The 72089-nt window shown below is 34.6% G+C and overlaps 2 protein-coding genes and 3 long non-coding RNA genes across 6 annotated transcripts in view; 2 read left to right on the top strand and 3 right to left on the bottom strand.

The window, feature by feature from the left end:
• LOC126830425 (uncharacterized) overlaps positions 1 to 568 on the top strand; it is a 4104-nt gene extending 3536 nt beyond the window's left edge. For both annotated transcript variants that reach the window (XR_007683845.2, XR_008788979.1), the window contains one exon: positions 1 to 568. This exon is cut by the window's left edge and continues 599 nt beyond it. This is a non-coding gene — a long non-coding RNA (uncharacterized LOC126830425).
• A 23934-nt stretch (positions 569 to 24502) lies between these two features.
• LOC130014020 (uncharacterized) lies at positions 24503 to 26968 on the top strand. Its single transcript, XM_056102794.1, has 5 exons — positions 24503 to 24519; positions 24619 to 24774; positions 25345 to 25457; positions 25635 to 25740; positions 26962 to 26968. Exons 1-5 carry the CDS (start codon positions 24503 to 24505, stop codon positions 26966 to 26968), a joined length of 399 nt encoding a protein of 132 aa, XP_055958769.1.
• A 7494-nt stretch (positions 26969 to 34462) lies between these two features.
• Positions 34463 to 43314, bottom strand: LOC126830599 (tyrosine-protein kinase-like otk). The gene is made up of 12 exons (XM_056102793.1): positions 43023 to 43314; positions 41677 to 41961; positions 41045 to 41173; positions 39834 to 39861; positions 39094 to 39134; positions 38528 to 38602; positions 38237 to 38252; positions 37642 to 37685; positions 36917 to 37015; positions 36633 to 36707; positions 35656 to 35684; positions 34463 to 35112 (listed from the first exon to the last, which is right to left on the bottom strand). The coding sequence occupies exons 1-12, from the start codon at positions 43312 to 43314 to the stop codon at positions 34876 to 34878; spliced, it is 1350 nt and encodes a 449-aa protein (XP_055958768.1). The 3' UTR covers positions 34463 to 34875.
• Positions 43315 to 44208: 894 nt separating this feature from the next.
• Positions 44209 to 70023, bottom strand: LOC130014002 (uncharacterized). The gene is made up of 5 exons (XR_008788980.1): positions 69761 to 70023; positions 58976 to 59039; positions 57424 to 57750; positions 55142 to 55411; positions 44209 to 44324 (listed from the first exon to the last, which is right to left on the bottom strand). It is a non-coding gene; the product is annotated as an uncharacterized LOC130014002 (long non-coding RNA).
• Positions 47282 to 51243, bottom strand: LOC130014001 (uncharacterized). The gene is made up of 4 exons (XR_008788978.1): positions 51192 to 51243; positions 50838 to 50929; positions 49075 to 49162; positions 47282 to 48235 (listed from the first exon to the last, which is right to left on the bottom strand). It is a non-coding gene; the product is annotated as an uncharacterized LOC130014001 (long non-coding RNA).
• Positions 70024 to 72089: the final 2066 nt, after the last annotated feature.

Below are 72089 nucleotides of genomic sequence, written 5' to 3'. Positions count from 1 at the left end.
TTATATAAATTATTAATTAGATATTTATTAACTTGACATCTCGATGCCATCGGATGCTCTAGATTTTCAATAGATTTAGATACGATTTGTGTTTAACAATTTAACTTTAAAATGGATAATCGAGACTTTTTTTTATTATCGTTACTAACGGTAACAATGACAATTGTGGCTAAACTGTTCTGCGATCGACGATAACTCTGGAATGAACTAATTTTACTGGAATTTTCAGCATATGCTCAGTATCTATCTTTTTTAACCATTATGGCGACACCTGTCAGCTCTTTATCTAAATTTGACATGATGTATGTTTATTGTAAATGTTTTAATATTAGTATGTACATACGGCTCTGCTATTTTTATCTGTTCGGGTCCTTTTCAGGAATGTAACCCCTCCCACTCCCTTAAACCATAGTCCCACATCTGGTTGTCTTTTGTACAAGTAAACTATCGTAATCTTAAAAACTAATAATATGGATGTTGCTACAGTTACCAAATACCGTTTCAAATGTTTGTACATAAATATAACTAATTATTTTGTATCGAATACTATTTAAATGTGTAAACTTTAATGTTGTAATATGTTGAGATTCTCTTAATAAATCAGAAATATTTATAAAACTCACAAATTGTTGTTTTTCTTTTTAACCGGAGAAACGCAGTTAAATAGCTGTGGGGATTTTAAAAAAAACGGACTTCCCACCACATTCAAAGAACACAGACGGCTATTAAAATTGCCCTGTCGGTCTGTCTGTCTGTTTGTCCTTATTTGGGATACAGTAGAGTCGGAAAATCCAAGATGGTTGCTTTCTTTTTTTTGGGGGGGGGGGGGGTATTTTGATCATCAGGAAACACGACTTTCTGAGAGCATTGTCTGCGTATTTAACAATTACGCATCAATATCAGGCCTGGGAGATACCATAATTTTCACATACCCATTTGATAACTCATCAGATAATCGCCAACAACTGGTTGATTTTAATTGTGCTCCTCGAAGGATTAATCAAAATGTTTTGTCCTACCGTTGTAAATTGGGGATTATCAATACAAAGCTAACTAGAAGGGGTAAACGAGATGGTTCCAGAAACAAAGGTTCGTACAGGTAATCACTGAAGTGTTCTCCACAAATACTGAATCGAATATAAGTAACTCTAATGTTATAAAGTATTTAACAACTAACTTTAATCCTCTTAATATAATTTAATAGAAATTGACACTATACCCGCGGATCTGAACACTTGTAACTTGAACAAAGGTGCTACGATGGGTCTCCTGAATGCTAGATCAGTCCGGAAGAACATTGTACAGATTAGTGAGTTTGTAACGATTAAAACATCGACTTTTTGGCCATAAGTGCAACTTGGCTAACTGATAACGATTTTCCAGTTATACATGACCTTTGTTTGTGTCAGTAATTATTCGTTTATCACCAACCTACAGCTAACAAGCAAAGGGGCAGCACTGGTTTATTCTACAAAATTACACAGGAGTCAAATAAAGCGTTAGACAACCATTCGACATAGTCGTGTTCTTTCTAAAACAATACGTACCACCCTCCTCCTTCAGCAAAAACCAAAATTACTACTAAGGCATTGCTTGTAGAATTTTCAACGTTTCTCTCACAACTTGTCTTCTTAAAAGTTTTCTTTATGCTTTTAGGTGATATCTACTATTATTTTGAAAATGAATAGGACTCTTATGACTCGCAATCTTGTGATATACTGACGCCGTTCGATCTAAGTCAGCATGTTACTAAACCCCCTGACCGTCATGGACACATCGTTGATTAGGTTATAAGCAGAGTAACTGTTGGAGAGGACATAATCTCTGATCATCACCCAATAACCGGTTGTTTAAAATACATGTTTGAACCTGCTATGAAAGTTACAGTCACAAGTAGAAAATTAAAACATCTTGATACTCAGAAATTCGTTGACGATTTACATGCTACGATAGTCAACACCACTACATCTGATAACAACGTAAATTCCCAAAATGAAACAAATAAAAGTTCTGAACTCCGTGTCTTGGATGAACATGCGTCGCTTAAATCAAAGACACTAAAATCTCCAAAACCGTTAGCATCTATTACTTCGGTAGGATTCCTGAATCAGTTCGTATCGGCATCATGCGACCATATAACAGATATCATACTAAATAGCGATTCTTCTAACTGTAATCTTGACGTCATGTCAACTTGGCTGTTGAAACAAAGTAAAACATTTTTACCACTTCTTTCATTATTCTGGTTTCTGATGTTCTAAAAACTATAGGCCGGCTTCTAACCTACTGTTTTTTTTTTTTTTTTTGATAAAATAATTTCCCACCAATTTAGCTCCCATTTAATAAAATATGGTCTACATGATCGACTACAATCAGCTTATAAGGTCGGACACAGTACAGAGACAGCATTGATCAAGATAAAGAATGATATTGACCTGGCGCTAGACAGAAACCAGATTGCTCACTTGGACCTGGGTGTCACCTGGAATCTTAGATCACGAGATCTCGTTCAAGCGCTTAGAAACGGTTACTGGGGTGGGTGGTGCTGCATTGCAATGGATCAAATCGTACCTTCAGAATAGATCACAGAAAAGTCAATGCAACAGGTCAGTTTCCAAATCATTAACTATTGGCGTTCCTCGGGGGTCGGTGTTAGGTCCCTTGCTCTTTCTCATCTATATCTTGCCACTCGGCAAGCTAGTAAGAAAGCACTGTATGTATACAACCATGGATTTACTGATGATATACGACTATTTTGCTTTCGATGATTCTATGACATTATCCCTATATCCCTAAGGCAGCTAGAAAATTTCTTGTGGACATCTGTAAATGGATGTTGAACAACAAACTGAAATTAAACGATGATAAATCTAACTTTCTGGTAATATCAACTAAGGCGCAAGCACGTAATTCAATAAAAGCTGATGCAATCCGGATTCGAAACTGTGATATCCTCCAAAAATCTAGTGTTAAAAATCATGGATATCTAACGAATGGACATCTTTCTGCTTTACCGCAAATAAACAACATCATAAGCTTTGTACATTCCCAAATGAGGTGTATCTCCAAAATTAGGACCTACCTGAATCAGGGTGCTCCCAAAACTGTTTTCAACGCCTTGGTCATTTCGCACTGGTGGAAATGTTTAATGTTTACACCACTGGCAGGACTAATCTTCGTCCAGGGCGTGACAAAGCCCTACTAGCTGTTTCCCGCTTTCAGCGCCAGGTGGACGCGTTTTCATTATCCATTAGGGGTGCCAAACCTTGGAATAAACTACCCAGAGACATCAGATAGTGTACCCTATCTCAGTTTAAATCTAAATTGAAGACTCACAGCACACATTGTTATAATTACGGTATTATTATAAGAATAATAATATTAATATCACTTCCAATACTTTAATCATCATAAGATAATCCCGTGTAAGAGGAATCTCATGGGTACACATAGCTTTTCAAAAAAGAAAGAGTATGTTTTTTAGATATACTTACACATTTGTCTATTGGACAATGATTTATATTGAAGAAATATTTTCGTAAATATAGTATAGTAAAATTGCTACTCTGTATCGACATATTGATATTTTTGCACATGTATCAATTTGTGGCACTTAAAGATACATTCCCGCGTACAAAATGGGTGATTTAATGGTATATATGGACTAAAAACATATTCAAACTAATTAATTTGTCATAATTGTGCTTCAAATCCTTCTCAAACATTGTAATTGAGAAGGAATGCCCTGCTATAAAAATTCGATCAAACCAGGTCAGAGGAGAATTCATTGCACACATAAGACGATGTTGTCTTTAATCGCTTACTATTTATTACAAATATCGAATTCTAATTAAATTCTCGGATTATCCAATACCCGCGTCTTTTTCCGTCATTTTTATCTCAGAAAGTGTTGTACGTCTAACTCTTCTTAAAGTTTATCAACTTGTACATCAAGCGCTCAATGTTCTCGTGCTACCTTTGACATCACGCGTGCAGAAATTCCTAATCGTCGGGCTGTCGATTAGGGGAGCCCTTACATTTTTGTCCTGTATTCGCTCCATGAGTGTTTTTCGGGGAATCCAGTATTTTTCTAGTAAGATTGGATATCTCTACTTTCCATATATACCAAAATTGCCATACTTTTATTGGAAATAACCACCCGATAAATACTTTTCTGGGAACCCATCTTAAAGGCAATCCATACACATTTGACGGTACTTGTTCTGAAAAATTTGATGGTAAATTTTTAATATATAACATTCTCTTACAAACCCTAAAAAAATTTGAGGATATAGACTGACTAAAAGAAATAAAATCAGATCACAAAATTCAAGCCATATAATAGTATTTTCAAAACTTACGAAAGGGTACCTCTATTCAAAAGACCATATCGCAGTCAATATTAATACTAGAGTCATATAACTTTACATACACTTGCATTAACTATAACATATATTTTTTTCATAATTTTCGCGTGATGTTTAACTTGTAGTTTAACAAGTTGTCTTATGTTTGGTTTCTTAGCGCACGCGCAGGGGTCTTTCTAGTAAGATCAAAACCACGACCAGCAAACCAGGGGTGAATGGTTAGCTCGAAGAGCGACCAGAGAGCCATGGGCGAAAAGTCAGCTCGAAGCACGACCAGCAAGCCACTGGGTGAAAGGTTAGCTCGAAGCGCGACCAGCAAGCCAGGACTGAAAAGTCAGGTCGAAGAGTGACCAGCAAGCCACTGGGTGAAAGGTTAGCTCGAAGCGCGTTACCAGCAAGCCAGGACTGAAAAGTCAGGTCGAAGAGTGACCAGCAAGCCAAGGGTGAAAAGTCACATTGATCAGACTAAAAGCTGAATTTTGTATAATTCAAACTGATCCTGAAAGCTGAATTTTGTATAATTCAAACTGATCCTGAATGGTTTAAGTTGTATTTATCTGAAAGGCGTGGTGGCTGGTACTAAAGATTATAGGAACTTATATCAGTAAACAAATTCTGTCAGTAAATCTTGTATCTTTCTATTCATCACGAGTCAACATCAGATACTACCGACAACATGATAGATGAATATTCTACTGTAACCTTCAACTGTTCTGTTGACAGTCTTCCATCTTCAGTACCATCCTGGTCTAGATCACAACAAGGGGAACAAATCTATTATGGTAGTCAATATACCATACCTAAAGTTAGTCGTCAACATACAGATAACTATACCTGTACAGCTAATAATAATATTGGTCAACCTGTATCTAAAACTATTATTTCCCGTAAAGCCTTCGGCTTTTCATGTATATTCAGCATACTCTTCTAGTATCGCAAGAGTTATCGCTCTTCAAAGTGAAGGTAAAAAGAGTCATATTATGATGGTGTGATAATCTGCTATCGCCAATATAATTAATGCTTCTTAAATTAACCACTTTAAGGTCAACTTCCTAGTAAGTCGTTAACCTGTCACCACTTTTCAATCCGTCATAACGTTAATACCATCTATTGTTTTTGTTGATTTATTATATTGTTTAATCTTTTATGCATTGTTCATCTATCGACATGTCAGTTTTAATTACATTTTATCTGATATATTATTTTTTACATCATGCTTGAGTATACCCTTCGACAAACCCTGAGGCAATGCGCTGGTCATCCGCGCTAGTCCTCCCCTTGTAGGCAGGGAAGTAACCTGGGGAGTGGCGAAGGGTGAATATCCAAGATATTTTTTCATGGATCCCCCAATCCCCAACTCAACCTTAAAAAGACGGAAGACAGACGAAGATCCTAGTATTCCTGTAACGGTATCTAGATCTTGGCCGAGGTTTCTCCTTATCGAGAGCACCTCCAATGTAGATTTTTCAAAAGTGTCCCCTTTCTTAATATCTAAAGGTATCTCTGGCTTGGCTGGATTACCAAAAAATATCAAGAAACTGAAAAGTGGAGCATTATTGGTAGAATGCATAAAAGAGCAACATGCAACTATGTTACTGAAATCTGACATGCTTGCTAACTACTCTATCAAAGTGACTCCACATAGGTCACTAAATTCATCTAGAGGTGTTATTCGCTGCCGGGACCTTGAAGGCAGCAGTGAGGAAGAAATGGTAGAACATTTATCGTCACAAAATGTCACACATGTTAAAAGAATCAGTGTTCGACGTGGTGATAATATTGTTCCCACCAATACATATATCCCCACTTTCAACCGCCCCGACATTCCGAAATCGATAAAGGCAGGTTATCTTAATATACCTGTTGATGCCTACATTTCTAATCCTTTGAGATGTTTTAAATGCCTAAAGTACGGTCTCAGCAAAACTGTATGCAGAGGTAAAGAGGCGTGTGCCTGATGTGGCCTTGACGGTCACGAGAGCTCTACCTGTGCTGCTGATTTTAGCTGTGTTAACTGCAAGGGCAAGCATTCCGCATATTCTAGAGAATGCCCTGTTTGGCAAAAGGAAAAGAAAATTCAACAGGTGATGTCTGAAAGGAAGATCCCTTATTATGACGCTAAAAAACAGGTGGAAATAACAACCTTTATTCCGCCTACTGGATCTTTCGCTAGTAAAGCAAAGGTCCAGACGAGATCTATTAGCGTTCAGACATCTGAATCCTGCCTAAAAGGAGAAACACAGGTTTTACAGGATAACATTAAAAATAAAACTGCTTCTATGGGTACTACGAGCTCAACACAAACGTCTGTCAGCTCGAATAAAAATAGTAATAATGATAAAAATAAAAATAATAAACAGTCTGGCACCAAGGGAGGAGGTAATACCCAAAAACCTTCCTTACCCGAGAAGCCAAATAAAAAAGTAGACTCTTTAGATAAATACCACATCAAAATCGGTATGGGATAGGATTCGTAGGATTAAAGGTAAAAGTAGTGCATTATCAGTTAACCATCTCAATGTTGATAATTCCACCCTTACAACATTTCCTGGCCAGTACTTTTTCATTCAATTCATCATCCAAGTTCTCCTCTGGTGCCTTTCGGGGCATTACACATCAACTGGAGAAAAGGCGACTTAATTTCAAGTCCCGTAATGATGAATGTTACAATGATCTTTTTTCTATTGCAGAGCTCCGTGACTCACTTAAACGAGCTCGCGATACCGCAACTGGTCCAGATGAAATTCACTACCAAATTCAAAAAACATTTACCTTTTCCAACTCTCTTAATTCTATTAGATCTTTTTAACCGGGTTTGGATTGATGGGAATTCCCCCCCCCCTTTTGGCATGGAGCCACAATAATTCCCATCCCTAAACCGGGTAAAGATCATACGAATCCTACCAACTATCGTCCGATCGCTTTAACTAGCTGTATTTGCAAAACCATGGAGAGATTGATCAATCGAAGGCTTCTTTGGTACCCCGAGTCCATCAACCTTATTACTGACCTCCAATGTGGATTTCGGTCCCAAAGGAGCACTCTTGATCATCTCGTTCGATTTGAAACGTCCGTCAGGGAAGCTTTCATCCAGAAGCAACATTTAGTTGCAATATTTTTTGATCTGGAGAAACGATACTACATGGAAACATGGTATCATGCGCGACCCCTGTAATCTCGGCTTACGAGGTCGCTAACCTATCTTCATTAAAAATTTCCTGAAAGATAGGTCATTTAAGGTACGACTGGGATCAATATTCTCTGACCCATTTCCCCAGGAAATGGGGGTTCCCTAGGGAAGTATTTTATCTTCAACATTATTTGCAATTAAAATTAACACTATCCCAGCGTACCTTAAACCAGGTACAAATGGCGCTCTATATGTTGATGACTTTCCGATATGCTATGGTTCTACAGACATGCGGATAATCGAACGTAAGTTGCAGCTTTGTTTGAATTCACTTCAACAATGGGCAACCAAAAATGGATTTCGGTTTTCGAAATCCAAGACTGTCTGCATGCATTTCTGTCAGAAACGTGGTTTGCATCCAGATCCAGAACTTTATTTGGATGGCAATCGCCTTCCAGTTGTGGATGAAACCAAATTTCTGGGGCTGATATTTGATAAGAAATTATCATTTATCCCCCACATTAAAAACCTAAAAAAGAAATGTCTGAAAGCCCTCAACATATTGAGAGTCCTATCAAATACTGACTGGGGAGCAGACCGTAAGGTCTTGCTCAGATTATATCGAGCGTTAATACGATCAAAACTCGATTATGGGTGTATTGTGTATAGGTCTGCCCGTGAGTCTTATCTCAAAGAGCTCGACATCATACACAACCAGGGACTTAGAATCAGTTTAGGAATATTTCGTACATCTCCAGTGGACAGTTTATACGTCGAGGCGCATGAGCCCTCACTGCACAACAGACGTGATAAACTGGCCCTGCAGTATGCTACGAAAATAGCATCACTACCGAATCACATTTCATTTAACACCATATTTAGACCTCTTCATGAGCATTTGTATCTGGTGAAGACTAATGTTATTCCATCATTCGGTATTCGCATACAACCTCTTTTGTCTGGGGCTGGTATCAGCCTTGACAGTATTGCGAATACCCCTGTCTTTAGGACTCCACCGTGGGCTATATCTCCCCCAAAGATCGATTTCGATCTTGCTCAACATAAAAAGAGAGATACTAGCTCTACGGTGTTCCAATCTCTCTTTAGAGAGTTAAGGTCTAAGTATGGTGATTATGCTCCTATTTACACAGATGGTTCTAAAGATGGCGAACGGGTAGCTTCGGCTACCGTGACGCCATCTGAGACCATTTCTGTGTGTCTTCCACCTGCTGCTTCAATATTTACAGCTGAGCTCCAGGCCATTCTTCAGGCCTTGGAGTTCATACAATCCTCTTCATATTTAAATCAAATCATCTTTACTGATTCTCTGTCCTCGCTTCAAGCAATTAACAATAAACAGCTTGAACACCCATTAGTAGCACTATAAACCTCAGAATGCCTCGTTCGGCATTTCTGTCCAAACGAGGCAAAAACGTGTCAAAATTTTTGCCCCGATTTTGACTCGTTGTAACGAGGTAAAAAAAATACCTCGTTTCTCTGGAGTTCCAAAACGTTGTTTTTTAAATTGCCCTGTTTTTGGAACGAGGTATTTTGTTTAGAACGAGGCTGGGTAAAATTGCCTCGTTTACTAAACGAGGTATTTTATCCAAGATAATTATTAGCGGTATTTGCTGTCAACAAAAAGAGCCATACAAATAATGTTCGGACCATCATGTGACCAATTGCAGATCTACAAATTAGATTATTTATTTGGGACATGATATTGTTCATAGTTATGGCTTACTACACTGGAGTTCTATTATGTATAATAAACGCTTCCCGAGCGAAACAAAACATAACAATGTCACGTGACAATATTACATATGGCGGATACAAGCGTTCTTTGATTACATGCAATCTTGTTTACAGACCTAATGCGACATCCGTCTTTTATCTCTGTCCAAGATGACTGACCTTTAAAAGGTCACACCGCTGTAGTTCTAAGGGTGACGTCACATCACAATGTTTACCAACAAAGCAAGATGGCATCGATAACGCCAAAAGATTACTTCTGTGGCTTGTTTTTGTTGTTTTAAAACAAACACGAGCAGGTCAATCAGATTAGACGGTAAAAAATGTACTTTTGAAAGAATTCAGAGTAAACAAACAGAAAAAAACGTCAAATTGATGGTCACACGTGCGTTGTTTACATCGAACGTAGTAATATGAACTGGTACGGGCAAAATTATATCGTTTTACCCATTTTACGCCTCCGCATACTATTTTCTGTACCTATTTACGCTAAATATGGAATATTTTTTATCAAGATATACTTCAAACACCTTTATTTATTTTTCTAATACTAAAAAAAAATATTTCAGAATTTAATTTGTCGAAAGAAAAAAGTTAATATTTTGTAGTCATTAAGTCGCATCGATGTCATCCTTATCAGTGATTGTAGCGGCCAAGCGAATATTCACTGCGGATCAGTGTGGATTACATGCTGTTTGGTTTGATTATTAAATAATACGGCAATCTGTATTTATGGGAAAAGGAAAATGAATTTCCCCAAATCCAAAACTAGATGACTGAAATATTTATTGAATGGAAAGTAAATATTTTATAAACAAAAATATTCGGATTTGCAGTTTTCTAGCTTGGATGGATTTGTGATTTGAATCTCGAACTCAGTGTTTTATACATTTTATTATAAAATTGTAATAAATGTTTTACATGAATGAATAAAAGCTACAATTTAAAACAGTACAATAACATTGTGATTTGACGCTCTACAAATCACTAAGAGTATAACAATTGCTTGTTGAAAAAACGTTACTAATATGTTTTTTTTCCAATGCAGCAAAACCTACTGGACTGTTGTACTTAACTTATTATTTTTTAAAAATATATTCAAAAAGAATGCGTCTTTTACAGATTTCAATATAACCACAAATGGTTGATTGTTTTAATGCTAAGATAAGTATTAATGGTTTGTATTTGAAAATCAAATTATATAAGCGAAAAATAGTAAGATACATTATGTATATCTTAAAACACGCCCTTCTCAGTTACTACTTCGGCGAATATCATTTGATAATTTAGATGATCAGAATTAAACACCGTTTTGCTATGTTATTATTTTTTTATGATTGGGTGGGGGTATACTTAATTAGGGGATTGGATTGAAAGATTATAGCTACCATCTTATGGAGACATAATGTGTGGTGCATTTGCGGTCTTATAAAGCTCTATTCTTACATAAAGAATTCTTGATTCGCACGGAATTGTTTTAGCCGTGATCATTTTAAGTCATGCTTATGCCAAGATCTGGGTAAGTGTTAATTTAACTAGATATCAGAAAAGTACCACGTTTTCATAAATGTACTCTTTAGATAAATTGTACAATATTTATCAGTTCACTAGTTACAATAAAATCATGCATTATAGCTATTTTTATTTATTTATCCCTGGTGCTTCAAATTCAATTTAGGGTGCCTCAACATATTTAAAAATATGTTTTAAAGCTTTAGGTCATTTTATTATATCTTTCTACCATAAATAATAGCCCGAATTTAGGTATACCAAAAGTTAAAGAAATATAAACAGTTTTTGAGTCATTCAGATATGACTGCCAAAATTGTCACCAACACACATGTCGTGTTTAGGCTAAAATCTAACCAGAAAAGTATTGTCAATACATAATAAAATTTATATTCCATTAATCAATTCCATTCCGCCATTGGTTTGTTCTTAACTCGTCATTTGTGTTCATGGGCATCAGGGTCGAGATGGCAACGTTATATGTTTTATTCGTCTAATTTACTATAAAACACAATAATCGGTTAGCGACACGGGTTAACGGTATATTAATAGCTTTATTCACTGAGATGGTTCCTTTACTTATGGTTTATTTTTCGAATTGCTTTTTGTATTTATTTACAGAGGTTAAAAGTTTAAATGGACATATTTAGCACCTTCTTGTAAACCGTTGAAAGATTTAAAGTTTGGATTAAGGTTAAGTGAATGTAGGTCAAACATGCCGTTTGACAGAGTGTGTATTAGGGTGTTAAAGATTAAAAGTTATTCCCTACAAGGTGGTTCTACGGTTCTTACCATGCAATTCAGCTGTGAAATAACACAATTTCTTTCATTATGTGTACAACAATAAAACTATTTCAATTTCAAGTTGTCTAATCCAGGGTGTTGTGAGGTATGCATCTAAGTGTTTTGACGACTTGAAAAATATACTTAATTTTATAAAAACTTATTAGAATCTTAGGATGATTTAAACAAAGGCACAAGACCGGTTCCAGATTCAATAATACATATAGCAAGTATAACAAACCTTTAAACATTGATACGTTCACTATTTCGAGCATTAAACTAATGGCTGATATTGTAGATAACACTAAGCCTAGGTTAACATCTTCAAAACATATTATCAATTTAATTCAAGCCTACTGGCCTAAACGCAGATATAGCACAATTATTAGATAATACGAATTAATTAAGTTAAGCAATCCCCAATCATGGGTGAGAGAAAATCAAACCAACTTGAATATAACAACAATGTCTTCCACCAACACGAGCCACGTGATAGAGGATGAATGAATTTGTGACACCGAATCAATTAACATCTAAGTGTTGTTATCAAAAATGTCTCAGCTCTAAATTTGTAAAACTTATTTGTTTAAATTATTGCGAAAAGAATGGTTTCTTGTGTAATTTTCCTATCATATGGAAAACCATTTTTTGTATTTTTAAAAACCCTAAATGTATTGACTTAGATTATAAAATTTTACATAATATATTATGGTCGACGGAAAAGCTATTTAAGATAAGTGACGAATATTGCCCAGTTTGTAAATCAATGCACGAAGATATTCAACATTTACTAGATGTCATTATTAAACAGTTTTTAAACTTCTAATTAAGAATATAATGAAAATAAATATAAGTAGTAATGAATTAGGCACTGTAATTTTATTTGGTCTCCAGCGGTCAAGTAAAACTCCACTAATAGAATTATGTAATATTATTATGTGTACAATACGATTAGCTATACATAATAGATAATATATACTGCGTACACATCTACGAAAAGAATGAGAGTGCTAAAGATTTTATTTTAAAATTTATTAAGCCTCCCGCGTTAAGTGATGAGATAAGCATCGATTTTTAACTTTAAATAAAAGAAACACAAAGTCTAATTTACTATAAAACACCATTCGGTTTGCGTCACGGGTTAACGGCATATTAATAACTTTATTCACTGCGATGGTTTCTTTACTGATGGTATATTTTTCGAATTGCTTTTTGTATTAATTTACAACGGTTAAAAGTTTAATTGAAAATATTCTAAATATTTTTCTTTATAACTGATTTGCTCAGTCATAACATATGTCTTAGAGGCCTACACAACAATGCAATTTGTGGTTGTAATCATTTATTTAGCACCTTCTTGTTAAACCCTTGAAAGATTTAAAGTTTGAGCGTAGGTCAGAGTGTGTATTAGGGTGTTAAAGGAGCTAAGTCTATCAAGTTCAAAGGCTACTAAAACGTTACTTGTTGATGTTCTAACACCCAACATTTTCTTACAAAATGACCTATTGACCTTTTCTATATTATCGGCTTCCTGCATGACATCCCAAGACTTCTGATGCATAATTTAGAACGGGGACCACGTATGTGTCAAATAATGCTAAACCGGTTTGTATATTAAATGTTTGTCTTTGATGGTTTGCATTAAACTAAAGCAAGATTTCTGTTCCTGTAGAGCTATAGTTTTCCGGGTAGCAGATAATTTACCGTTATAGTTGAAAATTATACCAAGGTAATTAAAGCTACTGACTACTTCAACTAAAATATTTCTATAATACCACATTGCATTACACATGATCTTACCACCGTTTCTAAAAACGACGATTTTCGTTTTATTTGCATTTAAATCGAGGCAATTGACCGAACAATATTCATCTATACCATCCAACATATTCTGTAAATTATCAGGTGAGTAGCTAAGTAATACGGTATCGTCTGCATACATTAGTAGACACAAATTGATGTCACCAATACTTATAGGTTCACTATTACAGCTAAGCAGTTTAGTTTCCAAATCAGTGACATAGAATGAAAACAAAAATGGTGAGAGAGACTCGCCTTGTAATAAGCCAGATGTACATGTAAAGTAATCTGAAAATTCGCCTTTAAATTTGACACATGATTGTATTTGGGAGTACATAGATTTTAACAATTTAAGAAGTTTCCCGGTTACGCCATGTTTGAGTAGTTTCTGTCATATTTTTGTGTGCGAGACATTATCAAATGCTTTGGAAGAGTCGATGAATCAGCAATATAGCCGCTTTTTTCTGTGACAAAGTCTTAAGTATTAAATTATGTAAAGTGAAAGTTGCATCCCTAGTACCCAAACCCTCTCTAAATCCGAACATCGCATCTGACAATATAGTATGTTCAGAGTTAAAGTTCTACAGTCTCTTATTAAAAATAGACGTGAACATTTTACCTAAATGACTATTCAGGATTATACCACGATAATTGTTAGCATCATGGGGGCCACCCGTTTTATATAACGGTATAATAACTCCTGTTGACCAACTATTTGGATATACACCACAATCAAAAAGATAATTAAACATTACATGTAAAGGTGGGATGAATATCGTCTTGTATTCGAAGAAGTATTCATTTATAAGATTATCTATACCCGCACGGGTGAAAAATCAAGGAAAAATTACAATGCGACAGTAAATATACCACATCTTCACGACTATATAACAACATCATGTTGGATTGTAAATTTTCCTTGATTATTCGCCCGGAACGATATGGTACACGTTCATTGTGTCTTAAATATTGGATATTAGGATCCCACATTTTCACGACTACATGTATATAACAACATCATGTTGGATTGAAATGGACCAATATTGAATTTTAATTTGTGTTTTTAATTTCGATTATTATGGAAAATATCGAGTTAGAGACTTAGCTCCTTTAACACCCTAATACACACTTCGCCAGGGGCATATTTGACCTACACTCAATTAGCCTTAATCAACACTTTAAATCTTTCAACGGTTTAACAAGAAGGTGCTAAATAAATGATTACAACCACAAATTGCATTGTTGTGTAGGCCTCTAAGACATGTTATGACTGAGCAAATCAGTTATAAAGAAAAATATTTAGAATATTTTCAATTAAACTTTTAACCGTTGTAAATTAATACAAAAAGCAATTCGAAAAATATACCATAAGTAAAGAAACCATCGCAATGAATAAAGTTATTAATATGCCGTTAACCCGTGACGCGAACCGAATGGTGTTTTATAGTAAATTAGACTTTGTGTTTCTTTTATTTAAAGTTAAAAATCGATGCTTATCTCATCATTTAACCCGGGAGGCTTAATAAATTTTAAAATAAAAACTTTAGCACTCTCATTCTTTTCGTAGATGTGTACGCAGGATGTATTATCTATTATATATAGCTAATCGTATTGTACACATAATAATATTACATAACTCTATTGGTGGAGTTTTACTTGACCCCTGGAGACCAAATAAAATTACAGTGCCTAATTCATTACTACTTATATTTATTTTCATTATATTCTTAATTAGAAGTTTAAAAAACTGTTTAATAATGACATCTAGTAAATATTGAATATCTTCGTGCATTAGTTTACAAACCGGGCAATATTCGTCACTTACTTTACCTATCTTAAATAGCTTTTCCGTTGACCATAATATATTATGTAAAATTTTATAATCTAAGTCAATACATTTAGGATTTTTAAAAATACAAAAAATGGTTTTCCATATAATAGGAAAATTACACAAGAAACCATTCTTTTCCCAATAATTTAAACAAATAAGTTTTACAAATTTAGAGCCGAGACATTTTTCATAACAACACTTAGATTTTAATTGATTCGGTGTCACAAATTCATTCACCATCTAACACGTGGCTCGTGTTGGTGGAAGACATTGTTGTTATATTCAAGTTGGTTTGATTTTCTCTCACCCATGATTGGGGAATGCTTAACTTAATTAATTCGAATTATCTAATAATTGTGCTATATCTGCGTTTAGGACAGTAGGCTTGAATTAAATTGATAATATGTTTTGAAGATGTTAACCTAGGCTTAGTATTATCTACAAACAATATCAGCCATTAGTTTAATGCCCGAAATAGTGAACGTATCAAGGTTTAAAGGTTTGTTTTACTTGCTGTATGTATTATTGAATCTAATAAGTTTAAATAAAATTAAGTATATTTTTCAGGTCGTCAAAACACTTAGATGCATACCTCACAAAACCCTGGTTTAGACAACTTGAAATTGAAATAGTTTTATTGTTGTACACATAATGAAAGAAATTGTGTTATTTCACTGCTGAATTGTATGGTAAGAACCGTAGAACCACCTTGTAGGGAATAACGTTTAATCTTTAACACCCTAATACACACTCTGTCAAACGGCATGTTTGACCTACATTCACTTAACCTTAATCCAAACTTTAAATCTTTCAACGGTTTAACAAGAAGGTGCTTAAATATTCCATTTAAACTTTTAACCTCTGTAAATAAATACAAAAAGCAATTCGAAAAATAAACCACAAGTAAAGGAACCATCTCGGTGAATAAAGCTATTAATATGCCGTTAACCCGTGACGCGAACCGAATGGTGTTTTATAGTAATTAGAGGAATAAAACATATAACGTTGCCATCTCGACCCTGATTGCCCATGAACACAAATGACGAGTTTAAGACAAACCAATGGCGGAATGGAATTGATTAATGGAATATAAAATTTAATAATGTATTGACGCTAAGTTTTCTGGTTAGACTTTAGCCTAAAAAACATGCGTGCTGATGACAATTTTGGCAGTAATATCTGAATGACTCAAAAACTGGTTATATTTCTTCTTTAACTTTTGGTATACTTAAAGTAGCTAAGTCTCTAACTCAATATCATCCAAAATCTTCAACAATGAAAACACGATTTATTTGTCAAATTAAATCAACATTCATGTTGTGATCTTACCGGGAAAAGAAGGGCTTTTGATATCCAATATTTAAGACAAAATAAACATTTTACCATTGGTACACGAATCGTGTACCATAATGAGCTTCAGCCTCAATTGTATCAAGAGACTGGAGGGACGAGGCTAGACACATTGAACCAAATCAAACGGCGTATGTAGACTGGAATAACCAGACGCTAGAAATTTGCACTCGCTTAATGAGACTGCTGGCTTATTTCGCCGAACATAACTGATTTGAAATTGGGGTAAAAACGGAAACCATTGAATGTAAATCAGTTTATATACATTCATATTACAGTATTATATGCGTTGCGACCCACTTTTGTCAATTTCTAGGTCCCAAATGTTAGCGATTTAGCTCCTTTAAATCGGGCTATTATTTATGGTAGAAAGATATAATAAAATGACCTAAAGCTTTAAAACATATTTTTAAATATGTTGATGCACCCTAAATTGAATTGTGAAGCACCAGGGATAAATAAATAAAAATAGCTATAATGCATGATTTTATTGTAACTAGTGAACTGATAAATATTGTACAATTTATCTAAACAGTACCTTAATTGTCAGAAAATTTATGAAAACATGGTACTTTTCTGATATCTAGTTAAATTAACACTTACCCAGATCTTGGCATAAGCATGATTTAAAATGATCACGGCTAAAACAATTCCGTGCGAATCAAGAATTCTTTATGTAAGAATAGAGCTTTATAAGACCGTAAATGCACCACACATTAGAGACTTTTGGCAAGCGGATTTTTCCCATCGGTATCGTATACGTGATACGTTGCGTCAATGTAGTTTTAGAGTTTTGGCAGATTTTAGCAATTTTTGGTTTCACTAATGTATCATTTAGCCCGTAGATCAACCAGTATGCAGACAGACGGGAAAAATATGAAAATTCCGAGAAAAACCCATCAAAAATAATGATTAAATTCCAGTCGTTATCACTGTTAAAATCACATCAAATATACACCTTTGTGTTCTAGGATACACATAGATTCATAAAAACGCTATGATGCAACATTTCAGCCTCTAAAAGTAGCAAAAAAGACGGTAAAAAGACGACAGTGTTATACGGACCATTTCCGTATGAAAGCCGTTCCATACGTGGTGCCGTATCCGTGTGCCGTATCACGTATGAGAAATACACAGACATTGATGACTTCACACGCAAAATCCATACGGATACGCGATACGGACCAGGAAATTACGCTTGCCAAAAGTCTCTATTATGTTTCCATAAGATGGTAGCTATAATCTTTCAATCCAATCCCCTAATTTAGTATACCCCCACCAAATCATAAAAAAATAATAACATAGCAAAACGGTGTTTAATTCTGATCATCTAAATTATCAAATGATATTCGCCGAAGTAGTAACTGAGAAGGGCGTGTTTTTAAATGTACATAATGTATCTTACTATTTTTCGCTTATATAAATTGATGTTCAAATACAAACCATTAATACTTATCTAAGCATTAAAACAATCAACCATTTGTGGTTATATTGAAATCTGTAAAAGACGCATTCTTTTTGAATATATTTTAAAGTAGGTTTTGCTGCATTGGAAAAAAAAAACATATTAGTAACGCTTTTTCAACAAGCAATTGTTATACTTTTAGTGATTTGTTGAGCGTCAAATCACAATGTTATTGTATTTTTTTAAATTGTAGATTTTATTCATTCATGTAAAACATTTATTACAATTTTATAATAAAATGTATAAAACACTGAGTTCTAGATTCAAATCACAATCCACCTAAGCTAGAAAATTGCAAATCCGAATATTTTTGTTTATAAAATATTCACTTTCCATTCAATAAATATTCCAGTCATCTAGTTTTGGATTTGGGGAAATTCATTCTCCTTTTCCCATAAATACAGATTACCGTATTATTTAATAATCAAACCAAACAGCATGTAATCAAAGAACGCTTGTATCCGCCATATGTAATATTGTCACGTGACATTGTTATGTTTTGTTTCGCTTGGGAAGCGTTTATTATACACAATAGAACTCCAGTGTAGTACGCCATAACTATGAACAATATCATGTCCCAAAAAAATAATCTAAATACACTGTATTTTCATCTTAAAGCGAGAGCCTCAACCAGAATGTGAACACTGTCATGTTCCTTTGACAGTTAAGCATATTTTGATTGAGTGCAAGCATCTTAAGGATATTAGATCTAATCATTACCGTTGCCAGTCCTTATATCAATTATTTGCCCAACCGGGTCTATATTGTAGATTAATAGACTTTTTAAAAGAGACAAATTTTTACACAAAACTTTAATTATATATTTGTGATTTTCATTTGTTTTATTTTAATTATATATATACATAAAGTGTTGTGATAATTGTTTTTAATTGATAATCTCTGTGATATTTGTTTTTATTTATGTATGTATAGATTATTGTGATTATTATTTAGTTTGTCTCGTATAACTCATCATATGTCTGGCGCAATATAGCCCGGTTGGTGCTGACGTGCCATAAATCCACATTTCATTCATTCATTCATTCTAAAGTTGGCGGAGAAGTTTTATGTGGCAAGACCCCAGCCTCTCTACAAGTCATAGCGAGTATACTACGCCAGCCCCAAACGACAACTTCACAATGGAACAGGTTTTAATCCCTGAAAATTTGTTAAAATCATTGACATTGAAACAGTGGCCACCCAATGGAGAATAGAAAGCAGAGGAAATAATTTTAGCGTTGTGCTAACATGGAGTGGTTTCTACTCTTCGGTGCCACAAAAGAGGAAATCAGCCAGTAAACTCAAGCGAGATTGGTATAGAAGTCAGAGTTACAATGAAAAACAGCAGATTCAACTACCAAACGTAAGTACCATTACACATACAGAGGAAAAACTGCCTGGAGATCACCCTCTTCCTGATATCCCACAAAGAAATCGAAGTCAAAGTTATGCCAGACGAAAGCAGTGCGTGTGTTTAACAAGACCACGTAAACAATAGCTGTTACCAAAAACCCGATTTCTAAAACAGAATCTTAGATGAACGATAGCATGTACGGCGAAGATATCGACATTTTAGGGTTGCCACATCTGAAACGCGACGACACCTTCGTGACGCTGATGGCGCTGATGGGGGAGCACAGGAGTATTATGCCAAACCTTAAAGTTCGGATTGGAAACATTCTACGACAGCGATATTTAGGCAATCCGGATGACCATGAATACCTAATACAAACCAAACGAGGGACATACTGGGAATGTGCAAAAACTGTAAGACAACAATGTGGAGATTTTAATCTAGGAGTCGTGCCCGTGGAAAGCTATAATAGTTATGAATGGGAATCTAACTGGAAATGGAGATCTAAATTTCCTGGCTGTAGACAGTACTATTAGTGTTTGCTTCTTGAATTATACCAATGTTGCCCGTTTGTGTATTTTGTTAATCCTTGATTGGGACTTCAAACATAACGAACTCAATATTTAATGTCATCTTTTTATTTACCTGATTCCATGATTCAACAATGTAATGTATCATTTCGTTCATGTCGTGTATTAAGACGCAGGGACTCGTCTTTTCTAAAACAACGGAAATTGTAATAGTGTGATAATCTTAGCTACAGTCAGTATTCGTGTTCGGCTCAAATTGTTTCTCTCTTGCTCGATTGTTTAACTTTACGAATTCAATATTTAATATAAAATATCATTTCTTTCGTATCGTTAATTAAGACGCAGGGACGCGTCTTTTCTAAAACACAGGAAATTATAATGGTGTGATAATCTGATATCGCGTATATAATTAATGCTTCTTAAATTAACCACTTTAAGGTCAACTTCCTAGTAAGTCGTTAACCTGTCACCACTTTTCAACCCGTAATTGGTAACGACGTTAATCCCATCTATTGTTTTTGTTGATTTATTATATTGTTTAATCTTTTATGCATTGTTCATCTATCGACATGTCAGTTTTAATTACATTTACTTTTATCTTTTTATCTGATTTTCCTTAAATATTACAAAATTTGTACATTGAAGGCAGTCACTAGTAAGGATCCCTTACTAAGTGCAGTAACTGGCCTGTCAGTACTGTATGACGATATATGTATATTTATGTTCCGGTATATTAAAGAATTGAAGAATCATTCGAAGTCTGTTATATCCGAAGAGAGAATTTACACCTCTAAAATATCACACGACCAAACATTCTTATTTATTCAGCAATAATCCCAGTAAGCAATCATTATTATTCTAGCGATCGCATGGATAGTAAGATCCTGTAGATTTCGTGCTAGTGTGGACGTTAGCTCCATACTTTTGAGTTTTCACTCATTTTTTACTGGTTGAACGTTGTTCAATGGCTACCGATATGGACGATGTCCTATCTTTTATCGACCCAGAAGCTGATTCTGAGTCGTTTAGTTTTGTACCACCTGCAGAGGTATGGAAGACTATACCTTCTAAATCTAATAAAGCCAGGGGTAGAAAATCAGGTAAAATAAAATCTGTGGTTCAGGTTGTCAATACTGCTACTGAACCGATATGTACGAAGGTGCAGTCGCACTCAGACACGACGTCACAGGTGAGACCTGTTTACACGACTAAACTTATTAAAAACACACCAAATTTGATTGATTTTGATAATTTGTCTGAGGCAGATATAGCTGCATTAAAATGTAAATTGGGTTTGGTCGATTCACAGGTGAATAATGATTTTGAATTAGAGGAAGATGACTTCGCATTTAATGAATATGAGAATGTGTCAAATATGCCTAATTTAAAGGTAGAAGTTGACAACATACCTCACAAAGCTGACAATAGTCCTGTATCTGTTAGTGGGAGAATTAGTGGCGCTTTATTTGATACAACAAATAATGAACTGAGCGTGTCTGATGATTTTTGGCCCTTACCTAAGCTAAAAACTCCACAAAGAGGCGAGAACATTTCTCAGTCTGGCTGATTTGATTAATACGGCGTGCACGTCGCAGTGTTCTACTGATGATATAAAATACCTGGCAATTGTGGAATGCTAGCGCCGCCTTTAGTTAACCATGAGATATGGAACGAGATAGATGCAAAAAGCCATTCCTATGATAAAAGTTTCAGGGAAATACAGCAATTAGTTGCTACCGGTATTGTTCCAATAGTAAAATTGGCAGAACTTCTAAAAAATCAAATTTCGGGTAATGACACTGCAAAGAGATTGATTTCTGATTCAATTACTTTAATTGGACAAGTTCAATACTACTTGTCTCTGGGGCGTCGTTATCTCATTCGTCCTTGTCTTAAAAAGAAATATTCTAATATATGTAATATAAATACACCTATAACAAGCTATTTGTTTGGAGATGATATTTCTAAAGAAATTCGGAAATGTGACACAGGATTCTCTGTTACAAATAATAGAGAAAACCTCAATCAGTCTTTCCGCGGTAAAAGGAGGTTCTCCCGCGGTGGTCAGGCTATCCGAGACAGGGGTCAATGGCGATATAATAATTATAATAATAGTAATAGATTTTAGCCATACACCAATTACAGGGGCTCAAGAAGAGGTCGTCGGTATTTGAAATTCCATTTTGATGTGTGGCATAAACTGACAAACGATCCATGGATTTTGGATGTTATTTGTGGATATAAAATTGAATTTGTTAATAAAGTGATTCAATTGTGTTTGCCTAATGTTATTAATTTTTCAGATGAATTTAGATTAATAATCGATAATAAGGTTAGTGAACTTCTATCTAAAGGGGCTATCATTCCCTCTGTTTGGGAAAAAGGTCAGTTTGTGTCCAATTTATTTATTGTTCCGAAGCCTAATGGTAAATTTCGTCCTGTTATAAACTTAAAGATGGGTTACCGCGTACAAACTGGGTGATTTAATGGTATATATGGACTAAAAACATATTCAAACTAATTAATTTGTCATAATTATGCTTCAAATCCTTCTCAAACATTGTAATTGCGAAGGAATGCCCTGCTATAAAAATTCGATCAAACCAGGTCATGTTTACGTCACGTCTTGGAAATCAGAGGAGAATTCATTGCATACATAAGACGATGTTGTCTTTAATCGCTTACTATTTATTACAAATATCGAATCCTAATTAAATTCTCGGATTATCCACTACCCGCGCCTTTTTCCGCCATTTTTATCTCAGAAAGTGTTGTACGTCTAACTTTTCATAAAGTTTATCAACTTGTACATTAAGCGCTCAATGTTCGTGTGTGACCTTTGGCCTCACGCGTGCAGAAATGCTTAATCGTCGGGCTGTTGATTAGGGGAACCCTTACATTTTTGTCCTGTATACGCTCCATGAGTGTTTTTCGGGGAATACAGTATTTTTCTAGTAAGATTGGATATCTCTACTTTCCATATATACCAATATTGCCATACTTTTATTGGAAATAACCACCCGATAAATACTTTTCTGGGAACCCATCTTTAAAGCCATTAAATGAGTTTGTTCTGTACGAACATTTTAAACAAAAAACTTTTCAGATTGTTCTTGATACATTGCAAAAGGGAGACTTTTTTACTTCAATAGATCTTAAAGATGCATATTTTAGTATTGCTATACATAAGGAGTATTAGAAATTTTTAAAATTTGTTTAGAACAATATATTTTATCAGTTTGTCTGTCTACCATTTGGATTGTCTTCGGCTCCTCGGGTCTTTACCAAAATTTTAAAACCAATATATACTTGGTTCCGTTATCAAGTTATTCGGTGTACATATTATATTGATGATTCTCTTATTATGAATCAAGATGAACAGCAATATTCTAAGGATACAGTAGTGATCAAAAATAAATTATGCTCTTTAGGGATATACAATTAATACTGGTAAATCAAGTCTAATACCAAAGCAGACTATTGTGTTCTTTGGGTTCATTATTGATTCTGTGAAATTTAAAGTTTTCCTGACTGAGGATAAGATTAAAAAGATTTTGAAATATGCTAATTTCATCAAGTCTAAAAACTATCACATCTCTGTCAGAATTCTGGCTTCTTTTATTGGTTTAATAATTAATGCATTTTATGCTGTACAAGAAGCAGTGTTACATGTAATTATAGAGGTTTAGAAAGAGATAACATAAGAGGACTTGGATGTAATATGAATTATGATAATACTGTATTATTGTCTGATCTAGGCATCGATGACATTGTTTGGTGGCTGAATAACACTGAAATTAAAAATGGCAAGACTATTAGACAAGGAAATCCACATGTCTTTATTACAACAGACGCATCTTCCCATATCTGATATTGTTTTTGGCGGTAGATGGTCACTTGCTGAATCAAATAACAACATAAATTATTTGGAATTATTAGCCATATTTTATGGGTTACAAGCCCATTATTCGAATTGCAGGGATATTCATATTGAGGTTTATTCGGACAATACTTCTGCAATCTCTTATATAAATAATTTTGATGGCATGAAGTCAATTCATTTGGACGAATTAGCTAAAGATGTTTGGAACTGGTGTATTAATAGGAATATCTTTTTTATCTGCTAAGTTTATACCTGGAAAATTTAATTTCCAAGCTGATTTTTATTCAAGAATTTTTTCTGATTCTACTGAATGGATGTTAAAAACTCAGATTTTTCACAGAATTTGTGATCAATGTTTTCATCCAGACATAGACTTGTTTGTGTCGAGACTCAATTTATTTTCAAATAGATGTCTTTGTTTTTTGGCTCCCGGAACCAGGTGCTTATAAGAATAATGCTTTTTCATTCACATGGAGTGATTTAAATCCATACATATTCCCGCCTTTTTCGGTAATAGGTATGGTAATTAACATAGTTATATCTGATAAAGAAGAAAAAGCAATTATAATCATACCAGACTTGCCTTCTCAGCCGTGGTTTCCCTCAATAATGTCGTGTTTAATTTCTTTTCCAATTAGGTTACCACGACACAAGGACTTTTTAGTATAATGCCACACAGCCAGGAAGTTCATCCTCGAGGCAAGTCAATGTCTTTAGCCCCAGTGACTGTATCTGGAAATTACTTAAGATGCAACGAGTTTCAGAGTCAGTTATCATCCAAGTTATCATCAACTCTTGGCGTACAGGAACCAACAAACAATATGATTTGGCCTGGCAAAAATGGGTTATTTGGTGTAAATCTAGGGGCTATAATCCCATTCATACCTCTGAAGTAGACATGCTTGCCTATCTTGATTTACTTATAGAAAATGGGAAATCGTATAGTGTGATTAATACACATAAATCTATGTTGATTCAAACACTCAAATTATTCAATAACTCTTGGTGTGAAAACCCCAGGTATTAATACGTTTATTAGACATATGACTATGACATGTCATGGATTCAAGTGGCGTGGTTTCGATTCCCCGCTTGTACGCGACAGGTGTAGGGTCGCCTGTCCAACCTCGGGTCCTTCAGTTTCCTCTCACTCAGTCACTGCTAAAAAAAAGACCCATCAATTGAATTATTGAAATAAAACTGAACCATGTTAGTCCCGAAATTACCTTGATTTGATTTAGGTTCGACAAGTTAGAGCGAGAGGTCATATTATCATAAGCTAGATAGCCTTAAGACGTATACCTATAGATCTACTTTAAGTTCTAGGCCTACAGTACTCAGTATGCTACATGCATTGGAATACGTGTATATCATAATATGCAATATAATGTCAATTAATCAATCAAATATGAACACACCTTTCACCAAATATGTACTCTTGTGATGATAAAAAAAAAACCAAAAAACAGGTTTATAGCTAGATTTATGAAGGTTTTTTTTTAATAAATGTCCACCTAAGCCGAAATACGATTCTACATGGGTTGTTTCCGTAGTATTGAGATATTTGTCGGCTTTAATGCCTCTTGAAAGTTTGGGATTAAAATTATTAACTTATAAACTTGTGGCTTTATTAGCTTTGTCTAATGCTCCGAGATCACAAACTCTTGTAGCATTGAAACTTTCTAACATGAATATTCTAAAAGGTAAAGTTGAATTTATGTTTACCAATTTGTTGAAAACTAGTCGAGATACTAAATTCAAGATGGTTCTGTCTTATTTTGAAAATGAGAGTCTGTGTGTTATGCACGCTTTATTGTTTTATGTAAGTAAAACTGAGAATAATCGTTTGTCAGACCAGCTTTTGAATTCACACTGTACATATAAGGTTGTTACAACTAGTACTGTTGCTAGGTGGTTGAAAGATGTCTTAGCTGCATCTGGTATTGATGATAAATTTAAGGTCCATTCATTTAGATCAGCATCAGTGTCTGCTGCTTTTATTCATGGGTGTACTTTACAGGAAATTCTGAGAACTGCTGATTGGTCATCTGCGAAAATTTTTAAGAAATTTTATTTGAGGGATGTTGAACAGAACACATCAGATTACTCCAGGGCTGTATTTGGCGACAATTAGCTAGGCCTACTGTACGATCATAACAATGTAAATAAAATGTTTAGTGGTAGTGTTGTTGTCTTTCTTTAAAGGTGCTGAATATATATGAAAAGCCGAAGGCTTTACGGGAAATAATGACCCCTCATCCAAGCATTATGTGAAGGATGAGGGGCATTATTGAGGTGAAGCCGGAGGCTTAGCATGTATATTCCCGCCCACAGATTATCTCTCCCTATTTTTGGAACAAGACAACAAACGGAGTATCATTAAATAATGATTGCTTACCGGGATTATTGCTGAATAAATACGAATGTTTGGTCATGTGATGACTGTTTTTACCTTCACTTTGAAGAGCGATAACACTTTCGATACTAGAATAGTATGCTGAATATACATGCTAAGCCTCCGGCTTCACTTCAATAATGCCCCTCATCCTTGACATAATGCTTGGATGAGGGGTAATTCTACTCTATGTTAGATGTAAGTACATGTTCTTGGTGTTAATTGATAGTCACCAATGTCTTAGTAATTATTTTCTATCCATACTAGAAATAACGCATGTCTAACTAATTTGTGATTTCTACTGATGATGTTTACCCCTGATATCAGTGTTTAAGGTCTTCCATCAAACGTCTTGAGCAACACGTGTGTGTGTGTGTGTGGAGTTCCTACAGCTAACATCCATCTAAATCAATGGGGTAGTGACTCAGTGATTATTTTCCAGTCTCGGTCATAAATCAATATCCATACCATCGCTCAATTTATCAGTTCGTGTATGTTTACTTTTTCAAGAACAGCCGGTGTATTGTCCTTGACACCCAACCCGTATTTCGGTTTCCATAACGACTTATTGAGAGTATGAAGATGTTTTCATGTTTGATTTACAGTCAAGGACCTTTTTCAGACGTCTTAGTAACAATACTTTTATTTCATTTCAGGTGTGCCTATTCTTGATCCTAACCAACAAACTAAAACTACTATATCTGTAGGACGTGGAGAGACAGGTATTTTATCAATCCATGTTTTAGCTTATCCACTACCTGTATATAGCTGGTATTATCAACTACAGGATGGCAGTAAACAACTGATTACAGATTTTAGTATTAGACAAGAAGATGATGGTCTATCATCAACATTAACTATACAAGATGTTACAGAAGATGATAGTGGCAAATATATAGTTTATATTAATAATAGTCTTGGTACCAGATCTACTCTATTTAACCTGGTGGTATCGTCACAAGGTGACGGGGGCATGTTTTGTAATGATGTCGTTATTTCCAGAGAACGGGCTGTTGGTGCAGCTATTTGCCTGGCCATCTGTCTTCTTGTTTTTGGGTATTGCCACCGCTTCACTCTGGTGCATCATGACGAAACGTGGACAGAGAATTTGCTTTATAAATATAAAAGGTAATACGTTTTAGTTTGTAACTATTTTCTCTCTTGTTCTTGAGGCATTACATTTTCATTAACCTTTTAAAACAAACTTTTTTATTTTGATGTTACAGTATTGGGTCTTTATATTAGGTTCTTGACGACAACACTGATTTGACTTCATACAATACTTTTATTCTACTTTAAACAGATGTACAAAACTCAGGACTCCATAATTAGCTTATGTTGAGGGAGCCATGGTCCTAGCGTGGCTTGACACCCTTGGGTGCCAACTCCCGACTAACTTACATGGACCATGTCTGGTCTTAACTCGAGACCTGCTGGTCCCAAGTTAACTTCTCAACGCCCTCGCCTAGTCCCTCTGTCTAAAGCGCCCATGGCCTCCACTCTGTCCTATCTACTTTTCATTTCTGCTTATAAACCCTTTCTAGATAAAGCATGTCACAAGATTACACATCTATCTATTGCCAGATCAAATCTTCACTACAGATTACTTGACCATACAAAGGTCAGCTGTGATGATTAATGACTTCACTAACGACGTCCGTGTGGCTGTTATTCGACTTCACAGATACACAGTAATGTAGACTGGTCGAAATGTAATCAACCCAGGTACGGTTCTGTTTGAAGTTTGGGTCGTGTAAGTCTGACGGTGTTATCTCGGTATATCGTGAACCCTAACAATAATACATCAGAACGAGTTCAACAGTAAGTGCTGGGATAATTTCTGTGGACATATTGTAATTGACATTTATCTCATGTAGACATATTATAATTGGAATTTATCTTATAATCAACAGTGTAGTCTTTATGTAGTTAAATGTGTACTAGGATTGTCTCCATAGTGTTCTATATTCATAAATTAATCCTGTGTTTTTCTACAGGAGACCGAACGGTGGCTAATGATACAACCAGTGGTACAGACAACGTTACCTTGTCGGATATACCACACGTTACCGTGTCTGATACACCACCAGTTACCTTGTCTGATATACCACCAGTTACCTTGTCTGATATACAACAAGTTACCTTGACTCATATACCACCAGTTTATGACCGAGTTGATGCAACAAATACTAGAGATGCTGTTAACCTTGACTATATCAACATATCTATAACAACATCACCATATGAGGTACTGGATAAACAAACTATGGATCAACAACCCAATACTAACAACAACTCAATCCCTATCAAAACCTATCAGGATATAAAAACTGAAGTGAAAGGGTGACCACATGGGTAGTTATAACTAATTAGGTTCATTAATTTGACTGATATTTTGTTAATGCACCCTACTTGCCTTTGGTAAAATCTAATATTACTTAATTGAATAAACAGAAACTATTTCATTTATATTTTATTTTCACGTTTTTTATGTAGACCATTAATGTATGGCGCACTCTTGCATCAGAATCTTGGAAATAGATTAATGCTTGGTTATTGCTATTTATATATTTATTAAACTTTTTATTTATTTGTGTTGATACATAAAGTATTATACTTACAATTTTCACATTTCCACTATTGCTGCAATCTTTTGAACTAAGAATACTATTAAATTATTGCAAACTGTTATCCACATGCATCAAATTGTATATTCGTTTAGTTACTATGATTTATTTCCTAATCCTGTATAATGATGGGTTTATTATTCTTATTAACGTGAACAGATTCCAAAGAATTACTTGATGGTTTGCAATCTAGATCCCTTGCCTCAGTCTCATCTATTCAAACGTTTGACTTTTCTACTTTGTACACTAAAATTCCCCATAGTAAATTAAAAGCCCGGTTGAAAGAAATTATTCACAGTGTCTTTTCCTCTAAATCAGGTACTGCTAGATATCAATATTTAGTTGTAAATTACAATTCTACACATTTCGTTAAGAATCACAGTGATTCCAAAAACAAATTCACGGCCATCAAGATAATACAGATGTTGGATTTTTTAATTGATAACATCTTTGTTGAATTTGGAGAGGAAATATATCAGCAAGTGGTTGGCAACACCATGGGCACCAACTGTGCACATTTGCTTGCTGATCAATTTCTCTATTCGTAGGAAGCCGATTACATACAGACGCTCGTAAAAACTAATAAACGATCAGTCAGACTTTTTAATTTCACCTATCGATATATCGATGACGTTTTCTCACTTAATAATCCTAAATTTAGTGATTATGTAGAATTCATATATCCTGATGAGCTCGAAATTAAAAACACCACTGACAGTGACAATTACGCTTCCTACTTGGATCTGCGTCTCGATTTTGACAATTGCCATAAAATGAGTGTTAAATTGTACGATAAACTTGATGACTTTGACTTTCCGATTGTTAACTTTCCATTTATTAGTAGTAACATTCCAATATCACCAGCTTATGGAGTGTTTGTGTCTCAGATAATTCGTTACGCGAGAGCTTGTTCCTTTTATTCTGATTTTTTAAGTAGATCGAGGCATTTGTCATCTAAGCTTCAACTACAAGGATACTTGCGCACTAAACTTATTAAAACCTTTAAAAAGTTTTATGGCCGTCATATTGATTTGATTGGTAAATATAACGTGTCTCTCTCGGCTATTATTCTAGATATATTTAATTGACACGAATACTATTACTATCTCCCTGATAATGTCTACTACATCGTTAACACAGTTCATCGCGTGCATTTTGCATACCGATAGTTCATTGGCCAATCACGATATATTTACCGACTTTTCGCCTAATAGTTTGGATGCAGCTATGGCGAGTGTGGCGCCAGGCAGGGTAAGCTTACTCTTCCGGACACCTGTTACCACTGTTTGTCGTGTATTTTGTACATGAGGAATAGTCCATTTGCTGGTTACACTATTTTGCTTTAATACACTATTTTGCCTATAACGTTTTTTAGGACTTCGAATTCTGTCTTATGGTTTGGATTGTTCGTACTTGGTTTTATTTTTTTTAACCAGTTTTCCGTATTTTTAGTGATTATTAAAAATAAACAAAAAAACCCAACATTTTAGACATGTATATTGTATGTAATGCGTATCATATACTTTGTCAAGCAGCAGACAGGGCAGGTCTAATAAAACAGACATTTTAAGTCATACAAGCGGTAACCATGTAATACAATTTTTCAAGTGTTGAATTGAGAAGTGGGAATAACTCCGGAATGCAGGACCACCGAATGCTGAATACTGATACGGTTCTTCAAAGTTTCATATCAAATCCCATAACAAAATGTAATTTTTATCACGTTCACAAGGTTTTCGGCAATGGATAGAGTTAACAGGGTAACTCCAGCAAAGTCTCAGACAATATACACGAAAGGCTATAGGTGTTGAAAGGCGGGTAGGTTGGATATCACACAGGAGTCAAACGATTCACTCTTAAACAAATTCCGTTTGAAACTATTGTCAATCAGCACGAACTTAGCACTTGTGCTGCAACCATGGACAACATATTGCATCGTGGAAAGCAGTGCCACAACTATAACAGGGGGTGACTATTCAGTACATTGGGCGGGGGGGGGGGGGTAAATATGTGAATATTACATTCATTAGCAAAAATAAATAACGATTATTATGAATAATTATTTTATAATAAAATAGTAAAAATATATAATGAACGATATAATAATAATGCAGACAGTTATAAAGCTAAAATATCAAAATATAATAAAACATAAAAATATCAAAAAGTATGACAAATGACTAAATATGAAATTTGATTTAGTAAGCTGAGTATCAATAGAAAATATCAAGTGTATTTTTAATAAAATAGCCTGGATCCAGGGGAGTCACTGGTCAAATACCCTGGAAATAGGTGATTCACTGGTCAAATAGCCTGGACCCAGGTGAGTCACTGGTCAAATACCCTGGACACAGGTGAGTCACTGGTCATATAGCCAGGACACAGGTGAGTCACTGGTCAAATAGCCTGGACACAGGACCACAAAATATATTTAAGATCAGTAGTTAAATTGAGACTCTAAAGATGTACGGTAAATTTTCTATTTTAGATAAAAGTATTTCACAATTTCTGTACATGGCTGTTGGTTATACATTGTATAACTATGGCTTGTTCTAAATCGACCGGATATGACGCCAGTAATGCTGATATTACCAGTGACTGAATACGACCCCAGTAATGCTGATATTACCAGTGACGGGATACGAGCGAACCCAGTAAATGCTGATATTACCAGTGACTGGATACGACCCCAGTAATGCTGATATTACCAGTGACTGAAAAGGCGATGTCTTTTAAATTCATCAGTAAATGTAATGGATATTTGGTAACATATGGAATAATTAATTTCAATATCAGCAGTACGGGTTCCAATAGAAGAATTCAGTTTTAGTGCTAAAGGTCTAAATACAAACTATGATAAGTCTTAAATATTAACTCTGAACATGTCATGTGGAATCAATATTAACTCTGAACATGTCATGTGGAATCAATATTAACTCTGAACATGTCATGTGGAATCAATATTAACCCTAAACATGTCATGTATATTAACTCTGAACATGTCATGTGGAATCAATATTAACTCTGAACATGTCATGTGGAATCAATATTAACTCTGAACATATCATGCGGGACTAATGATATCTATACAACTCTATAAAAATATCAGATAACAGAAGCGGATTCTAAACAAAATTGAGCAATATAATTATATAATTATACAGTAAGCAAAATAATTATACAGTAAGCAATATTATAAAGGTTTAAGTGGAAGAATAAAGACAATACAAATTCCAATATATTATTTTACAACTCTACAAAAATATCAGATAACACAAGTGGATTCTAAACAAAATTGAACAATATAATTATACAGTAAGCAAAATTAGAAAAATTTGAGAAAAGAAATAATATAAACTCCAATATATTATTATGCAAATATTATTATGCAAATATTATTTATCTATGGAATGTTATATCAGCTGATTGAAATATAAACATTTTACTGTAGAGTTTCAAGTTCTATGCATCCGGTGCCCATATCAATTAAAGGGGGATTACCCTTTACCCCTGTTGGTCATTAGCTACAACATTCCAGTTCAGTTATAGACGTCATGTTTAATAATTATCGGGGATTACCCTTTATCCAAATTCTATGTATCGGGTGCCCATATCAATTATAGGGCATTACCCGTTACCCAAATTCTATGCATCTGGTGCCCATATCAATTATTGGGGATTACCCTTGGTTATTAGCTGCAACATTCCAGTTGAGTTATAGACGTCATGTTTAATAAACCTTAGTATCCCTGTACTAAAGGGAAATAACCACAAGAATAGTTAAAAATACAAATATTGTGAGAGTATATCATTTATAGCAAATATACATGTATAGTACTATTTACCTACTGAAACATTGATGACTAGCCTGTAAAACTTGTAGAAATCATATGTAACATTGAATTGATAAAATAGTAAACCTCAACAAAATTATAAACTTAAACAATTTAAAACAAATGTAATTAATATGTATATATTATAAATGAATAATATGAATCTAATATCATTTATATATTTAAATAACGGATACAGCATTATGCCTATAAAAGATTACAAAGTTAACAATAAACAAACAATCTATAAAATATTTATATTGATTTTATATGGGTATGACTAGTATCTTCATTGTAATTACCTGAAAAATATTTATATTGATTTCATATGGGTATGACTAGTATCTTCATTGTAATTACCTGATCTTAACATTATTACATATATATTAACATATTGTATTTAATACACCTACATATAAATAAATCATTATAACATTATAATACTGCTGAGTAGAAATAATTATTACAAATTATTTATAAAATATAACATAGACTAGTGTAAAACCTGTAAAACTTTAAAACATTGATGAGTAGTGTCAAACCTGTGTAACATTCAACTGATAAAATAGTAAGCCTAAACAAAATTATAAACTTAAAGATACATTATGCAAGAGCTAAATCTGCCTATTGCAAGTCTTTCTTTAGGCCTGAAATGTTATATAAACTATTAATTAGACATTAATTGACAAAACAAGACCATAATCAACTCTCGATGGCATCGGATACCTGAGATTTTAATTAGACTAAAACGGTTCGCTATTTAAAAATTTAATTTAAAAATGGGAAAGCGATGCTAAGTCCCGATTATACCAGTGCCCTGGTTACCAATGTGCACACATCTTGTCAAAACTACAAACAATGATAACTTGGCTGAGAATGAAGTAATTTCAATGAAATTTTCAATATTTTATTTTTTTTATCATCTATTTTTGAATTATTATAGCAAGAATGACCAGCTCTTTATTAATCTCTAAACTAATGCATCTTTGAACATCAAACAAATGTAATAAGTATTTATATGTAATGCATGCAATAAGTATTTATATATCATATCATAATGAATAATGTGAAGAGTATAAAAACACCACCAAATCACAGATCAATACTGATCCTAAACAGTCAGTTGTTGAATACGATCTCTAACAGAGTATTTCATATAAATAAAATTTAATGTTCTACTTGTCTGCACTGACCGGGTTTAAAGTCCACTCGACACAAACTAGGTCATTTCGGGACCAACACATGATTCATTTTTTTTATTTCAAACATTTGCTTGCACGTAGGGGTCTTTAGTAGTGGGAGGAAACCGGAGGATCCGGAGAAAACCCACGAGGTTGAACAGTCTACCCTACTCCTTGTAACATTCAAGCGAAGATTCAAAACAACGCCACTTGACTCAATGATAGACCTTCTTATCCAACGCGCACGCGTTAACCATTCGGCCATTCAACACCATGACAACAAAACAACATAATAAATCAAATCGCTTGTGTTATAAATCAATATATTTACACCATACCAAGCTAATAATATGTATGTTGTGATTTGATGTCAATATATAATATATTATATTATATATATATGTACTTTGTGATTTGATGTCAATATATAATATATTATATTATATATATATGTACTTTGTGATTTGATGTCAATATATAATATACTGTACTATAAATATTTGTAATTGTGTTACAGGTGTACATTAGACTGTGATATGGTAGGTACAGGTCCCCGTGTACTGTAATGCTACCAAGACAATCCTTATTTAACAAAGAAGTGAGTATAAATAACAGTACAATTTTTGATAAATACACTTAAAACAATAACTAATAAATGTAAGTTGTCTAGTAACAAAAAATATGAACTTTGAAAAGAATAGCTTGTCAGGTTGTAAGATGAAATGAAAAACAGAAACATTTTCATAATTCTCAACATAGCACAAACCCAGACCCTGATTATCTACATGGTGATATTCAATAGACAACTGTTTTATATAAAAACAAGGAAAAATATTCCTCTGTGCATTTTAGGGAGTATCATTAACAAGAATACCACCATCAATTAATGGAGATGACATGGCTGGGTAGAAAGATTTACTTAACTCACGCCTGCACAGTCAGGAAGCTAAAATTTTATCATTGGTTCATGTTTTTGGTATCATAATTGGATATGCTCAGAATGTTTAATATCTATTGATCAATCAAAAAGTTTAAGATTTGAAAGAGATTGGGATAGATCAAGCTACCCATCTAGATCCTTTAATTTACTTCTTCTTAGTTTTCATTTGTTTCTTTGGTCCAGGTGCTGGTGCTGCAGGTGCCGGTGTGTCATCATCATCACTGCTATCAGAAACAGGTAGTGGAGTTGGTCCTCGAACACCAGGCTGTATACCAGCATACTCAACCGCCTCATGATAAACTGGTTTGACATCTTTAGCTGGTGTTTTGTTCGTGAAAACAACATCAGCATAATTCAGTCCCTCCTTGTTAATAGTTGGTTTCTGGATGAGAATAGAAAATCATAAATAAGATGTGATTGATGATATATAACGACATAGATAGAGGTGTCCTCAAACCCTGAAGCAGCTAATTAACATGGGTTATGACTTTATGACCCACCCTTGTATTACTACTGGAAGCAGCTAATTAACATGGGTTATAACTATCCTTGTATTACTACTGGAAGCAGCTATTTAACAGGGGTTATGACTGTCTAACCCATCCTTGTATTACTACTGGAAGCAGCTATTTAACAGGGGTTATGACTATCTAACTATCACTACTGTAGAAACAGACTTTAAACCATCAGTTAATATCACTACTACTCTAACCCCGTATTCTCGTCACACTGATATATACTAATAGATACAGTATCGATTAGTCTGTGTGGTCACACTCATATATAATAATAGATACAGTATCAACATGTTGAAATCCATAAAGATTTTTCTGGTATACAGCTTCAGTGACTATTAGACACATCTATTATTCCGTCACCATTTTTAACTTTGAACAACAAATAGTTTTGAAGGAAGATAACTTACATTTGTAGCTACTGGTTTGGCTTTGACATCTGCGTTTTCATAAATTCATAAGAAAAATATTTGACAAATTAATAGTTCAGTGAATATAACATATATTACAACAATGTTACAAACATCATCTTTCATATCCTAACCTTGCACGGTATCTAATAATCTGACTTGACGTTCTTCACCACATCTTACTTGTAAACTATGGTGTTGCAATAGCTTTCACATGCAGTCTAATACATTATGCTATAGTTGAGTCTATTTAAAAAGCAACAACAATAACATGGGTCGCTAGAGTGTTCAAAAGATTCTGTAAAGTTAACCATTGGGGACATTATTTCAGATATATTTAACATAGATGGTTGAAACTCTACAGGTAGTCTTTATGTCATTAATTTAAACAATGTATTTGAGTTTCAAACAGATGGCAGTTGAACGAAAGAGTGTTCACGAGATTCTACAAAGTCAAATTTACCAAAAGTAACAACAGTTACAAGATTATCAATAAAATGTAATTCATAGTCTTAACATATTATCGACAAAACTGTATCAATGGAAAGCTGTATCAATAAAAACCTGTATCAAAGATGTTGGAAGCACGGGGGGGGACACCAAGGAGTCACCTTAACATAAAAGGGTATAAAATGGGCTAAAATTATAGGTGCAAGAGTTTAGTACTAAAAACATTATGAGCCTTATGCAAGTTATACCCCTGTAAACTTTATTCATGTGAACAAACTCAAATAGAACATTATGAAAAATTATGAAACAGAAAAAAACAAAGGGACATAATACAAACGATCCTCTCTCTGTCTTGGCAATTATTTGGGTTAAAAAGAATTGTGAAGAGAGTCTACCCAATCACACCTGCTCTATCAGAAATTTTTGTGAGATTACCATAATCAGAATATTTTAAAAGTAAACCTTGATTATATGGCCATATAATATATGTGCAATACTTGAATAGAATAGAAAACATGCTGGTCTACCTGTCTGTCCACTAGCAGTTTTATTATCTTGACCAGTCTTTTTCTTAACAACCGCTGTGTAGATAGCTTCAGGATCTGATAAAACATGTATATCAAATAATGTGTATACTAGCAGTTATCTTGATGATGGTAGAATCAGATAAATACCATCTAGACTATGATGCTAGCATTAGCCTACAGTTATCTTGATACTGATAGAATCGGATTAATACCATCTAGACAATGATGCTCGTGTTTAATTAACCTGTCTATCAGACTTAAATAACTAAGATAAACTACCCTACCTGGTTTCTTGGCGGGCTTTTTACTTTTTTCAGATTCATTTCCATTTTGAGGTCCAAATAAATGATCGCTTCCTTCATACAAGAGATTATCATCGATAACTAATAAACATTAAATATAAAACAAGCATTGTAATAAAAGTATTTCAAATATATGATCACAAGAGATTATCATCGATAACTGATCAAATTTAAATATAAACAATGGATTGTAATAACAGTGAATCGAAGCATGGAATGGATGGTTGGGTATTGAGGGAGAATGGCAGGGGTTGGGTATTGAGGGAGCATGACAGGGGTTGGGTATTGAGGGAGCATGACCGGGATGGAGTGGGTGGTTGGATATTGAAGGAGTATGGCAGGGGTTGGGTATTGAGGGGAGAATGACAGGGGTTGGGTATTGAGGGGAGAATGACAGGGATGGAGTGGGTGATTGGATATTGAGGGAAAATGACAGGGGTTGGGTATTGAGGGCAGAATTTGGATATTGGATATTGAGGGAGCATGACAGGGGTTAAGTGGATGGTTGGGTATTGAGGGAGAATGGCGGGGATGAAGTGGATGGTTGGGTATGGAGGGAGCGGAATTATTTATGTAGCAGGCGATCTTTTTATTATTTGTCCCCCCACTGAGAAAACTGAACTTTAAAACATTCTAGATAGAAATAATGTGTTCCAAACAAATACAATTCATTTAAAAACAATCAAACAAAATAAGAAGTACATTACCCATTTTACTGTCCTGTCCTGTCTTTACGTTAGATGCCTTCGAACTAAAATATAATAAAAACAATTCAGTATAACTCATCTAGGTGTTAATAACCTAGAGATTGATGTTTTAAGTTAGAAAAATGTTTAAAACATGATCACATCCCAAGCACTTCAATAATATAGCTAACTATACATAACACAAGTTTCTAGAACCCAAACCTAACCCTCGCTAACTATACACAACACAAGTTTCTAGAACCCAACCCTAACCCTCGCTAACTATAGATTAAGGTATGTTAATTAAAACAGGTATGGACATGGTTAAAGGTTGAAATTAATGAGGGAGTACCTTTTCTTCAACAATTTGTTTTGGCCCACATGTAGCCTGATATGCCTAAAGTATGGGGACTCTGTGTTGAGACATTGAAACATTTTCGATAAATTATAGTTCTATTGACCTACTGAAATCTAGAAATTTTAATCCGTAGTCATACACTAGCCCAATCGGTCTAATATTTTATACATGTATTGGTGACTATAGCCTTATCACCACCTGTATAGTCTCTGTATTAATCATTACCTGGACATAAAACAAGAATAATATATAACTTACATGTTATCGGTTTGTCCTGTACAAATAAAAAATATATCATTGAAATTAAACCTTAGTCTTTGTTATCAACGATACAACTAACCAATTCAAGAATATCAGATATACATGTAGGTACCTTGGGTGGTGTTTGGAATGTAAACTATCGGTCAAATTATATGTTATTATTATTATATAAATAGTTCATCGGTATAGAAATACTATACAACAACGGGTGATGACATACAGTAAAAAAAATGAAACTCCTAATACTATTAATAATAAATAAATGAATAAAAACCGATCATGACCTACCTTTTCCAGGTCCTGCTCCAGTCCGGGGTCCAAATAAATGATCACTGCCCTCATATGTTAAATTGTCATCAATAACTGAAATGGTAATAATTACATATTACGCATATACGGCAAATTAAACTAGGTCACGGTTCCACAAAGCCTTCTCAGACTTAAGTTAAAAATTTACTTAACTTCCAAACACTTTTGTCCAGAAGCACAAACCTTTGCACACATTAAGAGTTTTATTTAAGAGTTATATTTTAGTTAAAATAAGACAAACAATTTGAGTAAATTCGTAACTTAAGTTTGAGCTTGTTTTGTTAAACTGGGGCCTGAACGTAATTTAGGAACATTTCTTTCTTGTAGTTTTATCATACATTGATTGGGATTTTCCAATCTATGTTGCTTTAATAAAAATATTTTTCACACTAAAATAAATTTTGTAAAAATACGCAAACAAGAATTTCAAATCGGATGATTCATCAATGAATCACTAATTTCTGGATTTACAGCATTGTTGGTACTTATGACATCTTTCATCTACATACACTCAACAAAACATAATTAAAAAATATATTAATTACCCATTTCATCTTGCCTTTTATTTCCTTTGTTTGATGAGGGACTAAAAAATAAAAAATAATAAAACGAAAAACACAAATGGTAACCAAAATAACAAGCAAGCATAAAACAAATACAGTGATATCTATTTTTTTTTAAAACTGAAAGAGTCATTATTGCTTTGAACTTTAAGGTCTCCACCTGTTAGTAAAAGAATAACGTCCATCGGGCATGTTCAAATTAGAATCAGTCTATCAGCTATCAGTCTACCTATCATCAATCAACTGATCTATCAGCTATCAGTCTACCTATCATCAATCAATTGATCTATCAGTGTTCAGTCTTTCATCAATGATGAAACCTTATAAGCAATTACTGATGAGCAATATATGGGATTGTAATAATCTCTTTCTGCGGTCGAACTTCAGTTTAATAAATTTTCAGTTTGATGGTGATCGCCAGTATATAAGAATAATGGTGTTTAAAATTCAGTAAATTCTTAAGGGCGTTTTCACTTCTAAACCTATTTTCAAATTTGACACCAAAAATGCCAACGCATACAGCCTTCAATGAATGACACTATCTATGCCTGAAACATAATCGTGAGTTTACAAAAATACTAAAATATAACTATTGAGGGTGACATCCACTCTGCATAATTATGATATCTTGTGACTAACATGAGCTAAATAACTTGTGTCAGTTCTGTATCAAACAAAAGGGAACCGAAGAACTGTGAATTAAAACCTATAAAAATACTTACACATTATCTTGGGAACTGTCTTTTTGTGCTGTGTAAAAAAAAAAATACAATGAATGACAAACAGTCTTGATCGATATCATGCAAACTGCAGGCTATGCCTCATAACTAACAAGGGTTGTTAATCTTAACTATAAGATGACTGATATAAAATTATTAATGTCTTGAAACTCAACAACTGTATATTGGATATTGTAGTTATTTCAAGAATTTATATTATTAAAATAAAGCATGTCTCTTCAATAACTTACCCTTTCTACGGTTATAACCACAACAATAACAGTTATAATACCATCAATATATCAATAATACTTCAATAACTTACCCTGTCTACGGTATATAACCACAACAATAACAGTTATAATACCATCAATACACCAATAATACTTCTATAACTTACCCTTTCTACGGTATATTACCACAACAATAACAGTTATAATACCATCAATATATCAATAATACTTCTATAACTTACCCTTTCTACGGTATATAACCACAACAATAACAGTTATAATACCATCAATACACCAATAATACTTCTATAACTTACCCTTTCTACGGTATATCACCACAACAATAACAGTTATAATACCATCAATATACCAATAATACTTCTATAACTTACCCTTTCTACGGTATATTACCACAACAATAACAGTTATAATACCATCAATATATCAATAATACTTCTATAACTTACCCTTTCTACGGTATATAACCACAACAATAACAGTTATAATACCATCAATACACCAATAATACTTATATAACTTACCCTTTCTACGGTATATCACCACAACAATAACAGTTATAATACCATCAATATACCAATAATACTTCTATAACTTACCCTTTCTACGGTATATAACCACAACAATAACAGTTATAATACCATCAATATATCAATAATACTTCAATAACTTACCATGTCTACGGTATATAACCACAACAATAACAGTTATAATACCATCAATATATCAATAATACTTCTATAACTTACCCTTTCTACGGTATATTACCACAACAATAACAGTTATAATACCATCAATATATCAATAATACTTCTATAACTTACCCTTTCTACGGTATATCACCACAACAATAACAGTTATAATGCCATCAATATATCAATAATACTTCTATAACTTACCCTTTCTACGGTATATCACCACAACAATAACTACTACTATACCAATAATACTTCTATAACTTACCCTTTCTACGGTATATTACCACGCCAATAACAGTTATAATACCAACAATTACCAATACACCAATAATAATTCCAACTATAGTAAGCATGTTATTACTTCCCAATGGGTCATTTACTGGCTTCGGTGGTTCTATATAAAACAAAACTCTACATAGATAAGGTGGAACAATAACTTAATACAAATTATACCTGTACATTAAATACAGCTACTATAGGGTTATTTTAATTATCTATGACAGAATCAGAAAGAACTGTGTTCCATTGATTCATAGAGTCATTTATATAGTACAGTACATGCTAATATTTCATCTGAATAGGTGTGTCTTTAGATGGAATCTGAATTGAAATAGCGTTGGAAGGGATTGCAGTTTCTTTTTTCGATAAGTTAAAGTAAAAAGTTGGAATTCAGTTCTGACCGAGACACCAAGCTAGTGCAGTGGTTTCAACACAGATGTAATTGGTCAGCACAAATCTGTTCTAATTCATTGGAGTTGGTTAATTACAAGAAAGTATTAAGGTCAACAGCCATTACCTCCATCAATAATATTGTAGCAAACTAAAATTAAAGATAAAATTTAAATGTCCTTACCTGCATCTATTACTTTAACATAATCAAGTTTTAATAGCCCTTACCTCCATCAATAACTGTAATAGTGAAGTTCTGAATACCAATATCATTGACTACAGATACTATATAATCACCAAATAGATTAGAGTTTAGAGTTATCTCTACTGTTGATTTATAGTTTATAGTTGATAGTTGTTGTGTTCTAGCTGAATTTATTATCTGTCTGGTAGATGTATGGTACCAGGTGAAGGTTGGTGGAGGGTAGGCGATTATATCAACTTGTAGAGTTATTGTTGCATCTATTCTATTAGTGATTTGTATCTTGGTGACTGTGTTTTCTCTAGGAGAACCTGGAATATAGAAATAAGATTATATTAATTAACTTCTAGATATGTTGTTGTATTTATTCTTTAAGTAATGTTTTCCGTTGTTCTTGTGTATTCTATTGGAGAACCTGGAATACAGACATGACATCATTATTCATTCTGGTTTGACAATATTCATACTATTGATGATGTTTGTCTTGGTTATTGTGTTTCTCTCGGAGAACCTAGAGTTATTACAATACATCTACAAATCTTTCAAATCTGGATACAAACCCTAAAACCTATGTGGGTGTCCATTCAAGGTCAGAAGCAACGTTATGGCCCTCTACCTGTTACATTGTGAAATATGTACGAAGGTCGTGGGAGATCTTGAGACAACAATATTTGACCTGATTCAGATGAAACTAAGGATATCCGATCACCTGGAGGAGTTTGATTGTGGTCTGCATCAGACGACAACTTCTTGGGTTATGGCACTTGTCTTTTATGCAAAATGTGAATTGTACAAAGTTTGTGGACCGGCTAGAGCCATCAAATATTGTCCAATTTAGTGAAACTTAAATTATAAGTTATACGGATCAATAAGATAGGAGAATTTAACGTGATTTCATCGCACAAAATTACATTTTGTTTCCTGAAAGTCGGCCATCTTAAAAACCGACAGTCGTCTCGGATTGAGTCATGAGGTTTTTTTTCAGACGAATAGTCCCTGAGGAGTATTTGTGTCAATAGTGATTCGTATATCCACATTTGAATGATTAACCTGTTTTTATGTAGTAAGTTTAGCTGCTGAACTATATCCAAATGGAGTGGTCATACCATGTCATGTGCACAGCAACTATTACTTATTACATCCTTTAAAGAAAACTTTAGATTTGGAATTCAAATGTAGATAATTATATATTTGTTCATGCATAGTTAACTCAGTCCTCTCACCGACAATGTCAGAATAGTAAACCTGGTAGGGTTATTGTATGCGCGAACGTAACACTATACTATAGAGGTGAAAAGAAAAGGAATTGCATTCTTATTGTGTCAGATATTAAAACGATTTTTAATGGTATAAAATATTGCGCTGTACTTACATGTAACATGGAGTGGAATAGTTTTAGATACAGGTTGACCAATCGTATTACTAGCTGTACAGGTATAGTTATCTGTATGTTGACAACTAGCTTTAGATATGGTATATTGACTACCAGAATAGAGTTGTTCCCCTGGTTGTGATCTAGACCAGGATATATCTGAAGATGGAAGACTGTCAACTGAACAGTTGAAGGTTACAGTAGAATCTTCATCTATTATATTGTTGGTAGCATCTGATGTTAGACTTGTGATGGTTGGTGGATCTGAAATTAATGTAAATTTACTTATCATACTTATCATTCTGAACAAACAGTTATATATATTTCATCTTTCATTTGTATGGTATCATTTCTAAAAGCATGTATTTTTTCCCACTAAACTAAAATTGGCCATTTTAATCACTTTATCATGTACTATTAAACCAATCTGATTACCAGTTAAATTTAACTCATCTCAGAATAATTATAAAGATAAATAGACAATGTCACAGGGTGTTTATTATTGTTAGATAGTATAGTTTGATTGTAATGGTGAATACTGGGGATTACAATGTATATAGAAGTAGACATAGTAATCTAGTCTGTACTATACATGTCTACTCTATAGTAACCTAGACTGTACTATACATACACGTCTACTCTATAGTAACCTACACTGCACTTTACATACATGTCTACTCTATAGTAACCTACACTGCACTATACATACATGTCTACTCTATAGTAACCTAGACTGTACTATACATACACGTCTACTCTATAGTAACCTACACTGCACTATACATACATGTCTACTCTATAGTAACCTATACTGTACTATACATACACGTCTACTCTATAGTAACCTACACTGCACTATACATACATGTCTACTCTATATAGTAACCTACACTATACTATACATAGAGATGGAAGTTAAACATGTAATAGCTAAAGAATGATTCAATACTATATAACAACCATACACATGGTACTTTAATATAAAATAAATATCCTGTATAACAATAAATTACAAATATATAAATGTCACCAACTTACAATGTACTATAACCATCAGTTGTTTAGATTGATGTAAGCCCGGTATCTCTGTATTTGTGGCCTGACAGATGTAATTACCAGCGTGTTGTCTCTGGATGTTGTTCAGTGGGAGAAGACCTTTACTACCACTACGAGCAGATCCTTTTTCCCAGTTGATATTACACGGTGGACTACAGTCAGCTGAACAAGTTACATTTCTACTTTCATTTTCTATCACTTCTATACGAGAGCCTGTTGGTGTAAATCTGATATCCTCTGGTCCATCTGTTAAAGTCAATATGATTAGGAAATTAAAATAGTGTCATCAATTGAATGGAGTGGTATATTTGTCTACCACCCAAGAATTTCAAGTCAACAGAGAACAAGCAGTTGTCATGCAAGTTATGTGTACATATTGGAAGAGATGAACGGCAAAATCTTCTCACTACCCCAGGGTGCTGCGGTGGATCAGTGCACTCAGTGTAAGACGTTGGCTAGTTAACCTTGAGGTCTCGTGTTGGATCTAAGTGTTGACTGAGAAAATTCATCAGAGTTGGAGGACAGAAGGCTTGACAAGAGAATGTATAATTGTGCAAGTGGTACGAAAAACTTAGATCTCGTGTACATATTGATGTGCATGTAAACGAACTCTTAAAACATTTGTAATTCGAAATACGAGTAGACCCTACTGCCACTGTACGGGCAAAATTTCCCTCATAGCACACTGTACGGAGTATGCTTGTATTCATTGGCCATGTCCGTACAGAACGGGGGGGGGGTGGATGGCCGAATGTTTAGCATGTGCTGTTTCATACGGCCTGTCATTGAGTCAACTGGTGTGATTTCGAATCTCCGGTTGTACGTGACAAGAAATAGGGTCGCCTGTCCGATCTCGTAGGTTTTCTCCGGGTCCTCCGGTTTCCTCCCACTGCTAAAGACCCCTACGCGCAAGCGAATTATTGAAATAAAATTAAACTATATGTTAGTCCTGAAATGACCTACTTTGTGTCGAGTGGACGTTAAACCCCATCTCTCTACCTCCGTATAGAACAGTAGGACGTTACACCTCATTTCATTTCTTATCGAATTTGAAGAAGAATCTGGTGTCACTGGGAACTAAGTATGGTACGTCCTAAGTATATAACTCTCGATCTATGGTGTTTTTTGTGGGTGTATGGAAACACACATTCAATTCAGGACAATAACTTGTCAATATCGCTTTAAAACTATAGATAAGGTGTGTTAATTAACAAGGGGGTGCAAGTTGACTGAGAGGTGAATTAATCATCGCTAAAGCTTGGCGCAGACGGTCAACTTTTCGTCGCTTGTTGCTGCAATAGGCAACTCTGAGCAATTGGCAACTCGAGGTCTCCCGTGTGCGCTGACTGGCAACGAGTACCGGAGAAAAACAAACATACTTTACCGGTCGTTTCGAAGTGAAAGGCCAGTTCACTGAGACAGCCATGTTTTTTTGCACGATCCGAATACTCGTCTGAGCTTACATCATACAATACTGGCCGCTCAGCCCACATTTCCACCAACATGTCTTCCATCTCCACGGACCATGTTAATGTTGTTAGCTGTTCCATCTTGAAGTATCACATGACAGTAGAGCGCTCGCTGATTGGACAGTTAACCAGTTGCTTGTTGCCTGTTGTCGCCTACCGCAGACGAGCAATTTTGAAGCAACAGATGAACAATTTCTCGGCGACGATCGAATTTCTGTTGTCGAATATCAAACATGTTTGATATTTGGCAACGAGAAGCAACTCGGAGCAACAGCAGGCAACTATTGTTGCCCGTTGGCGCAGACGAGCGATTTTTTCTTTCAACGACCAGCGATTTCACTGTTGCCTGAATGTTGCTCGAAAAAGTTGCCCGTCTGTGCCTGGCTTTACGGTTAAAATACTGAGCGACAGTGCTTTATCTGTACAGGTGTGTATTAATTGACAGGCGGGAGTTAAAGGACAATATTGGTGCCAGTCATTATCAAATATGTGATAGAACTGGTTAAACACGTCCCAAATATTATTTTATCACAGAGATCATTGCTATGATAGAGGCGTAATCAATGTTTCAACAATCGAAAGTGACGAACACAAAAGGAAACCACGAGTTATCCCTTTATATAGCTGAATGAAGTGACGGGTGATAACAGATACACTGAAAAAAAACTTGTGTTGAAACAACACAAACTTGTGTTAAATTCAACACAAGTTAGGTGTCTCTATTTAACAACACAAACTTGTGTTAAAACAACACAAAACTTGTGTTAAATGTTGAAACAACACAAAACTTGTGTTAAAATGTATCAAATAACACAAAACTTGTGTTGAAACTTGTGTGAAATCTACACAATACTTGTGTTGAAACTTGTGTTGAAATTTCTGAAACTTGTGTTGAAATTTCTGAAACTTGTGTTAAAATTTCTGAAACTTGTGTTGAAATTTCTGAAACTTGTGTGGTTTCATACAAACTTGTGTATAACCATCATCAAAAACTTGTGTTGTATTTTTTCCCAATTTATATCCAGCATAGCAACCTTTCTATGCAGGACCCCTCTCTTTGCTCTGTTAGACCTGTAAAGTTTGATAAAAGAAGGAAACAAAAAAAATTTTTGTAAATTATTATTTATTCATAAAATCATAGGAAAAAGTAAATTAATACATCAAAACTAAATAGATATTTGAAATGTTAACAGAAAAACAGAGACTTCAATTCTAATACAAATTATATTGTGTTATATATAATGACCCCTCCCCCCCCCCCCCACTTTACCCATCACAAAATATAAAATAGCTATTTAAATTGTTCTTTACCCCAAAACAAGAACTGAGAATATAAAGATATGTACACAGTATCCCTACCCCATACCCCAAAATATATAATTCAAATATATCTAAATTTAATAACATCCAAACTAAGCACTAATAAGATTAATTATGCACTAAATTGAAACAATTTCAAAAACTGAAAAATGCTACAAAATCACACTACAAGTGATTTGTGAGGCATCTAGAAATAACTAGCATACACAGAAAACTAACAAAAGAAAATTGCTCTATTTTGCAGGAGTAATAAAATGATGTAGAGCCTTTTCCTCATTAAAAAAAACCCAAACAAAATGAATATTTTATAAATAAAAGAAGCAAAGCATCAAGATTACAGGATTGAAATAAAAAAATATCATATGTACAAAAGATTTATATACAATCACAAGTCATAAGTCACAGTGGTTCAGTGAGCATAAGGCGTTGGCCCAGAAATTTCAACTGGATTTTCCGGCATAGTTCCCACTTTTCAGTGTTGGATATGGCAAGGGATAATTGGGTACAAGCCCAGAATCAAAAGAGAGAGAGACAGAGAGAAATGGGGTTTAACGTCTACTCGACACAAACTAGGTCATTTTGGGACTAACATATGGTTTAATTTTATTTCAATAATTCGCTAGCGCGTAGGGGTCTTTAGCAGTGGGAGGAAACCGGAGGTCCCGGAGAAAACCCACAAGATTGGACAGGCGACCCTACTCCTTGTCTACAACCGGGGATTCGAAACCATGCCAGTTGACTCAATGACAGGTGGCCGTATGATACAGCATGCACGTGCTAACCATTCGGCCATCCACCCCCACCCCCCAGAATCGAAACCAACCCAACTGCGTACACTTTGAAGAACCCTTGAAAATTGAATTATTTGAATCAATGACAGACCTTCTGATCAAATGTGTGCGTGTTAACCATTCGGCCCCCCTGGGTACCCTTTAAAGAACCCTTGACAGTTGAAATATTTGATATAAGGGTAGGGTAGAATCACTCTAAGAACACAGAAAAGCAGGATATTAAAACGTATTTCATTTCATAAGCAAGGGAAAGTCACCTTAATGTAGGTCAAGGTTTTTTGTAATTCTGGGTGTATTTGATCTACATTTGGTTTCTAGTAATGCCTATTAAATACTTTATGATTTCCGACCAAATTCTAAGTGATTTATATGTCAGTTTACTTGCTATATTATACATACATATTTGAAGAGAATTAAAATCTAATTGTGTTTTGGAAGAAAATTTAACATTAATAACAAAAAATAAATATTTAAAAATTGGGTCAAATGCATTCTTTCCCAGAAGTATAAAATAAATTGATGCTTGGGTTCTCTTGTTGTTATCATACATCAAATACTCTGTCAAGGGTGTTCCAGCCTAAAAAATAAAAAGTAGGCAATAAGAATACAATGTTTAAATAAACAATTTATTTTGCCACATCGAGACTGAGTCTCTATTTGGTTTCAACTTTGCGTAACGCTTATTGTGTCTTGTCCACTTAAAGACCCAGGCAGATTATTATGCTCAAATCAAATGGGTTAAAAGTCAGAAAAATGAAATGAAATGGGGTTTAACGTCCTACTGTTCTGCTCCTATACTGGGCTAATAATGACGGGCATATGCCACACAGTGTGCTATGAGGGAATTTTTGCCCGGGCAGCGGCACTATCATCTATTCTTATATCGAATTCCAACTGCCAGGGGATCTTTTACGTGCATTCCAATATTCGTCTCATCGGAAGGACTAGACAGCTGTCTTTGTCAGGCCAAGTCAGAAAAAAGTCTTGAGATTTGGGACTGAAGTCTCATAATAGGTCAACTATTCACCCGGTTCATACATGTATTGTCTGCAAATCCAGATTCCCTACTACATCATTGGCAGCACCTATTTACTTGGCAATGTCTAATTATTTTTGGACCCATTCTTATTTTATTTCCATTGACAACAAATTGGATATTACCCTTTAAAATCTATTGAAATCTATTTGAAAAGTAAAATATTGTCCATCATTATTTTACTGCTATTTACTGTAAAAATACACATAGGCCCTATCATAACTTGAAGGAAATCAATGGATGTGATTGGCAAAAATCAAGCATGCCAAGTACTTGAAATAGCTGAGTCCTAGGCATTGCCCCAAGAAGAATAACTAGATTACCAAGCAAGTGTATAAAACTACTTCCTGATTAAAAATACAAATATGTATGTTACTTACATTTTGCCTGATTATCAAGCTCTGTGAGAAAAGTTTCCACAATATGAATAGCCATTTCCAACTGTTTTTATCTTTCTGATGTAGTTAACTGGAAAAGTTTTAATTTACAGTCTATATTTTACACAAATTTCTGGAGAGAATTAAAATATAATTGTGTTTGAGAGGGATATTTAACATTAAAAACAAAAATAAAATGCAACTGATAACTTATTAGCTTTTACAATCACTATATTCTTTTTCAAAATTATAAGGAGATCACATGGCTAAGAGGGTACGACGCTGGCTCACTAGCCTGGAGGTCGGGTGTTCGATCCCTGAATTGGCTGAGAAAGTTCATCCAGATTTTCCGACGTGTCTTCCCCTTGTCAGTGATACAGGACGGAGGACCTGACAAGGACAGCTGTTTAGTCGTTTGGATGGGATAAAAAAAAAACGAGGTCCTGTGTACACATTGGCGTGCATGTAAAAGATCCCATGGCAAGTTGGAATTCGATATAAGAGTAGGCTGTAGCGCCACTGCCCGGGCAAAATTTCCCTCATAGCACACTGTATGGTGTATGCCCGTCTTCATTAGCCCAGTTTATGAGCAAAACAGTAGGATGTTAAACCCCATTTCATTTCATTTTCAAAATTATAAAATAATTTGATGGCTTAATATTCAAGTATTATGTACAGGTAGAATTAGAGCATAGTTAATTTGAGGCCAGATCCATTATAGATTAGCCAGAATCCTAATTAAAATAAACTCTGTAATTATATTAGAGAGACATTGTTTCATAAATTATTATCTATTGTAAAGTTATTCCAGTAAGGTATTAAGGATTATATTGTAACTAAAAACAAAGCTAAGGTATAAAAGTCCTAAAAATTGTATATATTAGAAAAAGGCGAGTTAACCACAGGCAGGCAGCAGGACATACTGAAGGGCAGGTCTCTGATATAGTGACTAGTTATTTCTTAGATGCTGTTCCTTATTAAGTTACCTATCCTGTGGGTCAGTATTATATGTATATATTATCTTTGTTAGATATTGTTACAGAATATAAGATTATACTAAGAGAAGTGAGTTATTGAATTATTGTATGTTCAATCGTACACCTCCAACTAGATTGAACATACAACCCATCGTCGAAGGTTGGACTATAAGTAGGTCCATAAACCCTGGATGATAGTATGTGGTTGAGTTGGCAATAAATATACTTTCTACGGTTCACAATTTTTAAATAAATAACTTATTTTTCCACACGTTGAGTCTCTATTTTGTTTCAACTTTGCATAATACTTATTGTGTCTTTTCAAGTTACAGACCCAGGTAGATTGTTATGACTCAATGGGTCAGAAGCCAGAACAAAAGTCTTGAAAAAAAGACAAAATGAAAAAATAATCATTTAATTTACCAATTATCTCCACTAAGGCAGTGGTGAATACAGTATTGCAAACAGTATTACAATATGATATTAATTATATTTTACAAATTCATGCATTTGAACGCTTTATAATAATGATTATGAAAGGGTGTAACATTGCATCCATCTTATAGTTTTGAAGTCATATATGTCTTTAGCAGTGGGAGGAAACCGGAGGACCTGGAGAAAACCCACGAGGTTGAACAGGCAACCCTACTCCTTGTCACGTACAACCGAGGATGACAGGCCGTATGATACAGCACGCACATGCTAACCATTCGGCCATCCAACCCCCCCCCCCCACCAAGTGTATAGAACCAGTTCCTGATTCAAAAAGCAAATATGCATGGTACTTACATTGCCTTTGTCTGATAAGCAACCTCTGTAAGAAAACACTTCCACAATATCAATAGCCCTTTCCAGCTGTCTTGATCTTCCGAGGTGGCTAACTGAAAAAAAATATGCAATGTATTACATTAGTTGGCTTAAATTGACTAGACAGTTTTGATTAAGTCAAAAAATGTTAATTTAACTACATTTGTTTTGTTTCATGTGTTGGTTTGCTTTGCCACAGATGAGACGGTCATATCTAACTAAGATTCTGTCTGTGCTCATACATGTACGTGTACAGTTTTACTATACTAAACTGAATTTTAGATTTCAAAATAGCATAACAGCAATCTTTTCTATAAGAATTGAATAGTTACCCACCAAGAAAAAGCTGCTCTATCATCATTTTTTCCAGCCATTTCTTCTTCCATTTATTTGCATATACATCCAATATTGAAACTGAAAAAATAAATACATGATATGTAATTTACCATTAAAGCTACCATACCATATATACAAACTGTGATTTGAAATTGAAACTAATGTATCTATATGTATCAAAAATTTTAATCCCAAGGAACTACCTAAGCCGTAAAAATCTATTTTTATAATCCTTGTTTGTCACATGGTTTCAATGTCGCAGTTATTAGAAGACGACCGTGGTGACTGAGTGAGTTAGGTGCTGGAATACTAGCATGGAGGCCACAGGTTACCTCTTGGGGTTGACCGAGAAAGCTCATCTTGATTTTTCAGAGTGGTTTCCCCTGAGATCCAATGTACACATTGGCGTACACATAAAAGTTCTCTTGGCAGTTTGAATTCGCTATGAGAGTAGGCCATAGTGTCGCTGCCCGGACAAACATTTTCTCTTAGCACACTGCATTAGACCAGTCGGAGCTGAACAGTAGGACGTTGTCTTTAAACCCCATTTCATTTCAGGTAATCTAGTATTTTTCTAGTAAGATTGAAGTCTCTCTACTTTCTTTATATGTAAATATCATATTTGAAATAAGCCATACTTTTATTCAATATGGGGTGGGGCTGGGGGGGAATGGTCTAGTAGTTAATGCATTCACATGAAATCACAGGGTCTGTCATTGTGTTAAGTGGCATGGTTTCGATTTCAAGGAGTAGAGTCGCCTGTCCAATCTCTTGAGTTTTTCTCTGGGCCATTCGGTTTCCTCCGTTTGCTAAATACCCATACCAGCAAACGAATTATTCATATCAAATTTAACCTTACCTGTCCTTTTTCCCGAAACGACCTAGCGTCTGTAGGCTAAGTAGAATGGAACAGTGTGCAGGGAAAGGGTGGAAACGGAAGAAAGCTAATCGTCGTCGTAGTTGATTACCGGTATGCATATAGGCATAGCTTGGACTACTTGATTCTTCAAATACAAGTACACGTAAGGCCTTGTTTATGTCATTTTTCTCTCTCTGTTGCATGTAAGTGTCATATAAATACTTTACTTGGGATTGTATGTTCACATACACTAATCATTGTAGGACATTGGTAAAAAAAAAATAGAAAATATAAAAATTAAATGAAATTGTTACCAGTTTTTCTTCAAATTCCAATTCAATGCCAAAATGGAGTCCTTGAACGGTAAATTCTCAATACGGTAATTGCTGTAACTGTATGGTGGAATGAGTCATATCATCACTGACTGGAAAAAATAATGAAACTATAGAGAAACTTCCACAGACTGATTCTAGTTCCATTATTTATTATTTATTAACTGTGACTGAATCAGGAAAATAGGGGCCTAATAATATTCCACAGAGTGACAGAGTCAGAGGTTGAACGGAGGGTTTGGGGAAAATATCTGCTTATTTGATTTAAGGTTGTTTTTTTAAACATAAATTAGATTACAATTCAACTAACACAAAAGTGTAAAAAGATTTTTTCTAGTCTGTGCCCGCGTTTATGTCTACTCTTGGCAAAATCTTTATAATATAAAAAATCATGAAACAAGAATCAAAATGGCCGCCAATCCAATCCAACCTCCCAAGATATAATTTCAAAACAGATTCTTACCTGCTGGTTCAAGTCGAGCCGTTTCTGGTATAATCATAATGTGATTCTGTAATGTACGTATTTGAACAACATCGTAGCGCCGAACAACTAATGTTAATTAAGCACGATTTCAGAAAAATTGAACAGATTTGATAATAACATGCCGAAATTTTTTCCCTGTCGTCCCCGCCCGCCATTTTAAACATGAACTTCCGGGTTAAATTGTTGGAGTTTTTTTAAGGAAACGAAATACTAATATTATACACAAAAACAATATCGATGCTAAATTACATACATAGAGGATATTTGTCGTTTTAGAGTGAATAACATATTTTATTTCATCGAGAAGCAAGAAAACTTATATTTTCACGAATGCGTAATGTTCTATTTATTTTATGATTTTACAATCATTTTAGGTAAAAACAACTAGCCAGTGGAATAACACTTTTATTTCACTGATAAAACGCGGTATTCCACTACTGATCATAAAATAAATGGTATTATTTTTTTTTATATAAATATTCACAAACCTGCGGTCTTTTATTCTCTGTGACCATTAGCTTACATTTGTCAAACATATCACTGCTCAAAAATCATTTCAGCACGCTGTTAAATGGTAAATGAATTTTGTGAAATCAATTCATTTAATGTCCGGTTGCACAGAGATGATATCGCAGACAAACTGTAGCCTATAGTACGTTGATTTTATCAACCAATCACATTAAATAATAGTTTTACTTATTTTCTTGTCAATGCATTTGGAGTCAATTGTTAAAATCACACCGGGCATGAGCGCTCAATAGGCCTTTGATCTACCAGTTTATTGGGCCCATAAAAAATCAACAACTTTATTTTAACTACAGACATCTTAACACCAATTAGCATTCAAGTCTGTCTGGCCATCATGTCTGAGTAAAAAATACTTTTCTTATACTTGTGGACGCCCGGATTAAGACTTTGTATGGAGTTCAAATTTAAAAAAAAAATATTTGTTGACGGTACACATTACTTGTGTTAATTATATGAAAAAACCCACAAGATTTGTGTTAATGCATTAAAAAGAACACAAGTTTGTGTTAATGCAATGCAAAACAACACAAGTTTTGTGTAGGATAATTTTCACACAAGTACTTGTGTTGAGATCCAACACAAGTTTTTTTTCAGTGTACATGCGCGAATTTCTGCTCACCAATAATTCTTTCGAAAACCAAAAGTTTTTATATGAGACTGTAAGGGTATATCTGACAATTCAAAAAAGTAATTGAATGTCATTAGATAAGAGAACACGAGGAAAATAGAAACAGTCCGTACATTCACGCGTGCTTGTTCATTCTATACTTTTAAAAACATGGTAATGCACGGACTTTTCCTATTTTTCTCTTATCTAGTGACAGTCAATTTTTTTTGGTCTTTAAAGGAATTATTATTGAGCAGAAATTCGCCCATGTATCTGGTTTCACCCGTCACTTCAGTCAGTTATATAGACGGATAACTCGTGTTTTCCTTTTGCGTTCGTCACTTCCGATTGTTGAAACATTGATTACGCATCTATCGTAGCAATGATCGATGTGATAAAATAATATTTGGAACGTGTTTAACCAGTTCTATCATATATGATAATGACTGGCACCAATATTGTCCTTTAAAAATGAATGTCAGTGTGTGTTGTTTAATTGGTGTGTATTTTCGTCAGCAAAACCACCCATCTAAAGACCCGCGTAAAACAAACGGTCGAATGAGAAATCGCACAGTTAAGAAAGCAGTTTTACTGCAAAATTTTGATTTAACAAGCACGTGTCAGATAAAGCTTGTTGGTCCTTCATTTTACCCTTTTGGTGCAGTTATCACAACTATCGAGAAAACACACCAATTAAATAATATACACTATTTACATTCATCATTAACCCGTTGGTTAATCAACTAATGATAGTCGGACCTACAAACACATTTATTATAATACACTGTGTAATACTTACAGTAAACTGTTATCTATAGTGAGAGGGTAATACTTACAATAGACTGTTATCTATAGTGAGTAGGGTAATACTTACAATAGACTGTTATCTATAGTGAGTAGGGTAATACTTACAATAAACTTTTATCTATAGTGAGTAGGGTAATACTTACAGTAAACTGTTATCTATAGTGAGTAGGGTATTACTTTCAATAAATTGTTATCTATAGTGAGTGGGGTAATACTTACACTAAACTGTTATCTATAGCGAGTAGGGTAATATATACAATAAACTTGTATCTGTAGCGAGTAGGGTAATATATACAATAAACTGTTATCTGTAGTGAGTAGGGTAATACTTACAATAAACTGCTATGTGTAATACTTTAGTCTGCTTTTTGTTGACGATAGTGTTGTGTTGAGCCTTACAGGTGTAATTACCAGCTTGTTGTCTCTGGATGTTGTTCAGTGAGAGACGACCGGTAGATGATATCATAGTTGAATCTTTATACCAGCTGATTTTACATGGTGGATTACAGTCAGCTGAACAGTTTACCGTTTTACTTTCATTTTTATTTTCTATCACTGTTATACTAGAACTGGGTGGTGTAAATTTGATTTTCTCTGGTCCATCTGTTAAAATACAAAAAATAACTTTAAACAGAACATACCCACTGGACATAATTTAGACCACTCAATAGATATATAACAGGCGTCATGCATGGTTTAAGGTTTACTAATTGATTGATATTTTGTACCAGTTTTTGGTCCGTTGGATATAATTTATGATTTCAACATTATTGAGGTCAAGCTACATCTACAAATATTACCACTATGAACTCGCACTCACTCAACTAGCCACTTAAATTATAAATTACATTTATTTATTCATGGGCTGCTTGTGGAAACAACATTAAATGAAAGAATTCCAAAATTCCAAAATATAAAACCACTTGGTCCATCAATAAGTATCAAGTATAAAGTGGTTCTTCCATCTTTAATTACTATAACTTATGACAAATGATAACAATACAAATATACAGCATCGTGGTAAAAAACAATGTATGTTACTTAATTGTAAAACGTCATCTGAAACTTTTTTATCATCTGAGTTCCTCAAGGTTCTGGTCTTGGTCCAATATTATTTACCCTTTAGGCGATATCGTCAGAAAATATTGTCTTAACTTACTTCAACTGAATTACAAAAATAAGTAATTTTGGAGGAATATTACTGGCCTAAATATGAATACCGTATGGGAATTTGATATTAAAATATTAAAAATAGCAAGGTCCACCTTTTCTTTTATTACGTTCAGATTTGGCGTGAATTTGAAGTCGGTACGGGTCGGCACGCTTTCCCACGTAATTTTATAGGAATATTACTGACATACTGACATAAATCTGAGCCGGATGATACCAGGGGCGGATCCTTAGGGGTGGGAGAGGCGTGTTGTGGGTACACCCTCCCTACCCCGGTCCCCCATCCATCACCACCACCCCTCCATCCCGGCTCAGCTACAAAAAATATTATATGTTTTTATATAAAATCCGAGTTTCTGGGTTTTGTCAGAGTGATTTCTGGTTACCCCAGATATAAGCAAAATGACATAGAGACCATGTACTACTCAAAAATGTGCATGGACGGAATACACACGCCCCACCACTACGCCCCACCTCCTACCCCCAAAAAAGATACATTATCTCAAGAACTTGCCAAACTCCCTCCTGCAAAACATCCTGGATCCGCCTCTGCATACTCAATTATATATTTCATTTATACCTCATTGCCCGTCTTCTTTCAATTTATCAAAACTGCAACTTGAGAATTGTATTAATGAATTTAGAAAATGGATGTCAGGTACCAATGAAACCGTTCAACAGATTTCCACATAAGCATTGCTCTACTAAATACCGTTGAAAGAATTTATAAATATGCTGTAATAATAGTAATAATAATAATTTGTATAATGGGTTGGTCAGATGCGATTGGTCGATATCGCTGACAGTCTTCGAGACCAATCAGATGACCAATCGCATCAGATAGACCTCAGGGGTATAGAATAATAAGAATAATTTTAGTTATCAGTAGTTGTTACATATAAACGTCGCTTAACTCACAGTAAGTATTGTTTAATGGTCGAGAGCGAGACATAAAGTAATATATTGTAACAACAAGAGGGCCGTGAGGCCCGAGTGGTTTTACAATATATTACGCAATGTCTAAAGCTCAGACCATTAAACAACTTGAAATACAGACACTTGCATGTGCTTTGCAACGAGGCCCGAGTGTTTTTACAATATATTGCGCAATGTCTTAAGCTCGAGACCATTAAACAACTTAAAATACAGACACTTGCACGTGCTTTGCAATGAAATACGTCACTCAGGTTCAATATTTGAACTAGTTACAGTTGGCACATTGTCCGTACGATTATTTGAAAAAATGGTACGCCAACATCAAATGATGACGTCACATCTGTATTTTAATACTATCTAATGATGCTTAGTCATAAAATGTCACCATTATTACATGTAGCAGACTGACGTAAACGTTTTAAAAGTGAACACATCATCTTTTCCCGTATTTAGTTGTACTGGCTAAACAAAGTTTTCAATTTTTCAATGTCAGTAAAAAATAAACTTACAATAAACCGGAAGGGTTAAAGGTGGACTGAGGGTCGTATTAAAGCTATCTCCACAGGTCCAGTTAAAGTCATCATTTGATGTAACACTTGTTATATTAAAATACAGTGTTGCCATGTTACCATTGATACAACCACATGTATATCTGTTAGGTTCAGATGATGGACTAGGAATACAATTCAATGTTTGTCTACAGACTGGGAGATTGTTCCTGTTAAACACGACAATATCAGTGGTTATAAAATTATCACCAACTAACTGACATGTAAAACTATAATCCCCTCCTCTAATACCATATGGTGCTGATCCTGATAAACTGTATGTTTGACCTGTAACAGAAGTAAGAGACATGTAAATCTATAATCGCCTCCTTTAATACCATATGGTGCTGATCCTGATAAACTGTATGTTTGACCTGTAAATATAAGAAAGGAGGCAGGTACAATTATTGTATGTTTGACCTGATATAAATATAATAGAAGAATGTAAACCGTTTATCTTACTAAAATTATTGACCGTTGTACGTTTGACCTGAAACAAAAGAAAGCAGTTTTAACGTTCTAGTCCTACTGTTCTGCTCCGACTGGGATAAACACATTACATTGATACAGGCAGGTATACACAATACAGCAGTGTCATGGCCTAGTCTAAAATCGAATTCTAACTGCCAAGAGATCTTTTAAGTATACATGCCAAAGTGTACACAGGACCTCGGTTTTTTGTCTTATCCCTTGTCACCTTGTCAAATACGATAGCGGCCACAGTGTGTAACCGATTTGTATCAGATGTGGTGTGAAGCATGTGGTTTATGAGAACCCGACCAATATTCAGCGTTCTACAGCCTTTCGTTTTGGGGGAGAGCGAGGGGGTGCGGCGTATGGTTAAAGCGTACGCCTTGTATCAGACGGTCTGTCATTGAGTCAAGTGGTGTGGTTTCGAATTCACGCTTGAATGTGACAAGGAGTAGGGTCGTCTCTCTAGACTCGTGGGTTTTCTCCCACTGCCAAAGACCCCTACGCGCAGTCTAATTATTGACAAAATTAAACCATATATTAGACCCAAAATGACCTAGTTTGTGTAGCATCGTGGTCACAAGAAGACGAATCCTATCGATAGTCAGAGATCCGTGAGATTTAGTTCTAGGTTAGGGATTGGGTTAGGGTGCTTGACAGAGGCTACAGTTCGTAACAGATTTATTCAATGTGAAGTATTTAAACACGGAGAGGATGAGTACTGTTTTTGTATCCCCCGTCCACATGGCAACAGACATCTTTCAAATTTGGTGGGAAGCTTTGGGGCTATGAAAAAGGATGAATCCTATCGATTGTTTAGCGGTCTGCGACTTCCAATACAGAGTTATCCCCTTTTTTTCAAAACCTTGTGATACCATATGAGGCTATACTATCTGACGTATTTCTGTCAAATTTCCTGGGAAGCATTAGGGTCATGACAGGATCAATACAAAGCGCTCTGTGACTTCCCGTTCCCGAGTTATCAAATATGCTCAACCTCTCAGTTTTCCTTTCAGATAAGCTTTAATCAACAAGTTCTTACCTTCTGTAATAACCATTACAATACATAGAATCAAAAACTTGGCAAAACATTCAGCAAATTGATTCTGAAAATAAAACAAACAATTTTGCATCAATAACAAACATAGGTTCAAGGTTGCCAGGCTATGACACATGTCTATTAATAGCTTCGTTTTCTAAGCCTCAGTAAGAAATAGAGTCGATCAACTTCAGTGGAGTCACTCTATTCAGTCAACATATTTGACAATTTAAGTTGAAATCTATGTATTTGTTTAGAAGACGAAGACAAAAATATTAATGTAACCTTTCCCCATCAACACCTGTGTTAAGTAGAGGTGTCTTGTTACATTGGTTAAAGATACATTATGTAACAGCTAAATATACCTTTTGCAGGTCTTTATTTTTGCTTCAAATTGTATATGAATTATTAAAGCTAAACTCCGATTACAAAAGTACAGAAATAATTAAATGAAAAAAAGGTCGCCATACTTGTTTTCAATATGTAGAACAATCATGGCGGCTGATAAGGGTGTATAAGAAGAAAAGCCGGGCCAGTATATGCCTTGTCAAGCACACCGTCCAGCTATATTTCAACTACCAATTACCTACTACACGCTCGACTGATTGACGTTCCTTTCACTAAATATTACTTTACGATTATTATGTCTAATTAGGTTCATATTATTTTACTAATTAGATAAAATAACTCAACCACTATGTACTCTTCCTCTAAAAACTGCCTTACCAAAACAATAACAACTCTGCCAACGCCAAACATATCTATTTGATGGAGGGAAGAATAGTTTTATTGCTGCTTTGTTTATATTTTGAAACCATAATACTAGAATTTATGATGCAAAACATTTCACGAAGTAAGAACAATTTGTTGGCGTTGGCAGAGTTGTTATTGTTTGGGGTAACACAGTTTTTCTCATATTTTTAGAGCAAAAGAACATCGTGGTTGACTTATTTTATCTAATTAGTAAAATAATATGTACCTGATCAGACATAATAATTGTGTAGCAATAATATTTTCAGTAAACTGTTAGTGATAAACGTCAATCAGTCGAGCGTGGACAGTTTGCTTGACAAGTCATATACTGGCCGTTCGTTCTTTCCTGGGGTTTTATGTCCACCTCCACCAAGTGTGATATTGTAGACAATATACTAGCCGTGACCTGCTTCTCTTCTTATACACCCTAACCAGTCTCCATGCTTGTTCTACAAATTGATAACAAGTATGGCGACTGTTTAGGGCGTTAACTTTTTTTTATTTAATTATTTCTTTAGTTTTGTAATCGGAGTTCAGCTTTTAAAGATACCTTATGTACGATTTAGATAAAGAGCTGGCAGTTCTTGCTATAAAAGGTCGAAAATAGATAATGTAATATGAATATATTAAAAATTTCATTCAAATTACTTTATCACTGCTTGTAGTTTTGACAAGATGTGTGCATTGATCGCTTATTACCGTAACCACGGTACTGGTATATTCGAGTCTCAACCTCGCTTTCCCATTTTTAAATTAAATCATTATTAGGCCAAACCGTTCTAATCTAGTTAAAATCTCGAGCATCCGATGGCATCAAGAGTTGATTATAGGCTTGTCATGTTAATAAATGTCTAATTAATAATTTATATAACATTTAAAGCCTAAAGGAAGACCATCAATGGGCAAATTTAGCTCTTGAATAATGTATCCCCATGGCAAGTCTATAATCAACTCTCTAAAACATTGGATGGCCAAGATTTAAATGTTCACATGACAAGACTATAACCGACTCTCCAGAACATTGGATGGCCAAGATTTAAATGGATTAGAACAACTACGATATTTCACAAATGCACAAATTCTATCGCATCTTTTAATTTTAGTATATCTTCCCTTTTCGATGTTAAGATTATGGCGTTAGAGTCTTTTGTTAGTTATTTTGATTACGGTATTTAATATTAATTTGTTTTATTTAGGAAAAATTCAAGGAAAATGTATTAATGATTTATTTATATATAACTCCCGTAGATGATTGTCTTATTTGCCCGTAGCATTTTTGTTTAAATATGACGAGTAGTCTTTATTGATTAAAATATCGGATTTACGAATCATATAAAATGACCTTTCCCACATATAACCAAACCCTAATTTAAATAATCCATGTTTTAACATTTATTACCCACGGGTCGTCATTTATAAGCATATCTTTAAAACATTGGCGAAGTAAATTGTTTTCCGTATTACATAATCGAATCCAATTTAATATGTAAATATTTTAATTTTACTAGTAATTTCTAATGGGTAACTGCCCGGTTCGAAATATAACATACAGGTATTCGTAGAATTACGTGTCAACAGAATTCTTTTGAGATAATTAGTATGAACTTTTTTGACCTCCCTTGCTTTGTGAAATCCCCATATCTCTGAACTGTAGGATAAGATAGTAGCTATGTAAGTATCAAATACAGAAAGTTTGGTTAAAACATTGAAATAATTATCATTACAAACATTTTGAACTGAAAATAGAGCTTTTCTACTCTGGTCTGCTAATTTTCGATGTGTGGAGTTGAATTTACCATTGAAATTTAATAATAGTCCGAGGTAGTTAAAATTATCTACAATATCAACATCAGCGTTATTAAAGGTCCAAGACTCAGTGGTTTTGATCTTTCCCCCATTTCGAAAAATCATAATTTTTGTCTTATCGGTGTTAACGGTCATATTCCATATCTGAGTATAATTGTATAGAGAATTTAAAAGTTTTTGAAGGCCTTCAATTGTTTTGAAAATATGACCTTATCTTCTGCATACATCAAAAGGGATAAATTAAGTGTTTGGATATTAACCGAAGGACAATTATCAGATATGAATTGAGACTCACAATCGTTAACGAAGAATGAGAATAAAAGTGGAGAGAGGACCTCGCCCTGAAATAATCCATTTTTTACTTTCAAAATATTCAGATAGATCTCCATTATATTTTGCACAATTTTTAAGGAATTGTAAGTTCTGCTCCTGCTCCTGAAACCATAACTAAACAATCAGTGATAAGGCCATGGTCAGAATATGAGAAGCAGGTGGTACATGAAGAATTAATGAAATCATTCGAACAATGAGAGTTAGTAAACTGGACTGTGATAAGTACTTATGACAAAACTCTCCAAATATTATTGGCGGGATGTAAAGAATTTTGTACATAATGCTATGCAGTCACAAAAGAGAAAGATGAAATTTTAAGGGGAAGATGTAAATCTTGCTAAAAAATACTGAACTCATCAATTTATCATGTTTTTTGTGTTTGTAGTTAATACATACATTGTATAATGTGTATTAATGATAGTTATATTACGTTATAATCCATATTTGACAACTTAACCTGTGCCAGATTTAGTCATTTTGTGCAACAGCTTTCTCCAAACTTGATATAGAGGTGTGAAATGTTCACAATATATAAGCGATGAAATTGGGAATTGGCTGGCAGTCTTTGAGTGCTGTTGATTTCTAATGTTTGATTTTTTTGTTGAAACTTACCCTAAAAGTTGTTTTTTGACAGTTACTTTTGACATCATTATTAGGTAATATTTAGCTAAATATTATGTTTCGTATTACTTTATGGTGTTTTCCTATTGTATGTGCCATATGTTATTAATCTTGATATTTGAATATATCTCGAAAAATTCACAGCAATATATATTGATAGTGTCATATCTTTGGTTCTACCAGACAAGTTTGGGTGATTGACACCAGTCATTTTCAGATGAGTGGCTTAGATTTACTGTGATCAATTTCACTTTGTGAATTTGGATTTTGCTTTATTACACTCTCTATAAACGTGTTTCATTAAAATTTCATATGCAGTCTTTCACTGTCTTCTGTTTTTTCTGTCCCGCTGTCAGTGAAGGTAGGCACAGGCATCTCTGCTCTCAAGCCTAACAATGCTGCAGTCTTGTTGAATGTTGAAACTTATACAGAGTCAGTTAAAAGCTTGTTTAATTAAATAAGTTTTAAGTTGTTTTTTAAAAGAATATAGAGATGTGCAACATCTTAAACTAAGTATTAAGTTTTTTTTAAAAGAATATAGAGATGTGCAACATCTTAAACTAAATGGTTACTAAAAGGTAGTTTTTTTCCATAAAACTGGGGTTTAAAACCTAAAAGAGCTGAACAGTTTTCCACTAGGATGTGATTATTTCTGTTCAATCCTATCAATATTCATTCGCTGATTCATCTGAAGTGTTATTGGTTATAGACATGATGAAATGGGTCATATAATGATCTCATAATTGTAAGTATCTTCCCTTTAACACCCTCATGAATTAATTTATACCATAATTTAGATCTGTTAAAGTTACAATTTCATATTTTCTAAGAAAGTCAAAACATAATTATTTCTATGTTTATTACTCAATAGGTTGTCAACTCACTATTATATGATCATAGGTGTCATTCTAACACTTAAAACTCATTTACACCGGAAATAATAACACAATTACCTCCCAATTACCTCCCTTGTTTCTATTCTCCACCATGGAGTAGTTATCTTCAAACGTTTGAAAATGAAAATGATATTTTTGCCAATTTCTCAACTGGCAATAGTGAATTATAGGATTAATAGGATTATTCTTTAACAAGGTAGGACTGTTTATAGATACCATCTATTTTAAGGCTTTATTTTAATAAATTTTAAAAATATAACTTAAAAATATGAAATTGCAACTTTAACAAAGTCGAATGCCTTTTTATAATCTATAAAACAACAATACAATCTCCTTTTATTATTTTAAACTTCTATTAACAAGAGCCTGTAAAATATATATAGCATCAACTGTTGATTGATTTTTACGAAATCCAAACTGACTCGTGCTTATTTTATTATTGTTTTTATCAAATTGTAACAATCGAAGTAAATGGTACCTGTCAAATTTCATTCGATTCTGTTCGCTAATGAGGGAGGAGTAACACTAAGGATAACAGACTCAACGCCACTAGGCTGTGAGCCAACTAGCAGCGCCATAAGGCTGTGAGCCAACCAGCAGCGCGGATTTATCCATGTGGCATGTACGTACATTGAGCGTGATTGGTTGTTAGTGTTGCTTGATTTATTTAGAACGAGGGAAGGGCAGCAGGAAAAAGGGGCACGATGTTGACATTATTTCAATGGGAATATGATAATATTGTTGGCGGGGACATTTCCATGAGTATTTGAGGTAATTCTTGCTAAATTCGAGGGCACATTTTTCGGCAACGACGGCACATAGCCACACACACACACACACACACCCAAACATACCCTTGTAGGAAATCTCATCGAATTCAACGATTTCCATTTTTTTATTTTTTTATTTATAGAGGCAGTTGTCTACCCTGTCTAACCGCCCAGTGCGCCTATGGGATCTCTGTCCGGTCAAATTTGCTCACACAAACTGCATACCGTATGTTCATCTTTATCACGGCAGTTTGTTGGTGCAGGCAGAAGAGAGGGGTGTTAAAGGAAGCAAGTATTTAACTCAATATCATCCAGTCTCCTGGGGGGTTGGATGGCTGAATGGTTAGCGTGCGCGCTGTATCATAAAGTCTGTCATTGAGTCGACTGGCGTGGATTCGAATCCCCGATTGTACGTGACAAGGAGTAGGGTCGCCTGTCCAACCTCGTGCGTTTCCCTCTTGTCCTCCGGTTTCCTCCCACTGCTAAAGACCCCTATGCGCAAGCGGATTATTGAAAAAAAATTAAACCTTATGTTAGTCCCGAAATGAGATAGTTTTTGTCGAGTGGACGTTAAACCCCATTTCTCTCTCTCTCTCTCTCTCTCTCTCTCTCTCTCTCTCTCTCTCTCTCTCTCCACAGTCTCCGACATTACGAACACGACTTGTTGGTGAATTTAAATCAACATTGATGTGATTTAAGATGAGCTTCTGATATCCAATATTTAAAATAAAATTAGAACTGCGAAGCAGTAATGACGGGTTTCACCGGTGCCACTTTACCCTTGAACGTATGTCACTTCCGGTGCCAGTTACCCAGCAATATCAATTGTATTTATACATTTGTTACCATGTGTTACTGTGTGTTACATATGTCAAACTTACCGCTAAGTTAGCTGACTTTTTAATGGGAAATTTCTCAACAAGGGAAGATGCTAGAAGCAATTTTTGGACATCTATATGATCGTATTGGTCCAATCTATATGTCCATTTGAATCAAATATCATAATGTTAAACGAATGATAAATATAACTCACTTCAAAACAATTTGTTTTGAAGGCTAATGATACAGTTTTTGCCAAACTTACATTACTTCCGGTGATATTAAAAATGTTAAATTAATTCTATGAAATTATAAATGGCATAAGGCATCACATGGTGAAAATTTGATGATAATTGAATAATAAATGACACTTTTATAGACCAAAACCTTGAAAAGTGACTTGTAGAATATCGTCTATTTCCCTGCAACCGAACAAGTTAGAAACCATTTTGTGATATCTGTATGGTCGTATGCGTTCATTCTATTTGTTGATTGGAATCAAATATCATTATTTTAAAAACATTACAAATCAGACTCATTTGAATAAAATATCTGTTTTGGGGGCTAAAAATACAGTTTTTGCCCAAATGACGTCATTTTCAGTGACAGTGAAAATGTTAAATTGGATTGACCTAGTCAAAGGTGACATGAGGCATCATATGGTAACAAAAATTGAAAATCGAACGATAATTGACTCTTTTACATGCAAAATAACGTCATTTTCAGTGACAGTGAAAATGTTAAATTGGATTGACCTAGTCAAAGGTGGCATGAGGCATCACATGGTAACAAAAATTGAAAATCGAACGATAATTGACTCTTTTACATGCAAAATAACGTATTTCTCGGCAACTGCGCATATTACAATCTAATTACATACATTGTCCTCGTATGGATTAATGATACAAAATTATGAAAGTTACGTAGAAATAATTTAAAATATGAAGACGATGAATGGGTTGTAAATAGCTGATTTTTACTCCTTTTGTCTCACCCTTAAATTAAAATGGCGCAAATACAAAACCGACATAAAAAAAAACAAAAAAAACTAAGCCCGACATATTTTGCGCCTGTAGTAGGAGCATTCATCTTCATTGATAAGATTTGTAGAAATTAAGGTTTTTCCTTAGGAAAAAACCTCCCGACCCGGCAAAATTTAAATTTTAGGCAAAAATTACGTCACTTCCGGTGCCGACAGAAAACTTTATAGGTAGAAACAAGTTGAGAATTTGCACCAAGAAGTATATGCGCTTTTGTTTTATACAAATCAGGCAAAAAATAATTAATTTAGAACCCATAAACTTTAATAAAAATGCGAAAAGTCATAAAAAGTGATCCTGACGAAATTGGTTATTTCTTTGCAAAAGAAGATGCTAGAAGCTATGTTTTGACATATTTACGATCGTATTGATCCAATCTATATTTCCATTGGAAAGAAATATCATAATGTTAAACGAATACTAAATATAACTCATTTCAAAACAATATTTGTTTTGAAGACTAAAAATACAGTTTTTTTCTAAAATGACATTACTTCCGGTGAAAATGAAAATGTTAAATTAGTTTTAAGAAATCGGAAATGGCATAAGGCATCACATGGTGGAAATTTTATGAAAATCGAATAATAATTTACACTGTTATAGACCAAAAACCTTGAAAAGTGACTAGTAGAAAATCGTCTATATCTCTGCAACTTTACAAGTTAGAACCCATTTTGTGGTATCTGTATGGTCGTGTGGGTTCATTCTATTTGTTGATTGAAATTAAATATCATACTTTTCAACAAATAACATATACGACTCATTTGAAAAAAATATCGGTTTTGAAGGCTAAAATTCAGTTTTTGCCCAAATGACGTCACTTCCGGTGACAGTAAAGGTGTTAAATTGGTTTAATCTAGTCAAACGTGGCATTAGGCATCAAATGGTGAAAGAAAATTGAAAATTGAATAATAATTGATTCTTGTACAGGCAACATAACACGAAATGTGACTCCTGCAAAATTGCCTATTTCTCGGCAACTGCTGATATTACAAACTAATTTTGACATACATTTTCTTTGTATGGGTTATTGCTACGAGGTTATGAAAGTTACGATGAAATATTTTGAAATATGAAGACGGTGGATGGGTTGTAAATAGCTTATTTTTACACCTTTTTCGCCTTTTAATCTAAATGGCCCGAAAACAAAATCGAAATTAAAAAAACTGAGCCCGATGTTTTGTGCGCCTTTACAGGACGCACCCTTTCAGTTAAATCAGATTTGAAAAAAATGATATTTGCTTCCAAAAAGTTGTACCGAACTGTCAAAATCTATCAAAATTGTAGTTTTTGCTGATTTTACGTCAGTTCCGGTGCCGACAGGAATCTTTACCGGTAAAAAAAAAAAATGACATTTTGGACCACGCAGCATATTACAAACTAATTTTGACATACATTTTCTTTGTATGGGTTATTGCTACGAGGTTATGAAAGTTACCATGAAATATTTTGAAATATGAAGACGGTGGATGGGTTGTAAATAGCTTATTTTTACACCTTTTTCGCCTTTTAATCTAAATGGCCCGAAAACAAAATCGAAATTAAAAAAACTGAGCCCGATGTTTTGTGCGCCTTTACAGGACGCACCCTTTCAGTTAAATCAGATTTGAAAAAAATGATATTTGCCTTCAAAAAGTTGTACCGAACTATCAAAATTGTAGTTTTTGCTGATTTTACGTCAGTTCCGGTGCCGACAGGAATCTTTACCGATAACAAAAAAAATGACATTTTGGACCACGCAGCATATGAACTTTCTTTTGTACAAATCGCTCTAATGACAACAGTTATCATCCGATCTGTTTGAAATTGATATGCATCATTTAAACTAGTGAAAGGAAGAAGCCTATTGAGTTTCAGCAATTTCCGTTAATTACGCCGTGAGTTATGGCCCTTGTTTCACTTTGTTGTACCTTGTAAATGCTCTAACGACAAAAGTTATTATCCGATCTGTATGGAATTTATATGTATCATTTAAATTAGTAAAACGAACAAGCCTATTGAGTTTCAGTTATCACCTAAATTAGTGAAATGAAGACGAACAAGCCTATTGAATGTCAGCAACTTCCGTCAAATTACGTCTAGAGTTATGGCCCTTGATCTACTTTGTTGAACTTTGTGAACTTTCGAACAACAAAAGTTATCATCCGATCTGTATGAAATTTATATGCATTATTTGAATTAGTAAAACGAAAAAAGCCTGTCGAATTTGAACAATTTCTGTAGATTGCTTCCAGAGTTACGGCCCTTGTTTTAGTTTTTAGAACCTTGTGAACCTTCAAACAACGAAAATCATAATGTCATCTGTATGAAATTGTCTATTAAATTCCCCTAATTACCTACAAAAGAATAGATATGTGACAACCCTTGTCGACTGCTCGGACGATTTAGCTGCTGTGGGCGTATGTTTTGTTGCCTGGCAACCTATCTTTATATTTGTGATAATTATTTGAAACAAAATAGGATTATCATAAAGGATATTTAACATCTACAATATGAGTACGGCAAACACTCTCTACATACTGCGTTTGTAAACCACAAATTTCACCCCTTATTAGAAAGTTTTAACTATAGTCTATTGCATGTGGACGTTAAAAAAAATCAGCTCAAAATACAGACAACTCCTCTCTCTCTCTGACTAAGGGCTGCGCACGCGTACAAATGTTAAATTCAATCGTTAATTGTACGTACGTAAAAAAAAGAATTCCGACTGCGGAAAGTAAGAATTTGTTTTACAGAGCAAAATTTGAAACTTTACCGCTGTAACGCTACTTGGGCGATCAACTTTTCCACATATTAGAAAGTCCCATTCAAATAGTTAAATCACACAAATATCCAACTTGTTAATGAATGATAATTTTAATGGTGAGTCTTATCATAATTTGTTAAAATAAGCCCCAAATATAGCTCGTTTATTGGATTTTTGTTATGTGCACGAACCACTCTAGGTCACCAATTATTTCCCCATTGACTTCAATGTTAATTCTCTTTAGATCGGCTTTAACTTTTTCCCAAATTTTCGTTGGGTAGAACGCTTTCTACCACAGATGGAGCAACATGTGGCAGCATCTTGCTCAAAAGCACGTTCATCATAAAAAAAAACTTGAGATACACTAACTGGAAGTAGGGACAACAAAACATGCAACTTTCCGTCCCACATTTCTTCGATACTACATCTACGCCAAAAAGTCAAAAATGATCGCCATGCGAAAGGGGGGGGGGGAGACTAAAAATAACTTTCGCCCTTCATTGCTGGGTAACCAGCGCAGGACTAATTGGTGAGCTGGGTCCATTTGTAATGAGCGTCTGGTTGAACGAGGCTAAACATATCCCACTGAGAATACTACCGGTATGGATTGGAATAACCAGACGCCAAAGACTGTTATTCAATTTGGACTATTAGCGTATTTTACGAAATATAACTGATTAAAAATTACAGTAAAAATAGAAACGATTTAATGTAAATCAGTTTATGTACATTCATATAACATTATTTTATGCATAGCGACCCATTTGTGTCCATTTCTAGGTGCCAAAAAATAGCGATTTAGCTCTTTTAAACCCATTAGTAAGATTTGCTTAACAAACAGGAACGTGCTCTCATCTACGGCGATGTAATTTTCAAAAATTGCAAGGGTCAATAAAAGAACCCGCCTCCCCTCCCCCTTTATGACTGTGCCATTCTGAACGACCCGCGTCCGGTGAGTGTCGCTTTCAAAATATTTTAAAAATGAATTATTCTTATTTCTTTACCTGTGTCCTCTTCATCTTGATAACTTCAATATTAAATTTCTTCAATAGTCCAAATCAGAATAATAATAATTGTTTTAAAACATCCACATTGACTGGCTATACACGGTCCATCATCCTCTAATTATCCACTGAATTAAACAATCATGCATCTATCCATCAACTTCTAGTTAATTATACTTGTGAAAATCACTAATCACAGTCTGAATCTCTGGTATTAAGGACCTTACTTCACAAAGAATCAACAAAAAGATACGCTATATTATTGTCATATCTATGGTCAAGTTTGAAATGGGAAGTGAATTACTAATTAGCCGGACGGAACAATACTATTTGATCATCAAGCAAGTCATGCTGTGTATGAATACACCAATATTTCAACCTCGTATCAAATTTTAAAATTACTACTCGTCATTTTAACATTTATTCATTGTACCAATTGTTTTATTTATCGTTTAAGTGACTGCGTGACAAAGTCTTACTTTTTACGCGCGTCCGATAGTCTCTATCACCCAAAAAACTATTCTACGTTGCAGACTATGAGGTTCTGGGTGACCGAGACTACTCGCTCGATCGCCGTTGTTTAATTGGAGGCAGACCACTATTAATTTCCCCATTGAATTCAATGTTAATTCTGGCCTCTTTGCCAACCTCCAACTTTTCCCCAAATTTTCGTTGGGCTGAATGCTTTTCACTACAGACAGAGGAACAAATTGTCATGTCTTTGCACTAAAATTTGTATAAGGTTGACCACCAAAATTTTGAGATACACAAACTTGAAGAAGCATTCTAAAAACATGGCAGAAAATCTTAATTCAAACCCTATTCGTCCACTCTAGACCAAAAAATCAACAAAAATGTACATGCAAAAGGGGAGAAAAGAGACAGAGAGAGAATTGCTATAAATAGACCGAGATGGTGAAATTTAATGGTGGTCTGCCTGGTCAAATTTAATGGTGGTCAACCTCCTAATTACTGGTAACAGACCATAGGTAATCGTTTTTTTCTGATCCCGGCTGATTCTGACCAGATTTTTGGCCGATTCGGACCAGATTATTTGAATGGCGAGATATTTAAAATATTTTTTCATATATTTAATAATATGACAAATTATTGATTACTTCAATAACAATGAGGTCCTGAAAAGGCTGGGGGGGATAACGTTGTATCAGAAGGTCTGTCATTGAGTCAAGTGGCGTGATTGTGACAAGGAGTAGGGTCGCATGTCCAACCTCGTGGGTTTTCTCCAGGTCTTCCGGTTTCCTCCCACTGCTAAAGACCCCTACGCGCAAGCGAATTATTGAAATAAAATTGAACCATATGTTAGTCCCGAAATGACCTAGTTTTATCGAGTGGACGTTAAATTTCATTTCTCTTTCTCTCCCACCCCCCTCCTCCACCCCCTACAAATGCGATTAAAGATTTCTCAATATCCCAGTTTACCCAAAACTAGCAAACTACCCAATGCAACCCAACATCGTCATACACTACCAGTATTATCAAATGATAACCCAATAACATCATATAGTTGCATACCAACCGGTATCATTACTGCAACAAATCTGTGATAATTTACAATACGGCAAGAAAAGCGTTTTGTGTATATATTGTAATCATTAAATAACATGAAATGGGGTTTAACGTCCTACTGTTCTGCTCCGATTGAGCTATAAGTTTAGTGAGTTTTATTTTTCCCGGACCGCGGCGCTTAAATCTATTCTTATTTCGAATTCAACTGTAAAGAGTTCACTGACAAGAGGGAGGGGGGGCACACTGGGGAATCTCAATGAAATTTCTCGGCCAACACCGGGATTAAACACATGCTCGGACCTTCTGGTTAGCGAGTCAACATCTTACCATGGACCTGTCTTACTCACTGCGTCACGTACCGCGGCTCCCCAGGTTAGTATATAAAAGTACATTTTTTATAATAAACGATCAGCCGAGCTGAGCCGAGCGACAGTTTAACAGTCCGGTCGGCAAACACCAATATTTCGAGTGAACCTGGAAATTGTATACTTTTTTTTATTTTTATGATTGATTTTCGAAGTCTAGGGTGTTCTCTTTCAGAATCTAACGGGTGAACCTCGGTCACCCTTGGGCGTTTTGAGAAATTCAAGATGGCGTCCAAGACGGCCGCCACATCAAATAATCCCCTTTAGTCCCCCTAGTATTTATTCTAGGATGACAATTTTGGCGTCTAATTTTGGTGTCTGGGGTCAAGGAATACACTGAAATCGTTCATTATGTGGTGATTAGATTATAGTAAAATCCAAAATGCCAGACAATATGGCCCTTTAACTCGTTAGCGGCCGTTGGGGCCATTATTCTA

This window comes from Patella vulgata, chromosome 8 (assembly GCF_932274485.2).
Source record: "Patella vulgata chromosome 8, xgPatVulg1.2, whole genome shotgun sequence".
NCBI classification, from domain to species: Eukaryota; Metazoa; Mollusca; class Gastropoda; family Patellidae; genus Patella; species Patella vulgata.
The sequence above is the reverse complement of the archived record's forward strand: the minus strand, read 5'-3'. Positions and strand labels throughout refer to the sequence as shown.

What these genes read in the sequence shown, in the direction of transcription:
- LOC130014020 (XM_056102794.1), top strand. An exon ending in TCTTGGTGTGAAAACCCCAG is followed by an intron (nt 24,775 to 25,344) that starts GTATTAATACGT and finishes GCCTCTTGAAAG; the next exon opens with TTTGGGATTAAAATTATTAA. An exon ending in TAACATGAATATTCTAAAAG is followed by an intron (nt 25,458 to 25,634) that starts GTAAAGTTGAAT and finishes CACACTGTACAT; the next exon opens with ATAAGGTTGTTACAACTAGT.
- LOC126830599 (XM_056102793.1), bottom strand. Translation starts at nt 43,314, where the DNA reads ATGATAAGTAAATTTACATTAATTTCAGATCCACCAACCATCACAAGT. An exon ending in TATTACAGTTATTGATGGAG is followed by an intron (nt 41,174 to 41,676) that starts GTAAGGGCTATT and finishes TGTTTTATATAG; the next exon opens with AACCACCGAAGCCAGTAAAT. An exon ending in TAAAAGGCAAGATGAAATGG is followed by an intron (nt 38,603 to 39,093) that starts GTAATTAATATA and finishes TTACCATTTCAG; the next exon opens with TTATTGATGACAATTTAACA.